Source organism: Oreochromis aureus, linkage group 3 (genome assembly GCF_013358895.1).
Source record: "Oreochromis aureus strain Israel breed Guangdong linkage group 3, ZZ_aureus, whole genome shotgun sequence".
In the NCBI taxonomy this organism is placed as follows: domain Eukaryota; kingdom Metazoa; phylum Chordata; class Actinopteri; order Cichliformes; family Cichlidae; genus Oreochromis; species Oreochromis aureus.
This window is the reverse complement of record NC_052944.1, coordinates 97,269,792-97,341,880: the sequence shown is the minus strand read 5'-3', so window position 1 is coordinate 97,341,880 and position 72,089 is coordinate 97,269,792. Positions and strand designations below refer to the sequence as shown.

The 72,089-nt window shown below is 41.4% G+C and overlaps 2 protein-coding genes across 3 annotated transcripts; one reads left to right on the top strand and one right to left on the bottom strand.

Moving 5' to 3' along the window:
* Nucleotides 1–40,255: 40,255 nt before the first annotated feature.
* On the bottom strand, nucleotides 40,256–68,817 carry LOC120438569. 2 transcript variants are annotated; one of them, XM_039608971.1, is made up of 5 exons: nucleotides 49,549–49,686; nucleotides 49,335–49,466; nucleotides 45,287–45,634; nucleotides 41,309–41,401; nucleotides 40,256–41,219 (listed from the first exon to the last, which is right to left on the bottom strand). In XM_039608971.1, the coding sequence occupies exons 3-5, from the start codon at nucleotides 45,585–45,587 to the stop codon at nucleotides 41,083–41,085; spliced, it is 531 nt and encodes a 176-aa protein (XP_039464905.1). In that variant the 5' UTR covers nucleotides 45,588–45,634; nucleotides 49,335–49,466; nucleotides 49,549–49,686; the 3' UTR covers nucleotides 40,256–41,082. The 2 variants fall into 2 exon arrangements, with proteins under 2 accessions (XP_039464905.1, XP_039464904.1); XM_039608970.1 differs by lacking the exons at nucleotides 49,335–49,466; nucleotides 49,549–49,686 and adding an exon at nucleotides 68,669–68,817.
* LOC120438566 (putative nuclease HARBI1) lies at nucleotides 47,614–49,337 on the top strand. Its single transcript, XM_039608967.1, has 4 exons — nucleotides 47,614–47,710; nucleotides 48,408–48,520; nucleotides 48,606–48,717; nucleotides 48,798–49,337. Exons 1-4 carry the CDS (start codon nucleotides 47,629–47,631, stop codon nucleotides 49,196–49,198), a joined length of 708 nt encoding a protein of 235 aa, XP_039464901.1. The 5' UTR covers nucleotides 47,614–47,628; the 3' UTR covers nucleotides 49,199–49,337.
* Nucleotides 68,818–72,089: the final 3,272 nt, after the last annotated feature.

Sequence of the window (72,089 nt, the reverse complement as noted above, 5' to 3'; positions counted from 1 at the left end):
CTTAGTCTTTTTTCTTCAAAAAACAGCCCTATCATTAGCTCCGTGTCTAAGTTCTTACTCGCAATCCTTAGGCAAATAAGCAGGGAGAAACTCCTCAAAAACCCTCCGCGTTTTTCTCAAAAATACGCAAAACAAAAAACCCCTAGAAATAACCTGTAGGCAACCTCCTATCCCCAAGCCTTATATTCGATAACAGGGGAAAATCCTGAAACCAAATCCTTAGGCATTTTTTCTCAAATTCCGCTCAGAGTCTAAGTTCTCCCTTTGCTCCGATCCGCACCGAACTGCTGCCAGAGAACAGTTTTTCCACTGTTACTCTCGCTGTATCTGATCCTCAATGATTCTGGGTCTTCGTTTGAAAGATTGCGCCCTCCCAGGTGCCCCGCTGCCCTGCCGCCACTCAGACCAATTCACAATAATACCCCTTCGCCAGACCGCTAAAACAATTAGCGGTACTCAGACCAATTCACAATAATACCCCTTAAGCCAGACCGCTAAAACAATTAGCGGTACTCAGCCTGAATCCACTCAGACTGAATCCACTCAGTCTGAATCCACTCAGACCGAATCCACTCAGACCAATTCACAATAATACCCCGGTCTCCAGACCACTAAACAATTAGCGGTACTTTTACCTGTGTGCATATCAATCATACCAGGTAAACCTTACTGCCCCGCTGACAATTACATAACAAAAGGCGGCTCCATTTCGCACCCGCTCACCCAATTGGATACAGGGCGATTTATCTTCTCAGCGATAGGTCTATTCTCTCACCTGCATCAGGATAAATAATCTCACATTTCAAGTTGAATTTAACAGTTTTCCCTCTCAGAAAAAAACAAGTTTTCTCCTTTTTCACAAAACAACATGGCCACCAGACCTACCAACCTCACTGTGGTCTCTCAGACCCCGTAACCAGCTACAGAGCCTCTGCCAAGCCAGTGCAGCTCAAGCGGCTGCATCTCTGTAGGGTCCAGCCTGCATCTGCTATCCCTTTGGAGGAGATTCCCTCTCAACACCGGGGATTTTGGGGCTATGTCTTTCAGCCTCCCGGAGAGCCAAATCTATTTCTACCAGTTAAAAGCAGGTGAAAGTTTTGGCCCGCTGACACCACCAGATTGCTTTTAGCTCGTCTGACTGGGCTGTTTTGACCCTCATCGCGACCCTGAAATCCAGAAGAGCCTGCAGGATACGAGCTCCCAGCAACCCATGAACAAGGGACCAAGAAAGCATGAGCGCCTCGTGTTTTCAAAGGGGCCCATGAGTTTCCACCATTCACCCAACAACACCGGCCTTTAAGCGCCGTGAGAAAAACCGTGACATATGCGCGGTGGGAGACTAAAACACGCCGTTTTGCAGGTGGGTCTGTAAGGCGGTCGTCAGACAGCAGAAAATCCCGGTAAGGATGACTTCGTGCTGGACCTTACGAACACCCACTCGGTGTTTTCAACACATTGCTTGATTCCCACTCAAGACTGGCTGAAGATGGTGGGGAAAAAGAGCGGTAGAATTTTAGAGCTTTTAAGCTAAGTACAAGCACCTCTGAGCTGGTCCTCGTTGGAAATAACCCCGCACTCAAAATAACCCTGCCCCTCCCCTCATCCGGTCCCCCTTACCCGCCTCCTCCTCCCAGTGCTTTAAAAACTGCAACGATCGTCTCCTCCACATCGTCTGTAAACAGCCATGAGTCACCACAGCTCTGGAACTCCCTCTGCTCTAACCCCAGCATCCTTTCGGCCAGCAGCTGCTTCTACTCCAGCCGGGAACCCAGTGATGGATCTTGCTACTCCACCAGCGAGTCCCCATCAGGCCTCATCATCTCCGGCTGCTATGCTTCCAGATTACGCCGCTCCTGCCTCCATCACCTCAAGGCTGGAACTCGCCCAGCCACCCTGCTCTCGGGTGGCAATCACCTGAGCAGACCCGGTAAACAGCCCAGTCTCCGGTGCCTCTCTCTGGGCTTTGGGTGACCCTGTGTGCGGGCTCTTTTCAGAAAACCTGAAGACAATGATCCCACCCGGGGTGAGCAGTGGACAATCTTCATCCCTGGACATCGATGAGGCCGCTACTCTACTCCCCACAGCCGTTTTGAACTTATAAAACTAACTCTCAAGTACCTTGTCATGTCGCTACTCCAGAAACACCGACAAGGCGTGTGTCAAGGATCGCGAGTCTCCCACCCCTCACAGAGGCGCCATTCTTGTCTTTTCCGCTGGAAAGATATTACTTTTCAAGTACTATGATGAACTCTGTAAAAGATTATGGAGCGGACATTTCACCAACACATTATTACAAATTTTACGGTTAGAAGGCTTTTCACCACCACCGAGCAAGTCAGAGGTGTGGCCCAGGCGTATCTCTTTGAACTGAGAGGCGCCCAGCGATATAGAGGCACTCTGCAAGAAATCGATGCCAGTGTCACTGAAGTTACCCGCACTATAATTGATCAAGTGTTAGATGACAATTACTCACTGTGGCTCTCTTAGTATTTGTTTTCTTCTCTTTCCTATTATTTTCTTACTGTTAAGTTTTTGTTTGTTTGTTTTACTCGTTTCAGATGTAATGTTTTTTTTTTTTTTTTTTTTTCATTACATCAAATAAATTGTTTTTGGAAAACGTTGTATCAAATAAAACTTTCTTGGAAAAAGCATTGCAAGAATCAAACTCATTATTTGTTTTACTCGTTCAAATGTAATGTTTTTCATTACATAAAATAAATTGTTTTGGAAAAACCTTTACATGAAATAAAACTTTCTTGGAAAATCATTGCAAGAATCAAACTCGTTATTTTGTTTTTACTAGAATCAAAGTGCAATGTTTTAATGACAACAAATAAAATATTTTCATGAACTTGTTACATGAGATAAGTAACTGCTCGATCGTGAAATAAAACCATAGTTAAACATAACTTCAAAGAACACACATGGCAGAGCAGATTCTATTGAAGCAGCATATTATGAGCCATCTCACCCGGTAGTTTTGCGGTGCAAAAATTGATTAAAAGCGTGCAGGATGAAACTGGTACAAAGATTAGCATAAACAGCTCAAAACTTCCTCGCATGAACAGGATCGTACACCTTACACCGAGCACTTGCGCCTGCGCTTTCCGAGAAACCGTGTGTTTGTCCCCAGACCTCTAAATCAATTTCAAGCAGACCTTTGTGATATGAGGCGCTAGCTGAGCATAACGATGGATATCAATATTTACTTACAGTTATAGATGTTTTCTCTAAAAAAGCCTATGCAAGAGTGTTGAAAAACAAAACAGGAGTTCAGGTCACTAAGGCTTTTGAGGCTGTCTTAAAAGACAGCCAAATTCCTCAAAAGCTACAGACAGATAGTGGTAAGAATTTTTTAATTCCAGTTTTCAATCTTTAATGAAAAAGCATGGTATAAATCATTTTGCTACAGGGAGGCGATCTAAAAGCCTCAGTCTGTGAAAGGTTTAATAGAACTCTTAAAAAGTAAAATGTATAGATATTTCACTGCTCAAAATACCCGTAGATATATCGATGTGTTACAAGATTTATTACAAAGCTATAACACTAGTTATCATCGTTCCATAAAAATATTTGAATCAAGTAAAATCAGACAATGTAGCATTAGTATTTCAAAACCTATATGGCACTTCGTCTCGTTGTGAAAAAAGCCCATGAAATTTAAAAGGGAGATCTTGTCAGGCTCTCTAAAGTTAGAGGTGTCTTTGATAAGCGTTATGAGCAAACATTCTGGCGGTATTCTACGATTGATCAATGCATACCTAGAGACCCTCCTGTTTATAAAATCAAAAGATTACGATGGGGAAGAAATTATAGGTAGTTTTTTATGAGCATGAGTTGCAGAAAATCGCTCTTTGCAAGGATAAGCTTTATCACATAGACAAAATTCTCTCAAAAGCGTAAACAGAGGGACAGCTTTGTTCCTGGTGAAATGGAGGAATTGGCCTGAAAAGTTTAATAGTTGGATTAAAGCCAGTGAGCTTAAAAACCTGACATAACAAACTCCGCACCTCACTCTCATCTTGGTAACCTTAGTAGCGGTTTCAGCATGAGTCTCAGGCGCAGGGTTTTTACGTCACACTACCATCAAGCATAAGTCTGAATGTTTTTAAAAATAACACAAGTAGCTCCTTTCGTGTGGTTGGCTCACCATCTCAACCTCGATGGGGCCTGGGAGGTGGCTCTCACTGAAATTTCATATCCCTATACATGGCTTAATATTCCGAATGATAAGGCTTATTTTGAATTCAGGAAAAAGAGTGGCTGAGCAGCGGCCTGATGGCGTGGTTAAGACAAAAATACGGCGCGGGGTTTCTGAGGATGCAAACACGCTGAGAGCAGAAATCGAAGCATGCCTTAGGCGTGTCGACTCGGATATATATCTAAAATACCACCCATTGTTAAAAGTTTGAATTCACCGCTGGGGGCATATATCAACTCAGGTTTTCCTCCTCTGGCATATATGCTTGGTGTACCTGCAGGTGTCTGGCAGCGGTTTGGCGCCAAATTTGCCCCATATCCTGCAGATATAAAAGCGGGATGTTATCATCTATTCTGTTATTCAGATATAGCAGCCTTGCAGCTGGTAGGTGATAGCTATCACCATTCTGTTATTAGATCAGATAGCAGCCTTGCAGCTGGTAGGTGATAGCTATCACCTACCAGCTGCAAGGCTGCTATATCTGAATAACAGAATAGATGATAACATCCCGCTTTTATATCTGCAGGATATGGGGCAAATTTGCGCTCAAACCGCTGCCAGACACCTGCAGGTACACCAAGCATATATGCCAGAGGAGGAAAACCCTGAGTTGATATATGCCCCAGCGGTGAATTCAAACTTTTAACAATGGGGTGGTATTTTAGATATATATCCGAGTCGACACGCCTAAGGCATGCTTCGATTTCTGCTCTCAGCGTGTTTGCATCCTCGTAAAACCCCGCGCCGTATTTTTGTCTTAACCACGCCATCAGGCCGCTGCTCAGCGCCACTCTTTTCCTGAATTCAAAATAAGCCTTATCATTCGGAATATTAAGCCATGTATAGGGATATGAAATTTCAGTGAGAGCCACCTCCCAGGCCCCATCGAGGTTGAGATGGTGAGCCAAATCCACACGAAAGGAGCTACTTGTGTTATTTTTAAAAACATTCAGACTTGCGTTTGATGGTAGTGTGACGTAAAAACCCTGCGCCCTGAGACTCATGCTGAAACCGTTACCAAGGTTACCAAGATGAGAGTGAGGTGCGGAGTTTGTTATGTCAGGTTTTTAAGCTCACTGGCTTTAATCCAACTATTAAACTTTTCAGGCCAATTCCTCCATTTCACCAGGAAATAAAGCTGTCCCCTCTGTTTACGTTTTGAGAGAATTTTGTCTATGTGATAAAGCTTATCCTTGCAAAGAGCGATTTTCTGCAACTCATGCTCATAAAAACTACCTATAATTTCTTCCCCATCGTAATCTTTGATTTTATAAACAGGAGGGTCTCTAGGTATGCATTGATCAATCAGAAATACCTCGCTTGAATGTTTGCTCATAACGCTTATCAAAGACACCTCTAACTTTAGAGAGCCTGACAAGATCTCCCTTTTAAATTTCATGGGCTTTTTTTCACAACGAGACGAAGTGCCATATAGGTTTTGAAATACTAATGCTACATTGTCTGATTTTACTTGATTCGGGGCCATTTTTATGGAACGATGATAACTAGTGTTATAGCTTTGTAATAAATCTTGTAACACATCGATATATCTACGGGTATTTTGAGCAGTGAAATATCTATACATTTTACTTTTTAAGAGTTCTATTAAACCTTTCACAGACTGAGGCTTTTAGATCGCCCCCTGTAGCAAAATGATTTATACCATGCTTTTTCATTAAAGATTGAAAACTGGAATTAAAAAATTCCTTACCACTATCTGTCTGTAGCTTTTGAGGAATTTGGCTGTCTTTTAAGACAGCCTCAAAAGCCTTAGTGACCTGAACTCCTGTTTTGTTTTTCAACACTCTTGCATAGGCTTTTTAGAGAAAACATCTATAACTGTAAGTAAATATTGATATCCATCGTTATGCTCAGCTAGCTCTCATATCACAAAGGTCTGCTTGAAATTGATTTAGAGGTCTGGGGACAAACACACGGTTTCTCGGAAAGCGCAGGCGCAAGTGCTCGGTGTAAGGTGTACGCATCCTGTTCTGCGAGGAAGTTTTGAGCTGTTTGCTGCTAATCTTTGTACCAGTTTCATCCTGCACGCTTTTAATCAATTTTGCACTCCGCAAAAACTACCGGGTGAGATGGCTCATAATATGCGCGTTTCAATAGAATCTGCTCTGCCATGTGTGTTCTTTGAAGTTATGTTTAACTATGGTTTTATTTCACGATCGAGCAGTTACTTATCTCATGTAACAAGTTCATGAAAAATATTTTATTTGTTGTCATTAAAACATTGCACTTTGATTCTAGTAAAAACAAAAATAACGAGTTTGATTCTTGCAATGATTTTCCAAGAAAGTTTTATTTCATGTAAAGGTTTTTCCAAAAACAATTTATTTTATGTAATGAAAAAACATTACATTTGAACGAGTAAAAACAAATAATGAGTTTGATTCTTGCAATGCTTTTCCAAGAAAGTTTTATTTGATACAACGTTTTTCCAAAAACAATTTATTTGATGTAATGAAAAAACAAAAAACAAAAAAAAAAACATTACATCTGAAACGAGTAAAAACAAACAAACAAAAACTTAACAGTAAGAAAAATAATAGGAAAGAGAAGAAAAACAAATACTAAGAGAGCCACAGTGAGTAATTGTCATCTAACACTTGATCAATTATAGTGCGGGTAACTTCAGTGACACTGGCATCGATTTCTTGCAGAGTGCCCTCTATATCGCGGGCGTCTCTCAGTTCAAAGAGATACGCCTGGGCCACACCTCTGACTTGCTCGGGTGGTGGTGAAAAGCCTTCTAACCGTAAAATTTGTAATAATGTGTTGGTGAAATGTCCGTTCCATAATCTTTTACAGAGTTCATCATAGTACTTGAAAAAGTAATATCTTTCCAGCGGGAAAAGACAAGAATGGCGTCTCTGTGAGGGGTGGGAGACTGCGCATCCTTGACACACGTCTTGTCGGTGTTTCTGGAGTAGCGACATGACAAGGTACTTGAGAGTTAGTTTTATAAGTTCAAAACGGCTGTGGGGAGTAGAGTAGCGGCCTCATCGATGTCCAGGGATGAAGATTGTCCACTGCTCACCCCGGGTGGGGATCATTGTCTTCAGGCTTTCTGAAAAGAGCCCGCACACAGGGTCACCCAAAGCCCAGAGAGAGGCACCGAGACTGGGCTGTTTACCGGGTCTGCTCAGGTGATTGCCACCCGAGAGCAGGGTGGCTGGGCGAGTTCCAGCCTTGAGGTGATGGAGGCAGGAGCGGCGAATCTGGAAGCATAGCAGCCGGAGATGATGAGGCCTGATGGGGACTCGCTGGTGGAGTAGCAAGATCCATCACTGGGTTCCCGGCTGGAGTAGAAGCAGCTGCTGGCCGAAAGGATGCTGGGGTTAGAGCAGAGGGAGTTCCAGAGCTGTGGTGACTCATGGCTGTTTACAGACGATGTGGAGGAGACGATCGTTGCAGTTTTTAAAGCACTGGGGAGGAGGAGGCGGGTAAGGGGGACCGGATGAGGGGAGGGGCAGGGTTATTTTGAGTGCGGGGGGTTATTTCCAACGAGGACCAGCTCAGAGGTGCTTGTACTTAGCTTAAAAAGCTCTAAAATTCTACCGTTCTTTTCCCCCACCATCTTCAGCCAGTCTTGAGTGGGAATCCGAAGCAATGTGTTGAAAACACCGGAGTGGGTGTTCGTAAGGTCCAGCACGAAGTCATCCTTACCGGGATTTTCTGCTGTCTGACGACTCGCCTTACAGACCCACCTGCAAAACGGCGTGCTCTTAGTCTCCCACTGCGCATATGTCACGGTTTTTCTCACGGCGTTTAAAGGCCGGTGTTGTTGGGTGAATGGTGGAAACTCATGGGCCCCTTTGAAAACACGAGGCGCTCTGCGTTTCTTGGTCCCTTGTTCGCGGTTGCTGGGAGCTCGATCCTGCAGGCTCTTCTGGATTTCAGGGGTCGCGATGAGGGTCAAAACAGCCCAGTCAGACGAGCTAAAAGCAATCCGTGGTGTCAGCGGGCCAAAACTTTCACCTGCTTTTAACTGGTAGAAATAGATTTGGCTCTCCGGGAGGCTGAAAGCATAGCCCCAAAATCCCCCGGTGTTGAGAGGGAATCTCTCCTCCAAAGGGATAGCAGATGCAGGCTGGACCCTACAGAGATGCAGCCGTTTGAGCTGCACTGGCTTGGCAGAGGCTCTGTAGCTGGTTACGGGGGTCTGAGAGACCACAGTGAGGTTGGTAGGTCTGGTGGCCATGTTGTTTTGTGAAAAAAGGAGAAAACTTGTTTTTTCTGAGAGGGAAAAACTGTTAAATTCAACTTGAAATGTGAGATTATTTATCCTGATGCAGGTGAGAGAATAGACCTATCGCTGAGAAGATAAATCGGCCCTGTATCCAATTGGGTGAGCGGGGTGCGAAATGGAGCCGCCCCTTTTTGTTATGTAATTGTCAGCGGGGCAGTAAGGTTTACCTGGTATGATTGATATGCACACAGGTAAAAGTACCGCTAATTGTTTAGTGGTCTGGAGACCGGGGGTATTATTGTGAATTGGTCTGAGTGGATTCGGTCTGAGTGGATTCAGACTGAGTGGATTCAGTCTGAGTGGATTCAGGCTGAGTACCGCTAATTGTTTTAGCGGTCTGGCGAAGGGGGTATTATTGTGAATTGGTCTGAGTACCGCTAATTGTTTTAGCGGTCTGGCGAAGGGGTATTATTGTGAATTGGTCTGAGTGGCGGCAGGGCAGCGGGGCACCTGGGAGGGCGCAATCTTTCAAACGAAGACCCAGAATCATTGAGGATCAGATACAGCGAGAGTAACAGTGGAAAAACTGTTCTCTGGCAGCAGTTCGGTGCGGATCGGAGCAAAGGGAGAACTTAGACTCTGAGCGGAATTTGAGAAAAAATGCCTAAGGATTTGGTTTCAGGATTTTCCCCTGTTATCGAATATAAGGCTTGGGGATAGGAGGTTGCCTACAGGTTATTTCTAGGGGTTTTTGTTTTGCGTATTTTTGAGAAAACGCGGAGGGTTTTTGAGGAGTTTCTCCTGCTTATTTGCCTAAGGATTGCAGTAAGAACTTAGACACGGAGCTAATGATAGGGCTGTTTTTTGAAGAAAAAGACTAAGGATTTTTTCAGGATTTGCCCTGTTATCGAATATAAGGTTTTGGGTATACGGGGTTCCCTAGAGGTTATTTCTAGGGTTTTGGAGAAAAACGCGGAGGGTTTTTGAGGAGTTTCTCCTGCTTATTTGCCTAAGGATCGGTGGGGAGCCGCGGAGATCGCGAGTGTTTTTTTTTGCGACTCTGAGTTTGATTTTAAATTTCTTTGTTCGGATTAAACAAATGCATATAAATTGAAATAAAGTTTTCCCACAGGGCATGCACCCTGTATGTCTGGCCATACTGAACGTTACAAAAGCACAAGTTTAACTAAGCATATTTATACTGGTTTAACACATTTTAAATACACAAACACGGAGTCCCCACAGAAGCACGGCCCCGAGTCAGGCGCGCACGCACGAGCGCCTAGACACACAGGCGCTGGGTGCGCGCGACTGCGCACTCATGCGCTGTCATGCGCTGACCCACCACCAGATGGCGTTTCTTTAGGGAAAAAAGGAAAAAGTTTTTAGTGGATTAAAAAAATAAAAGAATGCTATTTGATATAAAAACTTTCTAAAATAATCAATTAGTTCTTATTTTTGGGGGAAGAAAAGCAATGAACTAGCATATTTTGGATGAATATCATATTTTTATGAAAATCATAATTTTTATGAATATCATAATTTAATTATTATCATAATTTAATTATTATCATAATTTAATTACTTCCTGAGCTCATGAATAATTCATTAGAATTTAACACTCAAAAAGCTCATGAATATTTTGACATAAGGGGTTTAATATCCCTCCTTAGGGTCAATGGTATCAAACGCTGCACTTTGGTCTAGCAGGAAAGATTTCAACATTTCAATATGAATGAAGGCTGAAAACTGATAAGATTAATGTCTGATGATCTTTTCTGTGTTTCTTCATGTTTGTAACAGTGAACATATTAAAGGATGATTTAAGGTTGAATGGGACTTTAGGTTCACTGGAACATGTCTGTGAAGGTTCTCAGTCATCCAGGTCATCGTAGTCAAAGGAGTTTGCAAAGAAAAGCGTCTGGACTTCTTTGAGTTGCTTGAAGACGTTTCACCTCTCATCCGAGAAGCTTCTTCAGTTCTAAGGTCAAATGGCCGAGAGTCCCAGATTTAAACCCAGTGGGAGTATCCCCCCAAGGAGGGACAAAGGACCCCCTGGTGATCCTCTAATCACATGCGCCAAGGTGTGAAAGTGGGTGTGGGTCCTAATCCGCCAGGGTTTCAGGTGAGCTCATTGTGAAACCTGGCCCCACCCTATCATGTGATTTCCTGAGGTCAGATGGCCCAGGATGTGAGTGGGCGTTAAGGCGTCTGGGGAGGGAACTCAAAACTGGATTATAGATGGCAGACAGTTGGTGTCGTAAACCACCGCCTCTGTTCAAAGATGGTCGCTCACAGTGGACATAGATGGCCTCTTTCACTCCTCTTTCAAACCATCTGTCCTCTCTGTCCAATATGTGAACATTGGCATCCTCGAAAGAGTGACCTTTATCCTTAAGATGCAGATGGACTGCTGAGTCTTGTCCTGTGGAGGTGGCTCTTCTATGTTGTGCCATGCGCTTGTGAAGTGGCTGTTTGGTCTCTCCGATGTAGAGGTCTGGGCATTCCTCGCTGCACTGTACAGCATACACCACGTTGTTCAGTCTGTGTTTTGGAGTTTTGTCTTTCGGGTGAACCAGTTTGTGTCTGAGTGTGTTGCTGGGTCTGAAGTACACTGGGATGTCGTGCTTGGAGAAAACTCTCCTGAGTTTCTCTGATACACCGGCTACATAGGGGATGACAACGTTGTTGCGTCTGTCTTTCTTATCCTCCCTCGCTGGTGTCTGATCTTCTTTTCTGAAAAAAATCTTCAGCTGGTAGTACAAAGCACAGTGACAACATGTGTATTAGATACCCTCACTCCAAAAACATAAAATATAAAAAAGTTATGGGGGTTGTTACAGAGAAAAAAAAGTCAGCCAATTTTTTCATCAGAAAAGTGGAATTTTAGTAAAAAAAAAAAAAAAAAAAAGCTTTGTCAGGTCGTCTGTTATCCCCACTATTGTCTTAGTCATTGTTATAGTCTTAGTCATAAAGCTTCATAGTGTTTGTTTCTTAGTGTTTTTTTAGTTTACTTAGGGTTCCATGTTTAACTCCTGCCATCATCCAAATAAAGGATCGCTTTTTGTTTAGACCTGCAACTCCTGGTCCACATCTGCTTTTGGGTCCTGTTTCAAGAAACACACCGGCGTACCCCGCCGTGACAATTACAGACAAAGTGGATGTTTAAAGGCTTTGGACGCGCACTTGAAATGCAGTAAGTCTCATTATCAGCTGAAAATATTAAAGCCATAAAATGACTTTTGAGAGCAGTTAAAAACTATTGAACAACAGCAATGTTGAGCCTGTTCCAAAATTTGAATGTACATGTGTTGAAGGTGTGGGTCTTGTTGAATCTTAAACATTTTTTTCTTTAATCTGCAGATGAGCAAAAACAAAACTTGTAATTTTTGTCTACTTGAATATCGACCAAATCGAACAGTTGATTATTGGCAAGGGTGAATTTATGTGTTTTGGGAGTTCTGTGGACAGTTCTTCAAGGACCTTACATACATAAATCTGACAGTACAGGATCTGAGGAGGTTCGGCAGGTTCTGAGGTAACTGTTTACAAGATGTTGTATCCTATCAAAAAGTTCTTTGCAGTTTTACATTGATAAACATTATCCTTAACATATTTGTCCCACATAAAGTACTATGGCCATTACACTGTCATTTATAATTGTTTAAATAACTCGTCTCTTAAGTCATTCCATCACACAGAAAATTAAAAAAACACATGATTCACTTTTATATCACAAAATGTTAGAAATATAAGTCGTTCATAACAACATGAAAGGTTGGGAGTTTAAAATGCAAACCAATGGAAGCAGAAGTAGAAGACTAATGTCACAGAGCACACGGTGTCTATTATTGTGTAGACATTTATAAATGAGAGCTTAATAAAGACGCGGCACTTAGCGTTGTGAAACTAAGGATACTGTGCCTGGCTGAGCATAATCAGAATATCTTTATTGTCATTGTAACAGGTACAATGAAATTAGAAGTGGTCTTTGATGAGTGCATCATACATAAACATATAAAAATATAAACAAAAATGATAACATTTAATAAAATCAATAAATAAAATACTTAAAGTGCTAATAAGAAAAATAGCCATTTAGACTAATCTTACTGTATGAACAAACATTCCCACACATGTAACTCAGTCGGTGCATAGATCATTTCAAGAGTGGCGTGATGGCCATTTTTAGTAGCAGCATTCCGACATGTTATTGCAGTTAGGTAAAGGCTGCGAGTCTATTAGTTCTTACACTGATTGCTCTGTACCATCTTCCCAAGGGCGACAGTTCAAACAGGGAGAGGCCAGAGTGTGAGGTATCTTTTATAATATTCTGAGCTTTTCTAAGACAGCGGGTATTGTGTAGATCTTCCAGCGTGGGGAGAAGGTAGCCAGTGATCTTTTGGGCAGTGTTAATGATCCCTTGGAGTGCTTTCCTTTGAGTCACTGTGCAGCTGGTTAATAAGATGCATATGCAATAGGTTAGTTCACTCTCAATGGTGGCTCTGTAGAAGGACACCAGCAGTCTCTATGTGATGTTATTCCTCCTGAGAATTCTCATTAAGTACAGTCTCTGTTGGGCCTGTTTCAGCAGATCGGAGGTGTTCGCACTCCAGGAAAGGTTCTTCCCCATGTTGGCTTCCAGGAAGCAAAAGTCTGCCACCCTCTCTGTGTTTTTCCTTCTATTATGAGTTCTTTGGTCTTTGAAGTATTATGGAGGAGGTTATACGATTTCTGCTTACAACTTGGAATCTCAGTTTTAAATGAAATTCAAAATTTTAGGTTTTTTTTTGTAAGTATGGCTAATGTATAATTTGATTTCTAAGGTGTACACACACACACACACACACACACACACACACACACACACACACACACACAGAAGAAAAAGTGGGCATAGTTTAATATGGATCATAAAAATGCAATCATTAATCTTTCAACTTTCTCTTTCTGCTCTGACTTTGGAATCTTCACACTGTTTTGTTTGTTTATTGAGCCGTACTTTGGGAATCTGTGGTGGTGGAAAGAAAAGGGTAAGGTGTGAAAGCCTAAACCATTAAACACAAAACTTCAAAAATCTAAAGAGTGTGAGGCTGTTAGCGACAAATTTATCTACAATGTATCAGTAAACAGTGACTTGCACTTCTGGTTAATGTGTAATAAACCAACTGGTGGGAGTAATGGATTTTACATTTTAGGGTAACGCTCAAGTAAATGACCACAGACTCTAAGAATAGCTGGTTTTAAGAGGTTTTACTTGCAGCAAGGACTGAACCATAAAACTTCTCTGCCTCCTTTATAGTCTCTTCAAATTATTCTTTCAAATGTGTTGGAATATTATGAGGTGCTGTAAGGGACATTATTACTGAAATATTCTCACACACTCCACTGAAACACTTTCACACACAGTACTGAAATGTCATCTCTCACATACACTACTAAATGTTCTGACACACACTACTGAAAACCAAGGCATTTCAGCTGAACAGGAAGTTGTTTCCCGACAAGAAATCTCAATAATACACATATTACGGTACGAGTGCCGACTGGCTTAGAGACATGAGTCTTCTGGATGCTGGCATTTTTCTCTATTTTATTTTTACTTCTCAATCCAGTTTTGAAGAGTTTTGAAATATTAGCTATATATACATACCGTGCATTTCAGTAGTGAGAGCGTTTCAGAAGTGTGTGTGTGTGTCTCTGTGTGTGTGTGTGTGTGTGTGTGTGTGTGTGTGTGAGAGAGAGAATGTTTCAGTAGTGTGTGGGAGAGTAGTTCAGTAATAATGTCCCTTATGACATCTCATACATGTGCAGTGGGATTAGCCCTCAACTCAGCTGTGACCTGCTTTCAATTAGTTACAGGGTCAGTTCCCTTTTCATCAGAATTATCTGCTCTCATGCAGACATGAGTTGAGCAATGGTTTAACAAAATTTCACTGCAAACTTTAAAAGGAAGCAAGATTTAAATAAAACATAGTAGTGTTGGATGTAAGTGAAGGAAATACTAGTATTAGGTGTCTATATAACAAATCTCCTTCAACGTTCACAATGACCAAAGTGGATGACTACAGGCATTTATCTCAGTCAGCTGACTGTGTTCAGGGAAAAAGCAGCTAAATACACTGAGATTGCTCCACATTGTTAGTGAGTTAACTCTGGATGTCTGTGGGTTTGTCAAACTTGGAGCGAACAAACGCAGCAAAACAGTAAAAGATACAGACACTGCAAGTCTGGTTTATTTCATGAATACAATGAAACATTTTACAGTCCACAGAGCAAAGTAGCATACATGATAATGGATACTACAACATAACATGGGCTGTGAGAAGTAAAACTCACCGTCTTACAAGTTGTTATATTCTTTAAACATAACAAAACCTGATATTAAAGTTTAGTGTTCTAAGTCATCTATAAAAACATGAGTCAACACTTTCTCTCAGCATCATTACTGAAGTGACACTTTAACGATGCTTCACATCACAATCTTTATGAAGAAAAAACATGTTCCCTCGATGTCTGTGGTGTCACTTGTCATTAAAAAAGGCCTTCAAGCTTCCTCTTCAATTACCATTGATCATTAACAGGGACCACAAAAGATTTGTCACATTACCCCCATAAACAACATGTTTTATAGAAATCATTGTGACACAAGGATTTAGATTCTTGTTTCACAATGTGCATGAACTCAAAATCTTTTCAGTTTCATTTCTATAAAGTATCAAGAATAAGACATTTATTCCAGTGTATGAGCTATACTTTCTGTAAAAAGGCTGACTGGAAATGCATTCATAAATTACACAATTACAATATGTTGTTTGAAAATACATGAAGGTGGACAAAAAGTAATTTTGTCGAGAGTGATGGTATTAAATCCAGCAAAGAGTGAAAATGCAATAGCTGTTGTAACGCTTTGTGTTAATGATCTCTCTCTCTCTCTCGATATCTCTCTCTCACTCTTTCTGTGTGTGTGTTTGTGTGTGTGCATGCTCGCAGAGGGAGATCATTTCCCACGTAATAAACCTTAAAGTCAGTACAAACTCAGGACTTCCTGAGCTGTTGGTGAACATAAAAGTACATGAACATTCACATAAAATTCATTACAAATTTGCTTCAATTAAGATGTGTCTTTAAATCTACAATACTTTTCTTGTTCAAATAGTAAAGAAGAAAATAGGGAACTCAACAACAATAGTTTAATGACACTTTCTCAAATAAAGAGGATTTCATCATCTGCAGTTCATGAAAGTAAGGTGCCATATTAAAAACAAATCAATAGATCCACATATCCATAATATGTGGATTTTTAGAGGTAGGGGTATACTTCATGTACTACAGGCTTGGCCAACTCCAGGCCTCGAGGGCCGGTGTCCTGCAGGTTTTAGATCTCACCCTGGGTCAACACACCTGAATCAAATGATTAGTTCATTACCAGGCATCTAGAGAACTGCAAGACATGTTGAGGAGGTAATTTAAGCATTTAAATCAGCTGTGTTGGATCAAGGACACATCTAAAACCTGGAGTACACCGGCCCTCAAGGCCTGGAGTTGGACACCACTGATGTACTAATTAACATACAGTTAAAAGGCCTGCACTGTCGGGAGACCTGGGTCATCGACCCCAGAGTTTTGAGTTTTCATTATTATTGAACTTTGATTTTGCCATTATTTATTGTATCTAGTCTTTTCTTTGTTAGAGTTCTGCCTGATTTGTCCCAGCTGTGTTTCCCTCCTGTCTCTCATTCACTGATCGCTCCCTCTATGTATTTAAGCCCTGTGATTTCCTCTGTCTGTGTGTTGATCTACCGTCATCCTATGCTGTGTGTTCTGGTGGGCTACGTAAGTTTATTTTGAATTTTCAGTTTTGTTGCTTTTTGAGTCAGCATTAAAGCTGTTTTGGAGTGCACCTTTGCTTCTCAGTGACTGATCCCAGGGGCACAGCAAAACTTGTAAGCCCTAGTTTGGGTCTTCACGACTCCCAGAGAATTTGTAGAAAGGGCTCCAACACGAAACTCAAATCAAACAGTACAGTTGGAATTGTCCACAACCACACTCAGTCTCACAAATAAACAAAACCAAAACTTGCACCAGCCATACTGTTCATAGGGAAAACTGAATACTTGTGCATGCTCTCATTTCACAAGTTAGTTTGCACTTTCCCAGAAAGAAAGCTGGACAACACATTTAAAATCTGTGAAAATGCTGATTTAAGAAAAAAGGTCCATACTATGTTTCACCAAGTCAAAAACAAATCCTACAAAGCTGCTTCTAACACAAACATTTACCTTTCAGATCAGTGCCTAAACAAGCAGCATTAAATAATTTGATCTGTAAAACATCTGTAAAAGTAATTCCTGTTGTATAAATTTGCACTGAAAACCAAAATACACACTGCTGTTGATAAGCAGAATTAAATAATATATCACACATCTATGTTTAAAGATCGAGGTCAGTACGTTATTGTTTTTTTCTCCAAACATTTTGAAATTTAGACCTCTAAAATACTCAGTTTACACGAACGAGCAAACGTGACAGCTGGGTGGGGTAGTTGAGGGTACATATGAACACACAAAATAAATGTTCTTGATGAGCGGGCTTGAGCTGTCTTTTCCCAGACAGGAAAGCAGTAAAAGCCTGCAAAGCAAAACAGGTGAAATAAACAACCACGAAGGATTCTTAAGGAAAAAATTACTGCTGTTAAAAAAAGTTGCACTGTGTTTTATATGTTGCAAATCTAAACGGGAAGAAAAACATTTAGGTCTCTCACTCCAAAGAATTAGAAATAGTAATACTCTTATGAGGGTTTTTACTTTATTTTACCAAGTTTAAAAACAAATCCAACGACTTTACCTTTTCAGATCAGTGTCTAAAAACACGTAGGTCGTTCTATAAGATTTCTCCACAGATTTAGGATAAAACAACATTTAATAACTGGATCCTACATCTATAAAAGTAATTTCCTTCTGTATAAATCTACTCTGAAAACTGAAATACCACTTTATAAAACAGACAAACCTAATTAAAACACACCCCTCTAGGAGGAGGCAGGTGGGGGGTACGTGAACAAGCAGAGGTATCAGTTCTGGACCTTTCCCAGTTTCTCACCCTTCTCTATGCTTATGCTTTCTATTCATTCCTTGCCTGTGTTCTTTACTGTGGTAAGATCACTTCTGTCTTGGTGGTCTTGCTCTAGTCCTTCTCGCAGCTGGGGTTCTGTTCAGCTGTGGCAGGCAATCGGAGTCTCTCTGCAAAACATCCTCAATAAATCACGTTCATTCATTCTAATGATCTGCCTTATTTAAATGATTCTGATGACTCCACCTGTGGCTCAACAGGTAGTGCAGGTTGTCTGCTGACTTCTCCGACTGGCATGTCAAAGTTTCCTTGCAGAAGAAGCATTGAAAAAAACAATGTTGATTAACAAGTTGCACAGTTTTTTTTAATTGATTCAACTTCTTCAAAACAAAAATCTTGGGCAACCAGCAAGCTGAGTGTTGCATTTAGTCGGCACACAGTGACAAACATTAAGTAAACAACCCTCTGCGAGCAAGCACTTAACTGAATAATTCTCTTAAGTTAGTTAAGAGTTAATTAATGGCCTGTCGCAGCAGCACTGCTTTACTTCTCTTCATAGTGTTTAATGTCTCTTAATGTTTCTGTTTGAGCTCCAGTTGGCACGGCTCTCTCTTCTTCTATTCAAAATATGAGCTCACATACTTCCAGTCACACTCATTTTCTCTAGTTAACTTGACATTATATTACAGTTTGGTAATAACTGTACATAAGAATGTATTAAAAAAAACCACTTTGGTTTACACACACAAAAAATCACTTTAACAACAGACAGGTTCTGATAAACTGAGGGCAGTGAACATTTTTGAATCCTAAACATAAGACAGCAAACAATAAAAAAAAACCCCACAGTCAACAGCAAAACTGTGCAGTGATGAAAGCCGGAGGTCCATACAGACTGATGTGTCTCCATTCCTTTACATATTCCATATTTTATTCGGGTCACTGATTTTTAATTACTAATTAATGTTTGAGAACACCACTCAAACTGGCCAATCAGGCTTTTGTGACATCATGTGACTCTCTGTGACTCATGAACAAAGAATGTAGAACCGTTAAACCTTTAACTGAAACCTGAGAAACGGTGAATCCACTGATGAGCGACACAGAGTGGGTGTGTAAAGCATGAGATGAGTCAGTTACTGATGAGGGTTAAGTATGTTTGATATGTATGAAATTTGCCTTTATGGTTTATACTAAAGAAAAAACTGTACTAAGTCAGGGTTTCACCTGTGAAAGAGTCGACTTTAACCCCAAACTTTATTAAACTAACCTAAATCTAGCAGAGTAGTTCTGCTGATTGAACCAAACTAACTGAAACACATTAAAATAATAAGCTGAGTCTGACTTTGATGCCCACAGTCTCTCTATGACAGTCTGATCACCTTCAGTCAAACACTAAGAGTGTTACTGGAAACACTTTAGTTCTCCAAGTCCAACCTTTCTGGGCTGCCTTAAATGTGCCCTCAGTTCTCTGGATGTTCAGAGCTCAGAGTGTAGAGAGGATCAAACATCTCAGACCCTCAAACATCTGATTCCTCCAACAGGACAGCAACTTCAACTGATCCAGGGACTGTCTGCTCCTCCATCATCCTCTAATACAGGAATAATAATACAATGGATCTGAAGGTCAAAGTGATAATAATCAAGTTTCAAACTCTGTTTATAATTCTACTGTCTTTGTTTCTAATGGAACATTTACTTTATTAAACAATGAAATAGTGACATGTTCTACATCCACATCAATCACAATCATAGAAAATGTCAAATAAATGTGCTTGTGTTGTGTCCATGATGATGTTAACAAACAAACTGTGACAGAGCCTCAGACGTGATGAAGAAGCTGAATCAGCAGAAAGAGCAGAGCAGGAAGCAGCATCATCCACACAGGTGTGTCTCAGGTGAGTCCTGCTCCCACACTAAACACATCCACATCATATTAGCATGTGCTAACATGTGCTTCTGCTTTATTTCAGTCTGATATGTTTCCAGTCAATATGTCTGCTGTGTGTCTCTCAGCACTTGCACTAAATCTTGCCGTGTGTCTGTGATACTGCGTGATGCTAACAGACTGTAACGTCAGTGAGTCTGTGAGTATCTCTGTCACCTACAGCTTCCCTGTGGAGCTCATTTCAAATGCTCAGGTTTACACTCAGGAACAGGAAATGCTGCGTCTGCAGTTTGTCTCCTTCAAACTAAAGTGTCTCAGACACGTGCAGCACGTGAGCACAAAGATGTTTTTGGTCACGTGGTGGGCACGAGGAGCTCTCAGTGAGTTTGGAGCTGAAACATCTTTGACTCCCAGAGTTCAACTGTGAAAGTGAAACAAGCAAACGTGGATATTTAGGAGCCTCAGACGGTGTGATGATGATCATGAACCCAGGAAAGAAACAAAGAGAGAAAAGAACAGATTGGAGATCAGAGCTGAACACACACTTTTTTAAAAGCATGCAGGAGCCGTGAGGACGAGCACGGATTCATTCATTCATATCTGCACTGTAATCTGAACTCTCTCTCCTCTCTTTCTAATCTCATGTCTGAAGGTGAGAAGGACACCGTCTCCCTGACAGAAAAGCTTCTCCACCCACACAGCTGAAGAAGAAGAAGATATTTACAGTGTGTACAATGGCATCACTCTTCCACACACAGACAATCACTTGTTGATGCAGCGTGGTCCAGCTGGGAGTAAGGAGGTAGGAAAGCTGAGCCAGTGTTCCCGCTTTAAAGAAGGCACCTTCAGCCAATCACTGACTCCACCCACAACTCAGCATAGTGACAAATACTCAGTACAGGCTAAACAGCACCACCCTCAGGCCAACATGGAGAAAAAACATTCCCACTGAAACAAGACAAATGATGATCTGGGCTCCAAACATTCATATCCAACACATGTAAAGCCTTCAAACGTCATCTGCTAATGTTTCTGTTTATTCTATGATTATTTTAAAATGCGCTCACAGCCACCTGTCGTCCTGCTGAGCTCCACCAAGGGGCCACTTTAAGGACCTGTCAGATAATCTTATTAGTCAATCATTATCTTATCATTTTACAATTCTCTTTAAACTTTCAGCAACAGCCGTTTAACTTCAGTGATCCTCAGAATGTCTTTGATATCCAGGAGTTTTACCCACGTCCAGTGAAAATGACAATCTGGACAAATGAAAAATCCACACTTTTTCTTCTTTGAGTCAGTTCCTGAAGAGGGTCTTATATCTGCCAGACTCCCAGAAACTCAGTGTGTTCAAGAGTGAGCTGACAGTCAGAGTTCCTTCAGTCTCAGCGTGATCCAACCATATTTGTGTGAACAGCATCACAGAGGATTCAGCTGCTTTAAATGGGACAGTGTGAGTAAATAACAGGGACTAGAAAGAGAGAGCAGAGTTCTCCTCAGTAACACCAGGATACCTGACCCCCTCTGAGTCTCGCTTCCCCGCCTCCATCATTTAGTGACGGCCTTCTCTACCATGTAAGTAAGTAAAATTTTATTTATATAGCACATTTCTAGATAAAAGATCACAAAGTGCTTCACAAGGTATAAAACAAAAAAGTTAACAAAATGCAATTCTAAAAAGATGTGTTTTTAGCTGTTTTTTAAAAGTAATCAATGAGTCTGCAGATCTTAAGTTCTGAGGAAGAGAGTTCCACAGTCTGGCGGCCACAGTGGCAAAAGCTCTATCACCCTTGGTTTTCAGCCTAGTATGCTGAATAACAAGTAGGCCCTGATCACAAGACCTCAGGGATCTACTAGGGACATGGGGCTGTAAAAGTTCAATGATCTAGGCAGGTGCTTGTCCTTGTAGAGCTTTCAATGTCAGAACCAGTATCTTAAAATGGACTCTGAATTCAACAGGGAGCCAGTGCAGCTGTATAAGCAACGGTGTCACATGAGAGTACTTAGATGTTTTTCTCAGAAGCCTTGCTGCAGCATTTTGGACAATCTGCAGACGCTCCAGGGAGTTTTTGTTTAGACATGTAAACAGTGAATTACAGTAGTCCAATCGTGATGAAATGAATGCATGAATAACAATCTCCAGTTCAGTATGAGATACTATAGGGCTCAGTTTAGAAATGTTTCTTAAATGATAGAAGCAGGACCGAACCAGAGATTTGACGTGGACATCCAGGGTAAGAGCAGAGTCAAAGGTTACCCCCCTAGGTTCCTGATAGACGATTTCACAAATGTTGAAAGAGGACCAAGAGCATTCATTATGTTAGGTACATGTCTGTCTGGAGCACATACAAGGACTTCAGTCTGCGCTGAGCGCTTTGGTCAGGGCCAAACCTTGTGTAACCATGGCAACTACAACATGACAGCATCCAGAGAGAAACTTGTGAGCCCACGACTACATTAGATGTTTGCTCTGCTGAATCCAGCCAGCCCCTACCTGGCTTTAGTCATATGGGATAAAACTGTAGGGCCAGAGGTGGGAAGTAACAAAGTACAAATACTCTGTTACTGTACTTAAGTAGAATTTACAGGTATCTGTACTTTCTACTCCTTACATGTTCAAACAGGCTGGTTACTTTAGGTTTAACACATTTGAGGGGAGTTATTATTTCATCAGTGCGAGCCTTCAAACATCAAAGTTAAAATTTATTGTGACAAACTCATGATGAATCAAAAGCCAGAGAATAAAAATTGGTCTTTAAACGACTTTTATCCAGTGTATCCAGTGTTGGGGAGGATCTGATATACAAAGGCAATGTATTCCAAAGTTTGGGGGCAGTCACAGCAAATGCCTGGTCTCCTCTGTGTTTTAATCTGGACCTAGGGATAACCAAAAGCATTTGTTCTGCAGACATCAAGGATCTTGGGGGAGAATACCAGAGATCAGCAAGATATGTAGGGGCTAGTCCATGCAACAGCTTAAACACAAGTGTTGAGATCTTAAAGTCAATTCAAAAGCTGACTGGCAGCCAGTGTAGTGATGCAAGTATAGGAGATATATGATTTCGCTTGCGTGTGCCAGTTAGGAGCGGTGCTGCAGCAATTTGAACTAGCTGCAGTCGGTCGATTGATGAAGAGGTGACTCCAGAGTAGAGACTATTACAGAAGTCGAGGCAAGATGTGATGAAGGCATGGATCGATTTCTCAAAATCTCTGAAACAGAGAAACAACTTAACTTTTGTAATAAGGCAAAGATGAAAGAAACTGATTTTGACTACATTATTTACAGTGTTGGGCAAGTTACTTTGAAAAAGTAATAAGTTACAGTTACTAGTTACTTCTTCAAAAAAGTAACTAAGTTAGTAACTGAGTTACAAGATTCTAAAAGTAATTAATTACTTAAAGTAACTATTGTGTTACTTTAAAAAATGTTTAACCCTCTGGGGTCCAAGTGGTGTCCACAATTGGCCATTTTTAACTACTTTTGATTTTCCCTCTACATGTTACCTTTAAAAACTATTTACTTTGCCTTGTTTAATATCATCATTTTCAGCACAACCTCACGTGTCTGAATTTACAGTTGTGTTTTCATTTTGACATACTGTATTAACACAATTGATCTAAAATCAGACAAAAAAATATAAAATCCAAGTAGAAGAAGTTAAATTTTTTACTGTAACAACCACAAACATGTTTATTGAATCACATTTCATAAATTTAATTCAAATATAAATTGTCAATTTTAAAATCCTGTGCACAAGTTTTGCAAGTTATTTGCAGCCATTTACCTTTTACCCATTTTTTTAATAAACATTTCAAACTATTTACAGAACAATCAGCTGTTCTTCAATAAAATGCCACACAAATTATTTGTGCCACTCCAAAAATTTCTGTCCATTATAAAGGAGAACATCACAGCCTGATACCTGCAGGTATGACAGCAGCAGGTGTGTCTCTCCTGTTTCTACCTGGAGACAGCAGCTCCTCATTGTTCTGATACAAGACACAAAACTATCCACAACACTACACACTAACTACACAAGACAACACATTAACTACACACTCCAAACACGCTAAACGTCACAAATCTCACATCTCAAAACTCTCTCTCTCTCTCTTTTTCTGCTGTCTTTCTTTCTCTCTTGCTGTCACTCCTAAAACGTCCCCCTCTTCCTAAACAACCATATCATTTGTGTTGCTGTATCATTTTTTTGATGACGTGTACTCAAAGACCGCTAAGACCGGAAATACGAGGTTTGTAGGCTTGTGAAATGGGACGGTCTAGCCTCCGTCGCGCTGCCCAGGTTGCCTAGCAACCATGACATTAACAGCTGGAAACGTTTCATACAGCATTATTTGACTGACATGAAGGAGAAAATCTTTTGTTCATTTGTTTATTTGTTTCTACATGAGCTTTGATTTGATAAAGTATCTCAGGCTGAGACCACAGGACTGTGAAACCATGATTATTGGGCTTCATTCCTGTACTGAACAGTAACTTCTGAGTAACTTTGGTTTTACTCAGAATTCTCTTGTTAATGTGTTGCAAGTTGAGGCAGTTGCAGCCAGGGGGTACACGTTCAGAGTTCGGGCTCAACTCACCCAAGTTCAACCAAGTTTCAGTCACCAGGAGAAAGTCCAAAAATTCCCAGTGGTGAAAAAAATCATTCAAAATGAAGGTTTTGGTGGCAGTGGCGTGTCTAGAAAATTTTTGTTGGGGGGCACAGCTAGGGGCACAGATTTGGAGAAGGGTGGCAGATGTAATTGGCAGATAATGTTAAAAAAAATTCTACCAACTGTTAACCATAATTCAATAACCTATAAACAGTGTTGGGAAGGTTACTTTTAAAATGTATTCCACTACAGAATACTGAATACATGCCCCAAAATGTATTCTGTAACGTATTCCGTTATGTTACTCAATGAGAGTAACGTATTCTGAATACTTTGGAATACTTAATATATTATCATGCTGTTTACAACTATGTGAATGTACTATTGCTGTGTGATTTATTACTGTTACTGAAGGTCCGCGGCTCCGAACCGTAGTAAAGGGACCTCTGGCTAATACGTCGGGTTCGTGTCGGGCTGGTAGCCGAAAAATAGCTTTACTTTGTTGTCTGGGTCAACTTTGCTTGCCAGAGACAGAGAGAGGCGTTGAAAGGCTTCTCCAACAGAACTTATTTTTTCCGGAGGAAAACACGAACACAGTGTACAGTTGAGTCTTAATAGCTTACTTACAGCTGGGCTCGTCAGGCACTCTTCTTGGCTGCAGTGGTTATTATTATATTTACATGCTTCCAGCTCCCGTTTTTGCTCCGTGACAGCTCGGACTTTTCCTTTCTCTCCCTCCCTCGCTCACAGACACATAACGTGTATGGCAGTCCATTCTCGCTGCAGCAAGGACTACACTGCCCATCAGGCTACGTACTTTAGGGCCATGCCTGTAGCATTCTGCCTTTTAGCTTAGCACAAGAACAACAACAAAAAAGCGCTCTCTCACCCAGGAAACACGCAGAGAGAGAGCGCGGCACCCTGTAACCATGGCAACCGTAACTGCCGCCTGGAACAACAGAACAGCTGTCAAACAAACCCAAACAGTCCTGACCCGCGACAATATGAAACAGGGAAGTACCGCCGTGTAATCCATTTATTTCAGCAAAGTAACTGTATTCTGAATACCACCTTTTTAAACGGTAACTGTAACGGAATACAGTTACTCATATTTTGTATTCTAAACACGTAACGGCGGTACATGTATTCCGTTACTCCCCAACACTGCCTATAAACCTAATAACCGAATGCGCTTTTAACTCTTATTAGAATGAGATTTTAACCACTACGGTGCAAAGTTTTCAGATACTGCGTTGATGAAGTACAAGAGATACAATCAGTGCTTTGTCAGTGTTTATTCAGCATTCAAGGACAGAAATATTTGCATAGTATTTTTACTGACATATAGTGCACATATGTTTTGGGCAAAAACATTTTTGAATATTAAAATATGAACATTTTTAACATCCAACTGTCAAATTAGCCAATGCAAAACTTTATCTGCCTATTAAAAAAGGAAGATAATCTTCTCACAAACTGGTGTTTGATTTTGAAACAGGAAAAAAGTGGGGACACAAATAAAAAGACTAACATTTGAATAAAACCTGAAAGCAAGTAAATACTTTCTATGCTGCCTTATGGTAAACTTTGGTAATATTGATGTATAAAGAACAACACTGGCTGATGATGAAATGCAGTCAGCTGGCATGGTGACACTGCCAGTATTAACCTGCAGGGCTGGACTGGGACAAAAAAATCGGGCATTTTGACCAGAGACCAGCCCACCAGGTATTAAAGCCATAAAGCCTTTGAATGAAAACAAACGCTGTTGTGACAGTGATGTACACTGTCTTGTTGGTATATGTATGATTTCTATACATTTTACGTCAGATAAAAACTTTGTTTGCAAGATTCAGATAATTGTTTAATAAAAGCTAGATATTTTAAATGAGAATAAGTAAGAAAAGTATTTCTTTGTGCCCCCCTTTCCCTGTTAATGCCCTACCTGGCCCCCTGGCAAAACTTTACTAGATCCGCCCCTGCACAGTTACCAGCTGTCAGCTATGTAGAAAAGGATCCTGGTGTTATTTGTCTCTCAGAAACAGTTCATAACTTCCCTTCAACTCATTCATGTCACCTAAAAGGTAAACCTGTTTCTCCATCACCTGTTCAGCTCTGGTGATTCAGTAAGGACATCTCCTGGTTTCATCTTCATGTTTCCCTCTCACCACATATCCAAACCGACATCATGACCAGCAGCTTTACAGCTGTGGCTCCAGCAAACATCAGCTGATACTAGAAAGAAATATTAAATAAATTCTAACAACAGCTGATCAAGCTTAAAGGTGCTGCTGTTGTTTAGCGGGACATCCGCTGGTTTCCTCTTTCTGGCGCAAAGTGGGAGATAAACAAACAAGAGAGAAAAGCCGATCAGCTGATCATTGATCAGTTTCATGATTGAAGTAGGAACGGGAGAGAATGAGAGAAGAGGAGGCAGCTGACAGCGTAAGGACAGAATAACTCCAGCTTTGTCTTTTTTTTTTCATTATAGTTAAAGTCCGGGACAAACTGCGTCTCTTCTCAGCTCAATACCAAACGTGTAATATTTTATCTGAATGCCGGACATTCTGTTTTTTACGGGATGGTTGGCAACTCTACTAACTAACCTTATGAATAAAATAAAGTTTACTATCAGTAACATCATAGCACCCACCCAGCTGGTGAAACCCCGTCATGCTAGCTAGCACCCAGCACGAGTTATTGTAACTGACTGTAAAAAGTCAGCACAATGAAAATAAACTCCACCTAAACTTGGTTTATATCTGACCCAGATAGACTGCAGGTCATAACTTCTTACCTGAAGCTCAGTTCACTTGGACTGGCGGCCGCCTCGGGTCTCTCCTCCTCCTGCCTCCCCTTCCCTCATCTACCTGCTGGCCTCTGTGGAAGCTCCGCCATAGCCACCACCAAACAACTGAGTAATTTTTACACATCGGCCAGCATCTGGCCAATCCACCACCTCTCATTGTTCATGTCGTTACAAAAAAAAAAAAAAAAGTCATCAGCCCACCAGGCAAATGCCCGGTATGCCCGGTGACCAGTCCAGCTATGTTAACCTGTTAATCCTTCACTGAAAAATTGTTTTCTGCGGTGCCGTCTTTCATGCTTGGCTCTCCTACCTTTGCTAACGTGATGCCGATGCTGCATTCACTTACACTTGGGGGGTGGCCTGTGTCCCCCCCAGGCCACCCCGCTGAACACGCCACTGTTTGTTGGTTAGTGATCTAGCGTTTACCAGGGCCAGTGTAGCTACGGCCGAATTCGTTCGCCTTCTGTGGTTTTTCTTCCATAGGGGAAGGCTAGGTGGATAATGGCGGAATAAAAAAAAGTTATGGTTTCTACCACAGGTGCAACATGGAAATCCTCACATCCTGGGGGCTTTTGGTACTGCTCCTCGACAGTGGCACGGATATTTAAAAGCGATTTGAATTCGTAGACCAGAAGAGTAGTGGCAGTATTAAAGAAAACAGATATTAACAGAGCTAAACGATTTGAGCCTAAACAGAAACACATGAAAGGAAATCCTCTTCATTTAATAATCACATAAAAAGAGACAAAAGAGTAAAACTGTGAGTCACAGTCAGGGCTTAAAGTGGGCCATGTTTTTATTTGATATGTTTTTGGGACAACACCTGAACGACTGCAGGTGTCTGTAAGTTGTGTTAGCGCTACTTTAGCATCTAGCTAGCCCTGCTGAAGAGGAGCGAGCATAAAGGGAGGAACGTTTCTGAAGTGTCAGCTAATTTCAAATGCAGCGTTTCTATCAGCTCTACAAACATCAGCAGACACACAAACTGTTTGTGTGCAGTTTGTCTCACAGTGTGTTGCAGCTAAAGGTCCAGCTGCTGTATTTCACAGGGAGAGAAAAGAAAGAAAAGAAAAGCTGCTGTAGGAGAGGAACCCAAGCTTTGGCATCGCTCTGAAAACTATCGCTAATCCTTTTACTCGCTGGCTTTCAAATAAAAGCTGAAATGAAATTTGTGGCGTTTGCAGGATCTAATCAAACACACAGGATCAGGGGATAAGACAGCAGAGCAGCTGATTTTACACCTGAAGATAAAACTGTAATATTAGAAACATATGAAGATATTACACACACAATACAGACTGCAGCTCAGACAGCTGCTGGAGACAGATGTGTGTGTGTGTGTGTGGGGGGGGGCCTTCAGAGTGTGACCCCATAAACGACTTCCTGGAAGTCCAGCAGTTCATCTAAGCAAAAGGCACTTGTGTGTGTGTGTGTGTGTGTGTGAGAGAGTACCTTAACTCCTTTATTTCATACAGACAGCTTCAGCATTTGTTCAGCTTCAGTTTTCTTTCTCACATGTGAGCAATGTTCCCTCTAATTTTTCATGTGTCTGAGCGAACACACAAACTCCCTGAGCGATCCCTTGGACCACTGTGAGCGACATCAGACGTGTGCACTGTGGTCACACCAGCATCGAATCCATCCAAGTTACATGGTTTATTAAAATAATCAAATTACAGCATTTACATTTATGTTAGACTACTTTTAAACTGCTTTAGCCCACTTACAATGAAAATGTAAAAAAATCTAGCCATTGACCTGTGTAGTATGTTAAGACTATTAGAAGTAAAAATAACTTGAACTCCAATTTCAAAAAACAGCTTTCTTTCTTTTTTTTTTCTTTTTTTTTATAAAGCTCTGACTTGTATTATGAGTCTGTGGTCTGGGAGAGAGTCCTGTAACTCTGTCTGTCAAATACAGTATATAATGACCAATGCTGTGCAATTAATTATATAGTTACTTCTTCAAAAAAGTAACTCAGTTTAGCAGACAACAAAGTTTTTTGCAGCTATTTTTTTTTCTTATTTTTTTTTCTTTTTGTTTTTTTTTTCTCTTTCTTTCTGTAATTAGGTTGGAAGTTAGTCATTTGTACTTTATAGATCTGTGAGGATGAGAAAACAGAGTTTGGAGCGAGACCCTTCATTTACTGCCTTTTTTTTCCCACGGACTGACTGATCCATCGATCCCTTCAGGAGATGGATATAGAGCGTCTCACCTTTTAAAAATATGTGTCTCAGTTTTTCTTCCACCAGGTATCAGCAGCGCTGTGATTGACATCAGAGGAGAGAGGGGGGACGTGAAGTAGCTTCCCTTTAAAGTTCAGTCTGTATTGAACCGGATATTCACTGGGAGAAGAAACTGAGTGGATCAAAGGCTTATTAGAAAGTTTGTTTGAGGAAAAGAAGAATCCTCATTTCCTTTTGGTCTTCCTCGAGGTTATTTTCTCAAATATAAGTGTCTTTGTTGTTTCTTATAAGGAGAGTGAGTCAGGTTTGGTTTTATTGCCCACACATTTTGTGAGGCCCGAGGCCACTGGTGGTGGTGGGTGGGTCTTATATTATCTTCTTGCCATCCATCCCCTCCTCTCCTTTCAGGCTCAACTCGGTTCTCTCGTATCCATTTGAAAAACCTCCCATTTTCTTGATTTATACCTTAGCCTGCTCTACAGAAGTGCCTGTTGCAGAACTGATTCACGCACGTTTTTTATATCTATACACACATGTCCATACACTGCATGCAGTGGAAATCAATGCACTCTTTGGTTATATGCGGTTAGACCTTTGGAAGAGATCTTGGTATGTTGCTCATTCATCACTGAATAGTGCGTGGAGCCTGAGGATGACAGCTTTAACAAAAGCTAACTGGAGTCAACAAACCTCAGTCAGATAAATGAAAGCACGTTGAAGGTGTGGTTAAAAGCTTCCTCTGATTTGTAAAAATACTCAGGGCTTTTCAGTCTGACGCATCTTCTTGAAAAAAGAGCTTTGAGGAGATTTGCATAAACCCAAAAAGTACCGTTAGAGATTTAGTCCAGCAGTTACTCTTCATAGAAGTTGACTTTAAAAGTTACTAAAGCCTTAAATGATTCACGGGACCTGGTTAACATGAGGTGACTGTAGACATAAATATCACAACTGCCTGCTGGAGTTTGAACACTTCTATCACGCTGCTGCCTGGGGAGATGTTATGTGGGCTAGTGCAGCTAGAGATGAGCTCTATGGGGAGAACGCAGCACTGTGACGCAGTGTAAGAAGGTCCTTCATACATCGTGAACTCGTCATGTGAAGCACAGCGGTGTTGGCATCATGATTTTGGCTGATTCATGGAGGGTGAAATTCATTTGCAAATTATTAACAAGTTGTTTTGAAACAGTGTCCTGGTTCTCAACATTGACACCGCTGGACTACATCTACCTAATGTGGATGACGATCTTGGGGACTGTTAGGTATTGGCAATAGTTTGGAAATTTGTAGCTCAGGGGGTTGGGAAGCGCACCTGTAACCGGAAGGTCGCCGGTTCGATCCCTGGCCTCTCTGTCCTGGTCGTTGTGTCTTTGGGCAAGACACTTTACCCTACCCTACCGCCTACTGGTGTTGGCCAGAGGGGCCGATGGCGCGATATGGCAGCCTCGCTATATAAATCCAATCCATTATTATTATTATTAATTTTTAGTTTGTTTTACCTTTAATGCTTTTAATTAATATTACAATATTATTAGATTTATATTAAAATTCATATATGACTTTTATTCAGTGATGATACAGAAAATAAATGTTTCTGTGGTTGTTGCTAATCTGTTGCTAACTCTGTTTTACCCTGTTGGAAATGCAGTTAATAGAACACAGATTAGAAAAATGAAAACTGACAGTCAGTGATTTGTCTCTCTGTCACTGAGAATATTTAACTGGTAACATTAATTTAAACTGAAATGATTTTCACATCGCCTTCATCAGGCTGCAGGACAGAGTCAAACCTGAACATACTGAACATTTAAGTAGATCCATTTTAAACTTGCAGAGATTATTTTGCGCGAATTACTTTTTGGCTTTATTTTCAGCACCAACATTTTATTTTTACTTTTTATAGCTCTTTATACCTGTCGACACATTTTTTGTAGCACATTGAAATTATGTATCCAATGCCTCTTGAAGAGCTTGTGGATTTAGGATTTATTCAACCAGCTAATTCAAAGAAAACCTGGCTATGCTGAGCTGGCTATGTAGTCCATTGTTGTAGTGTAGTTGTGTTTGAGTCACACTGTTTGCATGCTCTTTTTTTTTTTTTTTTTTTTTTTTTTTTTTCTGTCCCATTTGGTTGTTTAGCCGTCAGAACTGTTGTCTGAAGACCAACAAGGATACCAAATGGATTTATTTTGCCAAATGGATCATCATGGCATTGCCGCATTTGTCCATTTGATCAACTTTTGTTGTTATTATTTATTTTATTTTCAGTTGTTACAGATGAGACAGACATGATTGGGGGATAGGAAAGGGAGAAAGAAAGAGAGGAAGGGAAAAAAAGCAGAAGGGAAAAGGGACCGTGAGAAAGGGCACTTACAAAGACAAAAAAAATAATAATAATAATAATCTCCTGGATCACCTGTTGAGAGAAAAAGAATAGAAAACAAGCAAAAAAAAAACAAAGCAACATACTAAACACAACACCATCACGTTAATCTAGCTAAGTGTAAACAGCAATAAATACTAAATATTGAATGTTGTTGTGCAGCACAGACAGCGCACAATGTGCTTTGAAGTAGCAGCTAAGAAAGGTGTAGTTTATGTCTACGAACAGTGAACACCCATGTGCACACCTGTGTGGATCAGAGCGCTTGTATACAGAAGGTTTCCCCATGTAACGGTCTGCTAGAGGGTGTGGAGGCCCATAGCCCCGTCCCCCAGGGCATGAAGCAGGCATGGAGGAGATCCAGGCTCCAGACATCCAGAGGCTCCAGAGTGCGAGAGCCCAAGGAGTACCACCGGAGGGGCATCCGTGCCACCCTCCTGGGAAGGGCTGATGAGATCCCCAGACGAGGGGTCACCCAGTAGCCACGAAGCAGAAGCCAGAGGGGGCTGCACCGGCGCACCCGCCGGCTCTGCCGGCAGCCAGCTGTACCAGAGTGAACCAAGCTGCAGGCCCCGAGGCCGGAGGTTCGAGGGCCCCCTTTGCCCCGGAAGAGGCCTGACCGAGCAACAGGCACCAGGCCCCGCCAAGTAGCCACCGGGAGTGAGCTGGTGCATACCTGAGCGCCCAGCCCCGGACACCAAGAACCACCAATTCACCAACCCCTGAGGGCATCAGTTACCGGCAGGGAGTGTGGTGAGGGGAGATAGGCCTCCACACTTTGGAGGGCCTGGGTGTTCCCAGGGAGGTGGAGTCTAAGACCTGACCTGACATATAAACACAGACAAACAGGCACACACAGACACAAACATGCATTCCCACCCTCATGCACACATATATAAACACTCAGCACTCACCCAACGTAGGAATAGACATATATGCACATGTACACACAATCGCACTCCCCAAACATACTCTATACCCCGGGTCCAGGTATCCTCGCCCCCAGAGGGGGAAACGGCACCCAGACCCAAGAGATGTGACCCTTTCCCCCGGGGTGGAGGCAAGCAGACCGCCCCAGGCATCGCAGAAGCAGGGAGGCCAATCTGTCAGCCAACACCTCCTCCCAGCCCCCCGCCCCGATGGCTGGCAGAGAACAGGGGTGTGTGAAGACCCCATACCTCCCTCCTCCCTCTCATGTGTAGTGTTGCTGCGTGTTGTTCTAAAGTGCATTTAAAACAGGGGAGGGCATGGTGCTGCTGCCAGAGAGCAGCAGGTGTTAGCACGGCCCCTCCCGAGAACCCTCAATGTCTACATGGATTTAAAATTGAGAGGTGGGCACCGGCGCCCGAGGTAGGGTTGGCGTTTTTTTAAATAAACATTTCAAACTATTTACAGAACAATCAGCTGTTCTGCATCAAATCTGATGCCACACAAATTATTTGTGCCACTGCAAAAAATAATTTCTGTCCACTATGAGATAAAGGAGAACAACAGCCTGATACCTGCAGGCCTGACAACAGGAGATGTATCACTGCTGTAACACCTGTAACATTCAGCAGTTGCCTCATTGTTCTGACACACACAACAAAACTATTGACTACACTACACACTAACTACACAAGATTTGCGCTAAACGTCGCAAATCTCTCACCTCTCAAAACACCACCGTCACTCCTAACCCCCGTTTCTTATCAACTAGATGCCACGTTGCCATATCATTTTTTGATTGGTCGACATGGTACTTTTTGGACCATTAACATGGCTTCACTCCACATCAGCCACGCCGCTTTGCTAGCTAAAACTCCGGTGTCGGCACATAAAGACGCTGTCATAGCCTGTCAACCACGTTGATTGGCTGCGTATATACGAATGTGAATCGCATTATTGGCTGGACTATGGGATAAGGTGGCATCGTTCTAGTCCCATACGGGAGCAGCCAGTCACTTACTGACTAACACTGCAAAACAGAATTGTTAAAGTATTAATTTTAATTTTAATTTCAATTCAGGTTAGATTTTTTTTGTGCGCAGCGCAGATTTTCTGTGCGCAGAGACCGTCCCAGCAGTGCGCAATTGCGCACGTGCGCAGCTTAGAGGGAACATTGCATGTGAGTCTGCTTTCTTTGCTTTTATTTGAGTGTAACAGAAAAGCACAACTAGAAATTATACAAACATGTTTATAGGCTGACTTTAGTGTGTTTCTACGCATGCTTGTCCTCTGGTCATGTGGTTTGTATGAACGCTCCTCTTCCTCAGAGGATCCACCTGTGCTTCCTCTCCTCTCTCCTCCACCTGTTACAGTGAGGGAACATCCTCCATGATGGAGGAGCTGCTGGAAAGTGCTGAGAGTTTCCTCCAGAGTGAGACCTCTGTCACAGTTCAGAGGATCTACGGCAGCAGAGACCTTCATGGACACTAAAAGTCTCAAACACACAACAACAACATCACACTGACTCCACTCTGACATCACTGATCAATAATCAAAGAACACACAGATCAAACTGATTGATCAGCCATCAGAGGAGTCGGATCAATGGAGCTGCTTCTGTTCCTGATGTCCCCTGTTTGATCCTGGACCTGAACTCTCCCTGCAGAGGAGACACAAGACAGTCAGACACACACACACACACACACACACACACACACACACACACACACACACACACAGAGAGAGAGAAACAAACCTTTGACTTTAAGATGCATTGTTTTCCCTCTCATCCACGTGTTCTTCCTGTCAACACCACATCTGTATTCTCTACTGTCTCTCTCTGTAAAATCAAAATCTGTAAAAGTCTCCCTTCAAAACCACAGAAAACCTGCCCAACGATGCGAAAGTGGGGGGTGAGTTCATAACACAAGCTTCACATGTATGAGAACGCCACTGACTAGTCTGAAGCACAGCACCAGAATTACAGAAACCGAACAAAGATGAATGAAGACCTGTTGAAAACTAGAGACCTCAGTCTGACTCTGAAATACCTTGCCTTTTATTCACGAATTTGCTGACCTTCTTGGTTCAGTTATTTTTAAATATGACTGTGTGTTTATTATGGGTGATTTTAACATTCATATCTCCTGTAACGATGATCCGTTAGCTAAAGACTTCCTTGCATTAATGGACTCTTTTAATCTTGCCCAGTGGATTAACCAACCAACCCACGCTAGGGGCCGCACCCTCGATCTGTTTTTTTCATATGGCTTGGACATTAGCATGAAGGATATACAGGGAGTGCAGAATTATTAGGCAAGTTGTATTTTTGAGGAATAATTTTATTATTGAACAACAACCATGTTCTCAATGAACCCAAAAACTCATTAATATCAAAGCTGAATGTTTTGGAAGTAGTTTTTAGTTTGTTTTAGTTTTAGCTATTTTAGGGGATATCTGTGTGTGCAGGTGACTATTACTGTGCATAATTATTAGGCAACTTAACAAAAACAAATATATACCCATTTCAATTATTTATTTTTACCAGTGAAACCAATATAACATCTCCACATTCACAAATATACATTTGTGACATTCAAAACAAAACAAAACAAATCAGCGACCAATATAGCCACCTTTCTTTGCAAGGACACTCAAAAGCCTGCCATCCATGGATTCTGTCAGTGTTTTGATCTGTTCACCATCAACATTGCGTGCAGCAGCAACCACAGCCTCCCAGACACTGTTCAGAGAGGTGTACGGTTTTCCCTCCTTGTAAATCTCACATTTGATGATGGACCACAGGTTCTCAATGGGGTTCAGATCAGGTGAACAAGGAGGCCATGTCATTAGTTTTTCTTCTTTTATACCCTTTCTTGCCAGCCACGCTGTGGAGTACTTGGACGCTGCGTGTGATGGAGCATTGTCCTCCATGAAAATCATGTTTTTCTTGAAGGATGCAGACTTCTTCCTGTACCACTGCTTGAAGAAGGTGTCTTCCAGAAACTGGCAGTAGGGACTGGGAGTTGAGCTTGACTCCATCCTCAACCCGAAAAGGCCCCACAAGCTCATCTTTGATGATACCAGCCCAAACCAGTACTCCACCTCCACCTTGCTGGCGCCTGAGTCGGACTGGAGCTCTCTGCCCTTTACCAATCCAGCCACGGGCCCATCCATCTGGCCCATCAAGACTCACTCTCATTTCATCAGTCCATAAAACCTTAGAAAAATCAGTCTTGAGATATTTCTTGGCCCAGTCTTGACGTTTCAGCTTGTGTGTCTTGTTCAGTGGTGGTCGTCTTTCAGCCTTTCTTACCTTGGCCATGTCTCTGAGTATTGCACACCTTGTGCTTTTGGGCACTCCAGTGATGTTGCAGCTCTGAAATATGGCCAAACTGGTGGCAAGTGGCATCTTGGCAGCTGCACGCTTGACTTTTCTCAGTTCATGGGCAGTTATTTTGCGCCTTGGTTTTTCCACACGCTTCTTGCGACCCTGTTGACTATTTTGAATGAAACGCTTGATTGTTCGATGATCACGCTTCAGAAGCTTTGCAATTTTAAGACTGCTGCATCCTCTGCAAGATATCTCACTATTTTTGACTTTTCTGAGCCTGTCAAGTCCTTCTTTTGACCCATTTTGCCAAAGGAAAGGAAGTTGCCTAATAATTATGCACACCTGATATAGGGTGTTGATGTCATTAGACCACACCCCTTCTCATTACAGAGATGCACATCACCTAATATGCTTAATTGGTAGTGGGCTTTCGAGCCTATACAGCTTGGAGTAAGACAACATGCATGAAGAGGATGATGTGGACAAAATACTCATTTGCCTAATAATTCTGCACTCCCTGTAAGTAATGTTGGGATTTCTGATCACTTTCCTGTTATCTTTGATGTTAACTTATGTACTTCTGAACTTCACCCTGATGCTCTCCTACGCCCTACATGTACAATTAATTCTGGAACTCTGGAGAATTTTTCAATGTCTTTTTCGAAACTTGCCTCTTCCATTCCTGACTGTTCCCTGGCTTCCACGATTGATGACTTTGCTAGCACCTTTTTTTCCACATGCTCCTCCATCCTCAATACTGTTGCCCCTGTTAAATTGAAGCACCCTAGATCCTTTTCCCGATGCTGGCTAAATGATTCTACACATGCTTTGCGACATGTGTGCCGCCGGGATGAGAGAAGTCGGAAGAAAGATCGACTCCAGGTTTCTTATGATATCTTGCGTGCCAGCCGGTTGCAATTTCAACTTGCTGCTAAAATGGCCAAAGTTGACTTCCTATCTAAAATTATTCATACTCATGGTCACAACCCCCGATCCCTCTTTAATGTTTTCAATTCATTGGTTAACCCCTGTCCTGAAATGCCACTGGCGTGCTCTCCTTCTCTCTGTGAAAATTTTTGTAACTCATTTTATTCGTAAAGTTTTACATCTTAAGTCCTCGCTCCCTTCAGTGTCGAGTTTTATTTCCACCCCTGGTTGTTCATCATCATTTCAACAGTTTCAGAGTGATTGGACCCAGCATCTTATCTCTAATGAATATATCTCTACTTGCAGGCTATGTTCCTTTAGCCTTCAAACACGCTGTTTTCCAGCCCGTTCTTAAAAAAAGGAACCTCGATCATAATGATCTTGGGAACTATAGGCCGATTTCTAAGCTTCCATTCCTGTCCAAAATACTGGAGAGGATCGTCCTTTCACAACTCCAGCCGTATTTGGATACGAATGCCATCTATGATAAATTTCAGTCTGCTTACAAACCCTGTTATAGCACTGAAACGGCCTTGCTCAGAGTCCTCAACGATCTCCTTCTGATTGCTCACTCCGGACGCTCTTCAGTCTTGGTCCTACTAGATCTATCCTCGGCCTTTCATATGGTAGATCATAACATCCTAGCGAGGCTTGAACACACAGTTGGCATTGGAGGTGACACCCTAGATTGGTTTAAGTCATACCTCTCTAATAGGTCCTTCTCGATCAATTTTGGCCCTTATTTCTCCTCTGCTGCACCTGTCTCCTGCGGCGTGCCCCAAGGATCTGTCCTTGGCCCCCTGCTCTTCTCACTGTGTATGCTCCCCTTAGGCACAATCTTTGAGAAGTATAACATCGCACATCATTGTTATGCCGACGACATACAGATGTATTTCGAGCTAACTGATGATCCCTCTATGTCTTTGTATGGCTTTCGTGAGTGCATGCGTGAGGTCAAAAATTGGCTCGCAAGTAACTCTCTTATTCTAAACGGCAGGAAAACGGAAATTATCGTGTTTGACAGTAGAGTCCCCGTGGCCAACTCCGTGGCGCGCCTCGGTTCCTTTAACAGTTTCCTCACCGACACTGTTAGTGACCTGGGTGTATTTTTGGATAGCTCTTTAAGTTTGATAAACAAGTGTCTTCTGTTGTTAAATCTTGTTTCCATCAATTGCGCCTTATTAGCAAGGCCAGACATTATGTTCCACATAGGGACCTTGGAAAGCTTATCCATGCCTTTGTGACATCTAGGTTGGATTATTGCAACTCACTTTACTTCGGTCTTAACTCTCCTCTCCTCCATAGACTCCAAATTGTTCAGAATGCAGCTGCTCGTCTCCTTACTGGTAGTGGGTGTCTCTATTACCCCTGTCCTTGCTGATCTGCATTGGCTTCCCGTTAAGTACCGCATTCAATTCAAAATCTTGCTGCTTACCTTCCGAATTATTAACAATATAGCGCCAAGCTACCTCATTGAGCTACTTAGATCATACACCCCTACTAGAGCATTAAGATCATCTTCCCAGTCACTCTTGTATGGGCAGAAATCTGTGCCATCAGAAACTGAATTTGAATAAGTTAAATTTGAATTTGAATTACTCGGATTGAATCTGAATTGTAACTTGAATGAAAGCTTTTGAAAACTGAATTTGAATTAGTCTAATTTGAAATTGAATTTATGGTTTGAAAATGAATTGATTTGCTTTGAAACTGCATTTTATCCTTTAAAAATTCAGCTCTCGAATAATTTCAGATTCACTTCTCACCATTCAGTTTCAGTTCTACAATTCAATTTCAGTTCCAAAATTCAGTTTTTTGGGACTTACATCCGGTTCCGGTTCAAGCGCAGATTAATAGAACTACAGACTGATAGCGTTACTGACGGAATCTATAGCGTCTTGAGCTGAATTAAGACTTCAGAAGTCATTCGTCATGTCGAATGACCAGCGGATAAACTCTCAGGTTGGTAATAAATGTATTACATGTATAAGAACAAGCGTCATGTTAACAATTGATAGCCGTACAGTAACCTTTATGCTTATTGTAGCTACTAGCTAAAAACGCTAATTTAGCGTAGTTTGCCCTGAATTCAGCTTTGACAAACAAATATGATCGACTGTTTCTAGTAGAATTCCAAAGTTGTCATCTTGTACCCTGTCAGAGCCCTGTATGCTTGCAGAGACCCCTACAGTAAGGAAACATGCAAAACGCTGTCCAAACCTTTGTATTTTACCTTTATTTATGTCTTACACAGCATGCCAACTCTTTAGCTAACTTAATAACTTTAGCTAAAGTGAATAGTTAGTCTAATTCATTAGTGCAGCGTTACTGGATCACCTGGATCACCTGGATCAGCCCCATGCCTGTGGGGCCGTGTCTGCTTGCTACGCGACTGACCTCCGGACCAGCTTCGCAGTCGCCGCTGGATGCGCGGGCGGCCACCAGAATGGACGCTCCCCCGTCGCTTGGCCAGGGGCTGGGGGCGCCGATGTTTTGGGCCCCAGTTGGCGGGAGGGAGTAGGTTCGGCTGGATGACTCCCCGGGCTCAATCGGGCAATGGCGGAGTGTGGTGGGGCGTGGTCTGCAGTGCTGTGCAGGGAGGGCGGACGCACCTGCGCGGCATCAGTAATCACGCCGCCGGGTTAAAACATGGGGATTAGTGTGTGTGGGGGTTTTTGTTGTGGTGGTGTGATGCAAATGTTAAATAAAGATGGCTCAAAACATCTGTGGTCCCGTCGTGCTTTAATTCCACCACAGTGTACCACGTCAAGTGTCGGGAGACTGACGCGAGCTACACTTTGAAATGTCACACGAACAACAAGGAGGATGGTGATCTTTCAGAGTCGGCCATGATAGAACTATCGTGTCTGTCAGCTTTGAGAGGCCACCCTAATATCGCCAAGATGCTTGACTGTTTCCTTCAAGAGGGGGAAATATCGACGCTGATGCCCTGTCTTCCCTTGATGTTATTTAATGTGATCTATCAGGGTCGGTGCAGTTCAGCCTTATTGCCCATCTCGTTCATCGGCCATTTCTCTCTAGAGATAGCTAACGCACTGGCTTACATGCATGGGCTTCACATGATACACAGAGATCTGATGCCTAACAACGTGCTACTTATGCTGGACACGCTCACCGTGAAAGTGGCGGATATGGAACTTTCTAGGTATGGTGTTGGCAAAGGTATGAGTTCCATGGTTGTAACCAAACCCAATAGAGCCCCAGAATTGTTTTGTAAAAAGTGTTTCATCGATTACACCTGTGCCATAGACATGTGGAGCCTGGGTGTGATGATAGTAGATTCAATGGAGTCGACGCTAAGCTTTTTCGATCCAGACATTGTTACGGATGAACTCATCAAACGGGTTCTAGATCCAGATGAAGTTGATGATCATGACTGCAACCGTAATCATATAACTGTAATGCCCAATGTGATGTGGTGTAAACACGTCAGCCATATTGTGTTCAAACTGCTGAAGCTGCAGCCCGAGGATAGACTCACTGCCAGCATGTTATTGAATGACAACCAGTGGATACGGATTTCCCATGTGACTCCAGATACCATCGATCGTGTGAAACATTACGCTGGCATCAAATCCACTAAGTGAAATGCTGTGTGATCCTTTTTCACATTCTAATCATTTGTACCTTTTACTGTTCATCGTGCCCCCATATGTATTATGGGTTTGGGTTGTTAACAAATAAAACAGATTCATCACTCTATCTCATGTGGTTGACTTTTATTGACACAGCTTATATGTTATACAGGTAGGGACACGCACAGGGGTACATAGTAATACGTACAGACAATGCAAGACACACAACAAAAAACGGTAAGGTGTGCCTTGTGTCCTGATTCTTTTATATTGAGGATGAAAACAAACAAAAACTGGTCCAGATGAGTTCAGTCAAACAATGATTTTATTGAACACACGCGTGGGGAGATGTACACTGTAGCATCATCAGCGTAGATCTCCGCTAAAAAGCACACTTCAAAATGGTTTTGATATGTCAGGGTTTAGCCCCTTCTTGCGTCAGCAAAGCAGATAATATGCATCAGTTACAGTTAATGACAGTCAGACAAGTTTCCATTATCTGCAACATTTTTACCATACATGGCTGTTTGTTTCAACCGTCTCACCCTCCAGATGTTTCTCGTTGACTTGTTCTTTTCATGCTTATCTTTAACACCTCCTGCATCAACTGTTGCTATGCAAGCACAAATGCAGTTACAAGCTAAATGTATCTCTCACCTCTGACCTAGAACTTATTTGTGTCTGTAAGCGTGCTTGCATTGGCCTTCTTGCGCTCCAAGTCACCTTACACAATATATCGTCTGGACATTCACGCCAGATGAAGCTTAGGACCTTAAAAGGACTGAGCGCCAACTCTTTATGAGCGCATTTGAAATGTGTGTATAAAAATAACTACAACTATGCATTTAATAACAGTTTTAATAAAGTGGCACTAATAAAAGCCATGTAAGCAATGATATATTTTCTTTTATTTCCACACTTGACATAAACACATACAAGCCAAGTGCCGATCATATATACATAAACTCTAGAATGATCACAATCAACGTCGCAATAAACCCTCCAACGGCGACAGTAGCTTTTGAACAGCCACTGATCTCTTTCCACGACCTCTCGAACTCTTCGATCTGTTTTTTCAGCCTGTCAACTGCAATTGATAAAAAAAAAACAGTGTTAGGACATATGTAACACGCTTTGAATAAAAAAAAAAAAATGCTAACATTGTTGTGCCCTTACTGTCTGGTGATATGTCCTTCAAGCGAACACTGGTGTTGATGGATTCCAATATCTCTAAAGTAGGCACGAAAAAGCCGTAGTTGTGTTGAGGTGCTATAGAGTAGAGCACATGAGATATCATTATCATTTTTTTACAATAGCGACAAACATCCGTGGACTCTTGAGCTATGTTCACGAACTACTGTACGTGCACTCGGTGGTAGAAGTTTCGCTTCTGTTCAATTGAACAGACCTCGTCGTTTGCGAGCATGTCTGATCATCTGCCCCTCTTCGTTTGTATATACACATTCTACATTTATCAGCTCCATGACCTTCAGGCATCGTGGCAGCTTGGACTTTTGAACAACAACCCGCCGGGGTTTCTATTTGACTCATCGTGTGATTCCATATCTCCATTACACGCCACGTACGGGTTACTATGGTATAATATACACGCCAGTGTTCAGGTTTGGCAAAAACTGTGAAAAGCTCCCCCCCTAACATGTATTGCCCTTCGTCACTGCAGCTGAGGAAGCGGATAGTAACTTGGTACCCCGATGTCACGGGTGTTACACTGTACAAATGGTTGGTGGGTGAGATACGCAGTGTCTTTGTAAAACACAGATGTCGGACTGTCTAAAACGCCTGGTAATGTGATAGCATCTACTAGAGATGGACCGATCCGATATTAGGTATCGGTATCGGTCCGATACTGACGTAAATTGCTGGATCGGATATCGGTGAGAAATAAAAAATGTAATCCGATCCATTAAATATCAAAAAAGCACCTCACAAAACTTGCGACACGGCGTAACTCGGCTCATAACCGTAGCACGTCGGAGCAGTGTGCTCAAGTGATAGAGCGGCTGTGTGTATTTGTAGCCTCGCTAGCAAACCAGCATTTCATCTCCGAGGAAGTGATCCCAGAGAGAAGTAAAGCAAGTGTGTAAGTTCATCTCTGAATGTTTGTAAAGCGTACCTACGTTAAGCTTAACCACCGATATATGGAGCGTCTGCCTCTCTCTCTCTCTCTCCCTCTCCTGCCGCTACTTCATGAAACTGCTTAACGATCAGCTGATCGGCTTTTCTGTCGGGAGTCCGTCTCTCTTCTTTGTTTTTGGCCCACTTTGCACCAGAAAGAGGAAACCAGCAGCTGAACAACAGCAGCACGTTTAAGCTTGATAAGCTGTTGTTAGAATTTATTTAATATTACTTTCTACACCAGGATCCTTTTCTACGTCGCTGACGGCTGGTAACTGTGCAGGGGCGGATCTAGCAAAGTTTAGCCAGGGGGGCCGAAAGGGCATTAACAGGGAAAAGGGGGCACAAAGACATACTTTTCTTTCTTATTCTTATTTTAAATGTCTAGCTTTTAATAAATAATTATCTGAATCTTACACCCAAAGTTGTAATCTGATGTAAAATGTATAGAAGTCAATTACTGTATATAGTAACTGTTAAGTCTAATATACCCTAGTAAGCTATAGTACTTTTTCCTTTGGGAAGGTACCATCTGTGAATTCTGCAATTCTGTAGAAGAAAGATGTTGAATCTATTTAATTATTCTTGAAAAATAATTTATTTCTGTGCATTTTTTTTCACCCTGCATCAAATTAAAGTTGATTACGTCAATTAAGCATCATGAGGTGGAGGGTGGGGGGTGGTTCCCTTTTTTTTTTTGCTGGGAGGTTGCTTAATATTTCTGCTAAGTACTCTTTAAAATACCAGAATAGGAAGGATGGTGCAGGTTTAACTTTATTAGATTGATCAGTATTGCTGAACTATGAAATATTTTGGGTGCAGTGTATTTTTTACACACAGGTATAACAGAATAGCTTTAGTGTTGTTGTTTATTTAAACTTGAGTATGAACTTATACAAAATGCAGCAAGATATTAAAAAAACAGTTTTATTGATTAAAAAACACACTATATCGGATTAATATCGGTATCGGCAGATATCCAAATTTATGATATCGGTATCGGACATAAAAAAGTGGTATCGTGCCATCTCTAGCATCTACCATTCGCCTGATCACAGCGCTCTCTGTAACTGCTGTTTTGTTTAATTGCACTTTGACTAGAGGACCGGCACAAGAAACACAGCGCAAAGGTTAGAGCTCGCACAGCTGCGTTCAAGGAGTACATTGTCAATACAACATCCGGCTTCTACGAGCAACTGTCAGATCACGTCTTTATATAATCTCACGAATTCCCCCCCGACTGAGCACACAACTTTCCCGACTGAAAGTTCCCGACCAAAACACCCACCGGACCCCTGACCAAATGTAATGTTCTAATTAAACATACACAGCCCCTCAACATTGTGTGTTAGGCCTAGCTTTGTGTTCGCAGAGAAACTTAGTTAAAAAGCACAAAGGTACACACGTGTAATTTTATTAAATTGCACAAAAGATACAGATCATTCCATGTTATTCTTCATGCGCTTCTTGTATTTTTTTTTTTACAAAAACACGTGTCTTAGTGTATTGCTACACTACACATAATGTTCCATGCCATTAAGAAGTGTGCTGTGTAATTCAGATGCGAGGTCTGAGACGCGAGGTCCAGACCAAGAATCCTGTCTATGTGTGTGTCAGCCTCTATACGCCAAAAAGTATGGATGTAGATAACACTAGGAGGGTCTTGGAACGATGTGTTCACGGGAACCATGTGACATATTAGTGCCAAGTATTCTGGCGAAAAAAATCCTATAAATCGGTAGAAAAGAATATGCAGCAGCCTGTCGCATTTGCTGAGGACCACTCTGGTGCGTTTCACATATGCTACTGGGTGTCTATCTGACCTAATTAACACGGCAATAGATGTCGCTTTCCCCACGATACATATGATATTGTCGGTGGGCAGCGGCGACGGAATCGTGGATTACTACATAGCACACAAGATATTTTGTGTGCTATGTAGATCTAGATCTAGCAACAGGAACCAACCAGGAGTCTACCGGGTCAAAGGCAAGCAATGGCACCAAGAGTCGCGGACAGAATCGACGAATGAAACAAAGCTCATGGGGAAATTAAGAAAACCGGATTCTCAGCTTGACAAGGCAACATTCACGGTTACCTCATCTCCTGCCTTGGTCAGTAAATTCGGTGGCAGAGGTAAAGAATGCCAGTACAGTGTTAAGTCTTTCAGATAGGGAGGCAGGAAGCCTTGGTTGTTGCTTCCAAGCCGAGCTAAAACAAGGGTGTATAAACCTATTTCCAATAATGTCTGGCGATCATTAGACAGACAAACAATAAAACAGAACAGATAAAAAGAGAGATGGCGTGCCAAACACACAGGCACTATCTTAAGAAAATCAAGATGGCAAGTATCAAAACTCCAGGTTTTGATAGTATCAAAACTCCAGGTAGTGATACTGAAGGGTTTGAGTTTTCACTCAGAAAACACCGGGCCAAAGACAAAATAAATCAGTCTGGACTTGAGAAAAAATCTGTTCATGTGGTAATTTTTGTTTTGGTTAATAACTTTTTGTGTGCAAAGTAAACTCATATAATGATGAAAAACAAAACTAGAGGGTTTGAAACAGCTTTGTTAAAAATGCCTTCCTGTCTTTAACGACACCTGGTAAATACGATTTTATAAAATGAACTTTCATAGGCGGGCTAATAATTTGTCCTCTTCTGTAGTGTGTATAACTTCTAACATCTGATCTGGTGTAGGATAACATATTTGAGGTATTCATGTCAGCAGTCAACTGTCGTAGACAATCTTTGATAAATGTAATGTGTTAAACCTTAAATTTAAAAAACCTACCCTTAAGGATACTACAGTTACTAGCTACACTCTGATTTACACATCACACTGATATGTACACATATTCGAGTGGTTCCTAACATGAGCGTAATATTTACATCAGGACTACATCAAGACTAACTGGATGAAAAATGTCAATGATCAATTTTTGCTTCAGTTTCTAGGATTAAAGCTCAATATCTGTGAAGGATCTTTGACCTGTACACAAGGTGTTTGTTGCTGACCTTTGACCTGCAGCTGGATATCGCTCAGTCTCCGTTCTTCTCTCCCATCACTGATGGAGCAGGTGTAGATGCCACTGTCAGCTATTGTTGGTTTGCTCAAAGTGAGGCTGAAATCAAAAATGGCCAGCGCATCAGGTCTCATCGATGTGCGCCCGCTGTAACGCTGGTTTTGTCCTCTGTTATCGTCTGTTTTGTCTTGTCTCACATGGACAGATTTGGGATTGAGATCACTGCGAGTCCACATCACTCTGGGATTCTCAAGTCTAAACCACATGTTCTGACAGGGCAGCAGGACAGACATCACCCCCTCATTCACCTCCACCACCACACCCAGGGCATGCTGGGAAACTGAGGACACATAAATAAAAACACAAACAAATGCCCATTGATGACATCATTCACAGCTGTAACCCTCAGGAGGCAAAATTCATTCAGGTTAATACTGTGTAATGTTACATTATTAGTGTATATTGATTACATAGATTCATAGTAACTGATGACAATTCTAACACTTTAACATCAACAGCTAATAAAAACCTCTCCTCATCTCCAGAGTGGGGCAGTAAATAATTAAGTACAATTTTCAGGTATCTGGATTTCAGTACTTCTTTCTGACTCCTTTTTACTTTTACTCCCTACAATTTTAAACAAATATCTGAACTTTCTGCACCTTACATTTTCAAAACAGACTTTTGAGGAGTATTTCATCACTGAGACCCTTTAACCAATTTGAGCCTGAACAGAAACTCATCAAAGTAAATCCTGTTCATTTATTAATCACCATGAGGTATCACATAAAAAGACGTGTCAAAGTCAGGGGTTATAAGTGGTTAAAGGTTTTTTTTTTGTTTTTGTTTTTGCCACAACACCTGAACAACTGCACGTGTTGTAAGTTGCAGTACGTCAGCATCTAGCTAGCTCTACTGAAGGGGAGCGGACATAAATAAATAATTAAAACTACCATAAAAAGCAAAAGAAGAAACAGAGGTTGTAAGTAAGAGGTAAGTTTCTTGTTTTATACTCTGTTATTATTATTATGTACTAGTTATATAAGTTTACTGTGTAAGCTCAGTCTGACAATGGCAGCTACATGATGCACATTGAAACTTAGCCTGTTATTTGAGTTGTTACTCTACAAAAGTAAAAGGCAATGTATTTTTTTCTGTTATTACTTAAATCTGTCACTCTGGTATTTACTTTGTTTAGCCATAGGTTTGTATGAGACCATGCATGCAGCACAGGGCAACCCCGTAGTACATGTTTGTATCATCACAGGCACAACAGCATTCTTCTCGCTTTGTGGGAGTAGAGGTGTGTTTTCCCGAAACTGTGTTGGGTAAGATAACAAAGCACTGAATTCTAAATAGATGAATTACAAGTTATATTTGTACACTTTGGCTTCAGGTCAGGTCATCTTTAAAGACCTAAAATTTGATAGTTTTAATCATATTTTGGCAGAGTAGAGTTGTTTTTTTGTTTTGTTTTTAAAAAAAAAGGTTAGCTAGCCATTTCTTTTAGCACAAATAAGTTTTCAGTTTTTTTCACTTATAATTAAAATTTGTCACTTGTCAGGGTACAATAAATTGTTATCAGGAGAGAGTCCAGCCATTTCCCTCTTTTTCTATGTGGATTAGTTTGAAGTGTGTAATCAGCTTGGCACCTCAAGAAAAAAAAAAAGAAAAATTACAGCAGTGTATTGGATATTAGCTAATGTACCGCCATTGCTCAGGTGACACTGTGTATTACATTAACATTTTGTACTATTTAATTGTGTCTTTCTTCTTCTTTTTTCACAGATGAATAATGAATTCTAAAGGATCAGCACTGTTAACTAGGAAACAACCTTCTTAAAAACTGGACCAGACTGCACACACTGCACAGTGGACACACTGCAAGTGTAAAATTTTAGACATTTCGCCTAGTAAACTGTTTTCTTTTTTATTCTACAGAGTTCGGTGGAAACAAAGAGAGAGGTCGCAATCCGTTGTGCGAAGGCCCTATTGTATCTGCTCCGTTTCTTCTTCTTATTATTATTATTATTTCGGCAAATGAATTGCCTTTTTGAGGGCTTTAAAATGATCAAAAACTCATGAGATTTTGCAAACATGTCAGGTCTGGTGAAAAATTTCGTGTTTTAATGGGTTTACATATGACCATTGGGAAATTGCTCTAGAGCGCCACCTATGTGTTGTTAAATGCAGCTCTACGACCACATAGTTTGAGCTACATGTATGAAATCTGGCACACGTGTATCATGCCGAGACAAACAAAAAAGTCAGTTGGACCATTAGAAGAAAGAATTTCATTGAATAGCGCAAAATGGCTCCACAGCGTCCCCTACAATGTTTCAAAACAACAGCCCCTGCTCTGTGTTTTATGTAACCTGGGCCCTGTTTCAGAAAGCCGGTTTAGTGCAAACTCTGAGTAAGTATACCCTGAGTTAACGAAAACTCTGGGTTTTCGGTTTCACAAAGCGAGTTTAGATTAATTCTGAGTGAGTTACTATGACGACACACTCCGTGAAGCTAACCTGCCCCCTAGCAGGTTTACTTCAACTAACCCTGACCTTCTCCGCCTCTTTGTCGGAAACCTGACTGTAGGAAGTGTCAGACATGGCGTGCCCCTTCCTTGAAGAGCCAGTAGATGTTGAAGCCCAAATTCTCCGCAGAGCTCTCCGCCGGGAGAGAGTGATTAGAGCGCGTTTGGACATTTTATCATTTCCTGATGATTTTCTGTGTGAACGTTACCGTTTTTCAGCACAATCTATAATTTATTTGAATAACATCCTCAGGGCTTATATTGCTCATGTGACACATCGCGGACATTCTCTCAGTTCTGTACATATTATTTGTATTGCACTTCGTTTTTTTGCAAACGGGAGCTTTCTGTATAATATTGGTGACGCTGAGCACGTTTCCAAGGCTACCGTCTGTCGGGCAGTCAGGAATGTTACAGTTGCACTGAAACGTCTCCTGTACTCGCTTTGTGGTGTTCCCGGTCATAGACCCACAAGATTTATCAAAGAGGGATTCCACAAAATTGCAGGTATCAGGATGAACAAAACTTAATTCATGATGTGGTGATACTTGAACTACTACTTAAATTTTACATTTATTTTCAGGGTTCCCAGGCGTGATTGGCTGTATAGATGGCACTCACATTCCAATCATTGCCCCTTCAGTAAATGAAGGAGACTATGTGAACAGGAAGTCTTTCCACAGCATTAATGTACAGGTACATAGTTCCCTGTAGCATTTCAAACTAACACATTATTTCATTATGGTAATGGTTGCTAGTTTGTGTTCTCTGCACTGTGAAGATCATATGTGATGCTGCCAACATTATCACAAATGTGGAAGCCAAGTGGCCAGGCTCTGTTCATGACTCACGAATTTTTCGTGAATGTACACTGAGCACAAAATTTGGACATGGTGAGTTGAAAATACTTTAAAATATATAAAGACCAATTGCTACAGGGACATTTGAACTGACGTGTATCCTTCTGTCTTAGGAGAGTTCACTGGCTACTTGCTTGGTGATAGGGGGTATCCATGTTTACCCTATTTGCTTACCCCTTACCCTGACCCTGAACCGGGCCCACAGCAGCGATATAATCTGGCTCATTGCAGGACAAAAGCCAGAGTTGAAATGACTATCGGAATGCTTAAGGCCCGGTTCCAGTGCCTTCAAAGACTCAGGGTCACCCCAGAAAGGGCATGTGACATTATTGTGGCATGTGTGATTCTTCACAACATTGCCACAATTAGAGGAGAACACTGTCCTTCTGAACCAAACATCAGCAGTGATCCAAACCATGAACATCCTGACCCTCCCACAGACATACAAGATGGAAGAGCAGTCAGAGACACCATATGTCACAATCATTTCCTGGCCATCACCTCAACATGTTGAAAGAAGAATAAACAGATTTTTTGTTCAACTGGCTTTATTGGTCGCCTGTATTTCCTGTACACAAAGTATTAATAAGTATATTATTATGTTGTTCAAACACTGAAATAATTCGTCCATCTCTGACCACTTCACCCACCCTTAACTGATGTTCCAGCAGTAAAATCTCAATCTTGGTCTTTTGGATCTGCTGCTTGAAGTGTTCCATTTCCAAGTCGCATTTTTTTATTTTCTTGATCAAATAGGTCTTGTACAGCTGCTTTACAGGGAGCTATTGAAACACAGAAAATAGCATTGACATGCATAGTACATGCCTACTTAGGTTGGTTGTAAATCAGTGCTGAACATCTTACTGAGGAAAGGTTTGTTGGAGAAGTGGCTGGACCCTCTTCCTCTGCATTTCCATCATCACTCTGTTAGAGACATAGAAAGTCCATGGTTTTATTATAGTACCACATTTTATTCAATTGTTATATTTTCCATTGTAAGATGTAAACCTCATAAAGTGTCTCTGTTGCTTCCTCCTCTGTAACAGCTGTCAATGTTTCTTCATTATTTTCCTGTAGTAAAGAAATTAACAACATTGCTGTTCTACTGTAAACTCATATGATCTGTGGAGTATTAAGAGTACTCACAACTGCATGTTGGTCTGGCTCAACAGGAGGCTGCACCAGATGCAGTACACCATCACCATCAACTGATAGAATATGAGGTTTACAGGTCACTTATAACTTACAAGGGACCAAATGCCAATTAACAAACATATACCAATCACCTTACACTTCATTGTCATTATGCTCTCAAAGACAACCAAGACTGAGGGAAGGCAAAATCAGTAGGAAAATAACTTCACTACAAAATAATTCATTATGGTAAAGAGTTTATCAAATGAATGAGTAGCACTGCAAAGGTGACTGTGAAGAAAGGATGTATGCACATCATGTATTATTTTGAATTTACCTCTTATGTAGGCACTTGTGTCTTGCGGGGTTATTGACTCAGAGGATGTCCCCGAGAGATGCCTTCAGCCACAGGGCGCCCACTGTTTTGGCTGAGGGCCAACTGCTCAGCCTCTGTGAGTGGTGGTGGTGGAGGACCCCACCTGTTTTTCGGGCCTCCGCTTTTTTCTGTTGGCTATAACGGGTCACATTTGAGCATACAGAGTAAGCAAATATGTACTTGTAATGTGCTCAGATAATTTCAATAAGTGCTTATAGAAAGAAAATTAATGTAGCCTCTAACTGCAATTGATTTACATAGGACAAACAGACCAAGCACTATGGCTCATAATACAATTACACCTTACCTGTTTGGACTATATTTTATATTTCATTTTTACTTGCTGCCGGGAACGTTTGGGGCCTGTTGGGTTGCACCTGCGCTCACATCACATCACAAAATAAAATGTATAGAATAAAAGATAAAATGAAATATAATAAAATAACGTGTTAAATGGGTGGAAATCCCTAGATCAATGTTTAAATTAACACTCACGCATTGACTCTGTCGGCTATGTTTTGCCATGCATGCTCCCTTTCTTTTGCAGCTGAGGCTGTGTTACTTTTTTTCCGCAAAATTTGCATGTTATCGGCATATGCTGCCATCAGAATTTCGGCCTCAAGCGCTGTAAAATACATTGACCGCGCCTTCTTTCCCTCCGTCTCCATGGTGACTCGCTTAATCTGTGCTCCACTAATCAGGGCTTTATGTATCCTCGCGCGCTTGCTTAACTTGGGGTTAAAGCAACTCCGTTGATTGAACTAATTGTTATCAGCCTTTCTGAAACCGAATATTCCGAGTTGGACAGTTCGGGGTTACTCAACCGTGAGTATCATTTTTAACTCTGAGTTTTCTAAACCCGCTTTCTGAAACAGGGCCCTGGAGTCTGAAACCTGGTACGCTCATAGAAGATATCAAGATGTACAAAAAAGTCTCTTGGAGCAATATCCCAAATCCAACAGGAAGTCAGCTATTTTAAAATGAATGTTTAATTTTGGCAACATTTTTCCCTCTTTTCAGGCACTGTACTTTGACGAGCCCCTTTCAAGCGATTTCATCAGATTGCCGCGATCTCCTCTGTGTGGAATCTAAAGACCTTTGTGGTGTTAAATTGTGAAGAAACGGGGTGGTCATGGCTGCATGTGGAGTTTCAATCACTCGCCAAAAAGCAGTAATCTGCTGTCACTCATAAACACAATGTTCAATCTCGCCCAAAGGTCGCAGTTATGATGAGACTCGAGCTCAGAAATCTTTGTTATGCCATTTGTCAGTAATGGTTAGAGCGCCACCTAGTGGGACGACTATAATCATGATTGAATGAGATGAAATTTTAGCTGGTGGTTAAATGCATGAATTCCATCAATGTGACATCAGATCGGACGTGCTGGTTGTAGGTGTTGGGCGTGGCTCGACGCGCCGGGGGTGCAAGGTCCCTCATAACGCTGCTTGCAGCTTTAATTTAATATACATTTACAAATCTTTATAGTGGTTCTCAAAGTTGATCATCAGGCCCCACTGCTCTGCTTGTTTCCCAGCTATCAAGACACTACACAATGTTGATTGCCAGGTGTGTTCAGTCAATCAGAATTTGAAGACACCATTGTGGAGTAAAAAAAATGAATTGGTATGTTTTGGCTTCCGATTCACTGAACAGACCTTGTCCAGGTAATAAACATTCTCCATTTTCTTTCTTACGGAGGTCGTTTGTGGAGGGATTGTACTGAAGTATAGTTAAAAGGCTGCTGTTTGATTTATGTTGTATGACACGGAATTGCATTACTTGGAAAAGTTTTTGCAATAAACTATTTAATCAGTTGGAATAAATGAAATAGCTATGTGTGATTTTAGAAAAGTTACTTTAGAAACTTGACACTACACTGTTCCAAAAAATAGTAATGTCAAAGTATCTTACTGTAATTTTTTACAGTTTTGTACTGTCTTTCTAGGATATCATTCAATTTACATAAGTAGACTGTGATCTTACATGTCAAAGGTAAAATAACATAACATCACTGTAAATATAGTAAAACACAATTTACTTGTTTTTTAAATATATTTTTTTGTACATATGCATATCTAGATTGTAAAAATACATCCAGAAACAGCTAGTTCTCTCCCATCATGCCTTGGGACATGTGCTGCTGTTTAGATGTTCTTGTTTTATTGTTTATGGTTACGTTACTTTTAACTGTTATCTTGAATGTTGTGTTTACGCCGTGGTGCAGAGTCACTGACAGTTGTTGTTTTGTAGAGGGAGCGTTGTACCATGAGTGACTTCTGTTCTGCTGTTGTTGAACCTTGAGGCACATTGAATTACCAGAAAGTGTTTAAATAAAGAGCTCCCCCTACCAGCTTGGGGTTGAATAACAAGCTCACTCTCCCTCTTTGAGCTTCGTAATTAAGATTCATTTTGCATGCAACAATGTAAATCAGTGCACGGCCGTGCTGTGCTAATTATATTATTAAAAAAGTTAATGTAGAGGTAGGAATTGCAATTAATATAAATCTCAAAGTATTCACAACATTCCTGAACAGACATAGGCCTCTGCACCTGGGGTGAAGGTGTGGCCGTGAATACAATGTGACATGCCATTGGATGTTGGGACACATAATAACATGACGCTAAGCATCGACCAATGAATGTGAACTAACAACAACAAGGTCGCGGGTATGGCTGCGACCGTAGGAAAAAATCGTGCATTTTACAGTTTTGTTCTGCTCTTCTAGAATATCATTAAACTTACGTAAATAGAGTTTGACTTCACATTTCAAATGTAAATTAACGTTAAATCACTGTAATGTAATGAAACATAATTTTCATGATTATTAAATGTATCTGTCTGTACATATGCATATTTAGATTGTTAAAATACATTCACAAATGTATCATGGTTTCACAAATATCTGTCCGTTACTTGAAAGATTGAACTGTTGTATTCAAATGTAATGCTATGGTAAAGTATATAACATGATCCCTATAAGCTTGTGTTACATCACATAAGTATTATTATCATTGCTAGTTCGGGCGATCGTGGCTAAAGAGTTGGCAGTTCGCCTTGTGATCAGAAGGTTGGCGGTTCGAGCCCTGGCTCGGACACACTCGGTCGTTGTGTCCGTGGTCAAGACACTTCACCTACCGCCTACTGGCGATGGCCAGAGGGGCCGATGGTGTGATATGGCAGCCTCGCTTCTGTCAGTCTGTCCCAGGGCATGCAATCCATTGTTATTTAAACCAACTATTAACTGTATATTTCTGGACATTTACGTATTATGATTCATATTGCCACATTCATTGACCTCGTTTATAGGTAAATTCATTGTTTCATCACGTTAAAATGTTCCTAATTTAATGTCTAAAAGCACTTGGAAAAGGCAGAATCCCATGTAACATTAGCGCAACAAACTCTATTTTCATTACTGAAAATGGCTGTATTTTTATGGGACAGTTATTTTCTGTTATTTTACGGTCGTATTTTGGAGCCCCAGCTGCCGGAATATCACCGTTTTTTCAAGACGCTTTTTCTAACAGTGTATTTGCAGGATAGGATAGAGTAAAATAATGTAAAAAAATGAATTAGAGTAATGTAATTTTTAACTAATTACTAATGTAATTTTTCAACTTGATATTTTAAGAAAATCTAAATTAATGTTAGGTTGCTTAAACTTAATTATGCTTTTGGAGGTCAAAGTAAATCATGCTGGTTTGTTAAAGCAGTTGTGTTAGCCAAACCTAAAATTTACTTGCTGAATTTACTTAATAATATGCAACGTTTGTAACTTAAAGAGTTGAGCCAACAAAACATTTTTTAGAGTGAGAAATAGAGATCTATTTTTATTAGTGCTGTCTAAATTAACGCGTCAACACGGATTAATCCATCATCATGATTAATCTGATTAAAATTTGTAACCCAATTAACCCATCTGGAGTGCAGAATGAATCAAAATCCCTGAAATGTTTCTCTCAATGCATTTCGGCAGTTTGTCCAAGTAGATTCTGGGGTAGGATCTTACGTGATGTCCACGAATGCACCACTAAAATCCACACCTTCCCAGTTGACAATTAGTGGGCTTATAAGAAAGCTGCGATTCACTACCAGATGGCGGCATTTGGCAGTCTTGTCCATCCAAGGTGGCTGAGAGCATTAGGCAGCTAAGCACTGCAGATCTCTCCAGGGAAGCTACTCAGTATAAGTATTGCCCTTTAGAGAGTGGTAAGTGGGATTTTTGCAGTTATCATAAAGTGGCATGTAGTAGGGTGGACCTTGACGACTGTTTCCCTCTTTTGTTGCAGGATTTTGCTATACTGCTGCTGTCTTGTCTTATGCTGTTTTATTTGTTATGTGATGCTTTTATAGAAATTTGTTTAACGTTTTATGCTTTGTTTTATTGCTTTAATGGAGGTGTGGCCGCTTGTTGAGGGGCTAGGCACGTGAGGTGGAATCCCCTCCCTGATGCATGCAAGTGTACACACCGGGCATAGGTAGATTGCACCTTTTAGAGTTTAGTGTAAATTACACGAGTGAGTAATTGGTGGCACCCTTGAGTACTCCTCCCTGTCGGTTGCCTCCTCAAGTGGCCGGTCTCCACTATTTTGTTTATTATTATTTTTTTTTTATCAAGCTATGATTGTTTCAGCGTAGCATCGTGGTAGGGAGTCTGGTCATTTTAATTAATAAAATGTGTTAATTAACTATTTTGCCATCTCAACCCTGCTACATTAGGTCCCTTTCTGATTCTATAATTCTATGTTTTTAGTACTTTTTCTTAATAAACTTTGATTTGTAATATTCCTCTGTCTCACCTCTGCTGTTAATAATGAGTCTGCGGGCTTTGGTAGCCAGTGTAACACTTGGCTAGAGAAATCTTTCCTGGGGTGTAACTCCCTCCCCCAGGTGGCGTTGTCAACATCTTAGTTACTGTCCCCGGTTATCCCTCATTCGCTCCACCACATTCGCACATGCACAAATGGGCAGTTGATCTGGTAGTGATGGGTAGCTGAACCAATCAACTCAATATGGAAGATGATAAATGCACATTGGCCCTCACGATGGGAAATTTGAGTATTAAAAAAATAATAAGCCGGAAAAATCGACTGACATAAAGTATTATGCACATTGTGCAAGAAGGAATTTTCTTTTCATTGATCAGTCCCCACCTCGACAGACTTGTGAAGATGGGCCGGCCAAGAAAATTCAGATTCAGAATAGAATGAGGAGTTTCTGCCTGACAGAATCATGGACTTGTACAGAACAGAGCTGATTCTCTAATTCTAATTCTCTTTGAAGCATACATTCTTTGTTTTTATTCTGCATTTACTTAAATATAAAGTTGAAAAAAAATGTAATTACAGCCAGGCTATTGATCAAGTAATTGGGATTAAATACAATTAATTACAGAAAATTGTGTGATTAATTAGTTATTTTAATCAATTTTTTCTTCTGATTCAAGCTCAGTAAAATTAGAATAAAAGACTAAAGTTTGTATTGCCATCCACTGGTATTTTTATTTTATCATTATGTTAATAAAGCACAAGGTTCAGTTAGCTTTGCACAAACATCCTCCAGAGAGCTATATTTACTTTCTTGCTCTGAGTACATTTCAGAGCCTGAACTTTTTTTACTTTTATTGGAGTAAAGAAGTTAAACCAGTACTTTTTTTAACAGTACCATTTGTAGTTCTACTTAAGTACTGATTGTCTGTACTTTTGCCAACTGTCTGTCCAAGTGTGCACAGGTGAGTCAGACTCTGTGAGCTCAGCAGGACTCAGCCTGAAGCCTCTGCACTATGACATCACTCTGACCCTCACACTCATCTTTTTCAAGCTTTAACTGCTTCTTATTACACTTAATGGTCTGGTCTGTGTTTGGTATGTTGTTAGGTTTTTGTATTGTGATTGCCATTTATGCTTAGAAATATTTAACCATATATGCTTAGAAGTGAATAATCGATTGTGTAGTGATAGGATGTGTGATCTTCAGTAGGCTGTAAAAGGCTTTGTGTGCATTCCAGAGCATTCTGGTGTTCACCCCCCACATTGGGGAGCATGGGAGAGGTGATACCTTGTCTTATTGTTTTATGGTATAGGAGGACACCTATTCTGTATCTGGTTAAGCATAAGTGCCTTTTGTTTAGATGGACGGCTCTGGGGAGTCTTCCTGGGGTCACATTTTGACACCCCTCCCCCCTCCCACACACACACACACACACACAGTATTCTTTGTTCACATGTATACCTATGTAAGATGTCATATGTTAATGAACCTATGCATATTCATGTACCCACAATAAAAGGAGTGTTATGGGGAACCTGGCTGAGAGTCTCTGACGGAGGTAAAGTGGTGGAACGACACTTGGGTCCAGGCAGGTCTCCCTCATGCATGAGTAACACAACAAACTTTGCCTACTTGGTGTTCAATGCTTTTGTGTAGTTAAATTGTCTCGTTCCAGCGGTGGGCCTGTGCTAGACAGACCCAACATATGTGACTCAGACCATAGATTAGATGTGAAAAAAGCAGAAATGTGTTTAACATACAAATATAAAAGTGTGTTATATTATCATGTGTCTTGTAACGCCTGTTAAAACCTGCCTGGTGACACATGACACACAGTAATCTGTGCTTTAATTCAACCTGAAAGCGGCTGCTGATTTAACAGAAGATGTAATGCAGCTATAAGTATTAATTAATATTAATAGTTAATATTTGAATATTGTTTCCTGAGCAAACACTCTTCTCCTCATGCTGTTGATGTGCTGTCAGCTTTAAAATGTAATAATAAATATTTCTATTTATTCAGTAACAATACCTGGATTATATCCACTCTTTATTCAGAACCATCTCCTCTCTGATAACAGGTGCAATAATAAATTATTAATTTACAAAAAAGTATTTTGTTAATTGAATGATAATGTTTAATTTATAAGAGACTTGACATTGTGTTTTTTTTCTTTATGTGTGTTGTGACTTACATAACGGATCCCAAAGCCATTTTGAAAATGTCCAATTTGCTCCTTAGTTATGGAGAAAAAATACGAGGAGCTGCTCACATTTTTTTACTGATGGGTTATACCCATCAGAATACGACAAGTCCCAGAGGCAAAACCCTTAGGAGATATAACAAATTCAGGCTGAAGGGTCAGTAGTTTATTGTAAATACTAACTAGATGTACTTATTTGTTAAATACATGTTATAATTAATTTAAATTTCTTAAATGTAGATGGAGAGCTCTTGTTTGGAAACAAAGTGATAAAAAACAAAAGAAGAAGCCATGGGACTAATGCGTTATTTTTGTGCCACTATTCTGAGCACACGTAAAAAAAAACATGAGCGCATATAAAAAATTTTGCAGATGCAAGTGTTGCATTTTGAGGAGAAATTTATTTTGAGCGAAGAAAAGCTAAATTTGAGTGAACAAAATTCATTGCTGCATGCAAAAAATGTATTTCAGTGTTTGCTATTATCCACAATAGCAGCCCCTCTCACTCAGTTTGTGCATTTGTGCTTGCTCGCAATGTGTGCTCAACATTTCTGCCTGTGCGCATTCAACTCTTCAACACCTTTATATTTGTGCCACAAAACCAACCAAAAAAAAAAAAAAAAATCTGATTGGCGGTTTCGGTCTCCAATCAGCTCGAAATTACGAAATGCAATATCCCAGAATTCATTTTGTCCAAAACTCAAACAAGGCAGTGGCAGAGGAACGCAGAGTGGCGGAGTTTGAAATATTACTCTTTCTGGGTCACAAAATAAACTTTTAAGATATTTTCATGCGAGAATGGTGCTGTGTAAATTTCAAATATCTGCTTGATTAACAAGACATCACATATTTGCGAAAGTGCTCTAGCGTTTTTGAAGATGCCTGTTACCCACCAGTTGACTGCATAGCTGGACATATGTAACATTTCAATAGCTTTTGAAACACTGTCAATATTTTGGGTTTTTTTATTGTCTACATGTAGGGCCCTCAGAAAATTAGTCAACAGTCAACAGAATGACTGGGATGTCTATCTGGATGCTACACTGTTTTCTTTGAGGTCTAAGGTCCACACCACAACCAAATACACACCATTCTGTTTAATGTATGGGAGAGAAGCAACATATCATTTGTCATTTGTTGCCAGTTTGGCGTTCCAACTTGATTCACTGTTGCATGACTTTGTTTGCATGTTTGCTGTTAATTTAATTAAATTGTTTGCTGTTATTGTGTTGTCTTCACTTGACCTGTTGGTTAGTTTAGCTGTCTGGTTTACAGAGAGTGGGCATGTCTGATCATTTCCTTCCATTGTGGCTCAAGAGTTTGGAGTTCGCCTTATAATTGGAAGGTTGCCGGTTTGAGCCCCGGCTTGGACAGTCTCGGTCGTTGTGTCCTTGGGCAAGACACTTCACCTGTTGCCTACTGGTGGTGATCAGAGTGGTGGTGGTGCCAGTGTCTGGCAGCCTCGCCTCTGTCAGTGCGCCCCAGGGTGCTCTGGCAGCCTCGCCTCTGTCAGTGCGCCCCAGGGTGGCTGTGGCTACAATGTAGCTGCCATCACCACTGGGTGAATGAATGTGTGAATGACTGGATGTGTAAAGCGCTTTGGTGTCCTTAGGAACTAGTAAAAGCGCTATATAAATACAGGCCATTTACCATTCACCACCTTCACTTTCAAACAAATATGTAAGCCTTTATCTCAAAGTGTTTCGCAGTGCCAGCTTCTTAAAAAGTAAAAGTCTAAGCCTAAGAACAGAGATCTAAATACCTAAAGCTCCTGGGGCCATTTTTAAACCATTGCTTTTTTTGTTTTAAATTTCAAACCATTTTAACTGATTTGAATGTAATATAACCAAATTTGCCAGAGGATATATTTTTTTTTTTATTTAATAAATAAATAAACTGTGCACCACTGCACAGAAGACCCCACCCCCTCCTGGTGACCAGGTGATGACTCTGTCCCCGGACAGCGTGAGGAGATCCCTCAGCAGGATCAATGCACGTAAAGCCCCGGGTCCTGACAACATTCCTGGTCGTGTACTGAGAGACTGTGCAGTGGAACTCACTGATGTCTTCACAGACATCTTCAGTATATCACTTATCCAGGCTGTCGTCCCCACATGTTTTAAAGCCACCACAATCATTCCGGTTCCAAAAAGTCATCTCCTCCTGCTTTAATGACTATCGTCCTGTTGCACTTACTCCCATCCTGATGAAGTGCTTCAACGACTAGTCATGCAACACATCAAGACTGTCCTGCCCCCTCCCTGGATCCTTCCAGTTTGCGTGTCGGCCCAACCGCTCAACCGATGATGCCATCTCCACTGCACTCCACTCAGCACTCACACACCTGGACAAAAAGACTCATATGTTCGAATGCTGTTCATAGATTTCAGTTCAGCATTCAACACTATAATCCCCAACAGCTCACTCAAAAACTGGTCCAGTTGGGGCTTAACACCTCTCTGTGCAACTGGCTGTTGGATTTCCTCACCGGAAGACCTCAAGCAGTGCGGGTCGGCAGTAATACATCCAGCACCATCATTTTAAACACGGGGCCCCCAGCAGGGATGTGTGCTGAGCCCCTCCTCTTCACTCTGCTGACCCATGACTGCACTCCATCATACAGCTCCAACCTCTTCATCAAGTTTGCGGACGACACACGGTGGTGGGTCTCATTAGCAACAGGGATGAGACCGACTACAGAAGTGAGGTGAGACGCCTGGCCACGTGGTGTGTTGACAACAATCTCTCTGAATGTGGAGAAGACGAAGGAGATTGTTGTGGACTTCAGGAGAATGCACACCCAACATGCTCCTCTGACCATTGACGGAGCGCCTGTGGAGAGAGTGAGCAGCACTAAGTTCTTGGGTGTGCACATCACAGAGGATCTCTCCTGGACGTACAACACCACAGCACTGGCCAAGAAATCACAGCAGCGCTCTTCTTTCTCCATAAACTAAGAAGAGCAGGAGCACCAGCCCCATCATGTACACTTTCTACAGAGGCACCATCGAGAGCATCCTGTCGAGCTGCATCACTGTGTGGTTTGGAGCCTGCAATGCGTCCTGTCATAGAACCCTCCAACGCATAGTGAGAGCTGCAGAGAGGATCATTGGTGTCTCTCCCCCTCCCTCCAGGACATTTACAGCACCGTCTCACTAAAAAAAAGCCCTTTGCATAGCGGCTGATCCCACGCACCCAATGCAAAGCTTCTTCAAGCTGCTGCCGTCAGGGAGGAGACTGCGGAGTCTCCAGGCCAGGACCAGCAGACTGAAGGACAGCTTCATCCATCAGGCTGTCAGGAAGCTTAACTCCCTCCTGATTCTGCCCCCTCTCCCCTCTCTCCTTCACGGTCTCACTGAACTCTGTCACACGCACACACACACACACACACTCTCTGACTCACTCACTGGCCTGCACCAGTTATTAGTCACCTTGTGGAGCATTGGACTGCCATTACCTCATAAGACTTTGTTGTTACACTATCTCCTACCGTACATTACCAAATCTCCATTTGCACTATTTGCCTATTTGCACTACCTTGCCTGGTCTACACTCAATGTCATTTACCGTTACCTGAATATTGTATATTGTATAGCTTTTTTTGTTATATGTAAAATTGTACTGTATTTATTCAAATTTTACTTTTTTAATTATTTTACTTGCATTTTTAATCACGCTCTTAAATTTAAATGTTCATTTGCTACTTCATCTAGGGTTTGAGAGTAACGAAATTTCTATTCTCTGTATGTCCTGTACATGTGGCAGAATTGACAAATAAAGTTGACTTTGACTTTTGACTTTGACTTTGAAATTACGGTCTCAGTTCATTAAATTAGCCTAAAATGGCTTAGCTATACAAAAAAATTATACGATTGATCCTAGGGATAAAAACTGCCCCAATGAAAACCATGATAAACATTTTTCAGTGCAAATTTATTATAACAAAAACTAACTCATTCCTTTAATGTTAGGATTTCATCTTAGACTGCTGGCCTTAAATTTGTATTTTTTTTTTTGTTTGTCCAGCAGATGTCGCTATTTTTTCACATTTAAAGCACACATCAAATGTTCCCCTGCAAATAAAAAACTGATGGATCAAAATCAATGTTGGTGTCAATCTTTGACCAATATAAAGGGCTAATCATAATAACAATAAAATATTAGTTGAAATGTATTTTATAAAAAATATTTAAGTTTTTTTTGTTTTTTTCTGCTAAAATACCAGTGCACTCATGTAAAGAAACTGGGATTTAAAGGGTTAAACCCCAAATATATAATGAATACTTAGGCAGAAGTAGTTTTAAGAGTGACTCATTAAAAGTGGAAAAATATTAATATACAACATATTTAGGGCATGGCTGTTTTTTGACCTTAGGACCACGAGTGTAACTATATTTGTAAACACCCTGAGACACATGGTACCTAAGTAAATCAAAGTTATTCTAAACTTCTGTTAGATTTGTATTGTGATTGTCATTTATGCTTAGAAATATCTACTTATATATTCTTAGAGTTTTATAATTATGTGTAGATTGGTAGAGGTTTGATCCTTAATAGTTTGTAACAACTCTGTGTAGCATGAAGAGGGGAGTGCGTTCACTCCTCTTCAGAGTGTTCTGGCATAGATCACACACCTCCTAGGAGAGGTCGTACCTTCTCTTGCTGATATATGGTATAGCAAACACACGTATATCTGTTTGAGTCTAAGAGCCTTTTGTTTAGATGGACCGCTAGACTCCTGGCACCAGCTTTGGGGAGTCACATTCCACACACACACACACACACACACACACACACACACGGTATTCTTTGTTCACATGTATACCTATATAAGAGGTCATATGTTAATGAACCTATGCATATTCATGTGACCACAATAAAAGAGCAGTGTTACGGGAGAGCGGACGAGAGCAACTGGGGTCAAGCGAAGGAACGGCGCCTGTCCAGTTCTCTCCCGTGCACGTGAAACATAAAGAATGTTGCCTACTCGTGTCTTGCTTGCTGTGTAATCGCATTGCCTTCAACGTTCCAGCGAATAGGTTCAAGCTACAAACCTATCAACTTCCAATCCCACAGATAAAGTTCCCAGTTGAAGACATGACCTGTGAACTTTGGTTCACACTGGATTCTTGTGGTATTTGTTCATTTAGTTACTAATTAGCATAATTTGTTGTGAAGCAGTTTCTTGATGAATGCGTTATTGCTAAATTGGTTTTCATTGGCAAAAAACATTTTACTTTCTAATTTATTTATTTATTTTTTTTTTTTTTTTTTTTTTTTGTCTGTCCCATTTGGTTCTTTAGCCGTCAGAATTGTTGTCTGAAGACCAACAAGGACACCAAATGGATTTATTCTGCCAAATGGATCATCATGGCATTGCCGTATTGGTCCATTTGATCAACCTTTGTCGTTATTATTTATTTTATTTTATTTTCAGTTGTTACAGATACAGACATGACTGGGGGATAGTAAAGGGAGAAAGAAAGAGAAGGAGGAAAAGAAAAACAGAAGGGAAAAGGGACAGTGAGAAAGGGCACTTACAAAGACAAAGAGAAAGAGAAGAAAAAAAAAAAAATTCTCCTGGATCACCTGTTGAGAGAAAAAGAAGAGAAGACAAGCAAGAAAAAAAACCAAACAAAAACAAAGCAACATACTAAACACAACACCATCACGTTAATCTAACTAAGTGTGAACAGCAGTAAATACTAAATATTGAAAGTTGTTGTGCAACACGCAGGACAGACAGCGCACAATGTACTTTGAATTAGCAGCTATGAAAGGTGTAGTTTATGTCTACGAACAGTGAACACCCGTGTGCACACCTGTGTGGATCAACGCGCTTGTATACAAAAGGTTTCCCCAGGTAATGGTCTGCTAGAGGGTGTGGAGGGCCATAGCCCCGTCCCCCAGGGCATGAAGTAGGCATGGAGGAGATCCAGGCTCCAGACATCCAGAGGCCCCAGAGTGCGAGAGCCCAAGGAGTACCACCGGAGGGGCATCCGTGCCACCTTCCTGGGAAGGGCTGAGGAGATCCCCAGACGAGGGGGTCACCCAGTAGCCACGGAGCAGAAGCCAGAGGGGGCTGCACTGGCGTGCCCGCCGGCTCTGCCGGCAGCCAGCTGTGCCAGAGTGAACCGAGTTGCAGGCCCCGAGGCCGGAGGCCCGAGGGCCCCCTTTGCCCCGGAAGAGGCCTGACCGAGCGACAGGCACCAGGCCCCGCCAAGTAGCCACCGGGAGTGAGCTGGTGTATACCTGAGCGCCCAGCCCCGGACACCAAGAACCACCAATGCACTAACCCCTGAGGGCATCAGTTACCAGCAGGGAGTGTGGTGAGGGGAGATAGGTCTCCACACTTTGGAGGGCCTGGGTGTTCCCAGGGAGGTGGAGTCTAAGACCCGACCTGACATATAGACACAGACAAACAGGCACACACAGACACAAACATGCTTTCCCACCCTCATGCACACATATACAAACACTCAGCACTCACCCAACGTAGGGACAGACATACATAGACATGTAGACACAATCATACTCCCCAAACATACTCTATGCCCCGGGTCCAGGTACACTCGCCCCCAGAGGGCGAAACGGCACCCAGACCCAAGAGATGTGACCCTTTCCCCCGGGGTGGAGGCAAGCAGACCGCCCCAGGCTCCGCAGCAGCAGGGAGGCCAATCTGACAGCCAACACCTCCTCCCAGCCCCCGCCCGATGGCTAGTAGAGAACGGGGTGTGTGAAGACCCCATACCTCCCTCCTCCCGCTCATGTGTAGTGTTGCTGCGTGTTGTTCTAAAGTGCATTTAAAACAAGGGAGGGCATGGTGCTGCTGCCAGAGAGCAGCAGGTGTTAGCACGGCCCCTCCCGAGAACCCTCAATGTCTACATGGATTTTAAAATTGAGAGGTGGGCACCGGCGCCAGAGGTAGGGTTGAATACACAGACCGTCCTCTGGACGCCGTTAACGTGGTCACCCTCAAGGCCCTAAATATATATATATGTGTGTGTGTGTTATGAGAGTGTGAATAATGTGGATGTCTAAGTTGTGAAATAAAATTGAGGCACAGGTGGCCAGAAGGGGACGGGGGGGGGGGGGAATGCCTCCCTGCACCCTGGTGACACACCCGCACCCCAAGGCCCTACCTGTGTGGGTGGGTGTGGCGGAGCGGGAAGAGGGAGGCAGCCGGGGATGGGGAGGAAAAGAAGGGAGGGGCAAGATGCCCCTCCTTAGGGCCAGCTCCCCCGCTGACCCCTATTTATTTTTTTTTAGATTGTCAAAATTTCTAGACCCCAGGGGGGAATTAATGTTTTTATGACAGGGAAATTCTTCACAACTGAAGTTATGTATGATACTGAGGTATTATTGTTTGAAAAAAAAATTCTCATTTCATTATGAATTGCTTTTTCAACTAGGAATTTCTTGAGGATGCGAGGGCATGAAGACACCCTGGAGTGGCAGTTGCAGACTCTGCGACACAATAAGCAACAGGATTCCAGCAGTTGTGGAGTTTTACTGTTAAAAGTACTTATTCAAATCATTCAATTTATTGTTGACTATGATTAAGAGTTTACATTATAAATATGATAAATCTCACAGTTTGCAGAAAACTACCTTGCTTTTAGAGACGTCAGTGGGGTGTTAACCACTACGTAAGCAGTTATGCTGGAGTGAATGGAGATAGCACCGTACTTGAACATCAAGGTAAGTCCAGTAATGTCCTTATCATGTTAGAGTGTGTACTTCCAATTTAAATAGTGCTTTTTAAACAGCATTATTTTAGTTTTTAAAACAAAGCTGCACTTTGTGAAACATATATTTAATTTGTTACAAATTAAATGAAAATCAGTTTTTTTTATTAATTAAAGACATAATGTTTGAACAACAGCAAATAAAAATGAATGTGTTTTAGGGAACACCGAGGACTACTGCATTGTTTGCTCTATGTTGCATGCTAATTGTCACGTCTGGGGTAGCAGTCGTGTGGTGGAGTGAATGAGGACCCATGTTGTAGACAGCGGCGGAGGTGCGACTGAGTTTATTTAAAGTGCACAAAAACAAAGGCGAGGGCAGAACTTAACATAAACCTAAACTGGGGGAAAACTAATAATGACAAAAAACACGAAACTATAACTCACAACGTCACATGCAGGGACAAAGATAAGGAGGTACGCAGGGAATAGAGAGCTGGCTAAGTCACGCTCAAGTAAATACCGGACTAGATCATTACTGATGGGGGGGGGAGCAGGAAGTAACACTTACAGGAAAACGGTGCAAAACAAGCATTAACAAGTGTCTAACAGCACTGTAGAAGTATAAAGAAAGATATAGATCAGCGTAGAATGGAAATCAGAACTTAGTAGCGAAACTTAAGGCGCATAGAGAGTTCATGTAAAGGCCACCCACACATAGAGGAAGTGAGGGCACGTGCAGAGAAAATAGAAATACAGGTTTGGGCAGATAACCATACAAAGATGTTTTTTTATTGAAACTGTGCATGAAGAACACAGAGTATTAAGAAAACAGGATAGGGAGATCAGTGGCGGTCCTGACGCCCTAGGCGAACACTCTGTCTGGCGCTCAATCCCCAGCCTCTAGCGACTGTGGAAGTCCCTACACTCCTCCTTTTCTTTCTCTTTTTTTTTAACTTTAAAAACGGGTTGTGTGTGAGACTTTAAATCAACAAAATATAAAATATACATTTAAATTGTTATTGATCCCGTTACCCCTAGTCCTAAAGTGTATATTATTTTTTTTTTACTCTTAAATATTTATTGTTCGTTTACTTGCACTGCTGTAACTGGAGCCTCGTCGTCTCGTCTCTATATATACTGGACTGTATGTAGCTGAGATGACAATAAAGTTTACTTTGACTTCAGCAGCAGGCGCACTGAGGGCTCTCGCCAAGGGTGTCAATTTGGCATGGACGGAGGGGACATGTCCCCATCAATAGTTTGATCGCTTCTTGTAAAGTAAAAAAAAAAAAAAACCCGACAGAAAGAAAAAAAAAGATCTGTCAGCGTCTCATTCACCCAGCGGTGCAGAAAGAGTTAAATTACGTTCTCTACTGGACCTCATGTGACAATTATGGCCAATGTGGATTGGCTGAGCCTTTCAGGGAGCTCTGTTTAGTTTCAGCAGAGGTAAACCTGCGCTGAGACGAGGACAGTAGCAAAGAGGAAGAACGTGCATATAAGAAAGTATTTTTCAAAGAAACCTGTAAGTCACTTAAAGCCAAGCTCACTCATAAAATGTGTCCGTCATAATAACGTTACAAGCTCTGCTAGGCTTTGGCCCACATCAGTCTAAAATTGTGTGTAACCATGAATAACGTGTTTTGGACACTAACTGCACAACAGGCAGCACTATTAGTTCTCCCAGTCTCAGAGGAACATTTCTAATTTTGATTGAAACTGTCAGAGAAAACGGCAGCCTCGAGCAAGCCAGGATATTAGTTTAAAGAGGCTGTTAGAATTATATGTCTAATGTTAAAATGTTGGTGACACAATAATTTCATCCTAATGGCTCTGAAATATTCATAGGGTTAATTTTTGAGACAAAATATCATGAGGTAGTCATGATTTTGCAAATATTCCACCTTGTAGTGCAGTTTGCACTACAATTGTTAGGCTGCTGATGTAAATTGAATGATTAGTATAGATTTGGCAAAGAATCTGAATTGACATGTCTCACTTTTTATATGGCACGAATCAATGTGTTTTTTTATCAAGAGGCAATATGTCCTAGTGCAGTCAGAGGGGAAAAGCCAGGGCCAAAGGTGAGACACATCAAGCACAGAATAATAATTTTGTGGTCATCTTAGATGAGTTTTATCGACAAAAACCACCAGTTCATTTAGTGTTCCCTTAGTGCTAATGTATAAGAGAAGTTGGTGTACTATAACTGAAGTAATCGTGTTAAGATAAGATAAGATTACCTTTCATTTTGTCACAGCAGAAAGTGGACAGTGCAAAGTTATATAGCAAAAATTAGAATACAATAAGAATAATATACTGTGCACAACTGTACAGAATAGAATAAAATAGTAGAATAAAATAGAATAAAATGTACATTAGGATAAAAATAGAATACAAATGTTATATACAACTGAGTAAAAATACAACTTACAACGTCTTATTGCACATGTGTGTGTTTGATCAGCTGCAAAAGTCTTTGTTGTGGAGTCTGACAGCAGTGGGGAGGAAAGACCTGCGAAATCGCTCCATCCCACATTTAAGTCCTTAAAGTCATATTCTTTTATTGTCTTGACTGTATTTGAAGCTAGTTTTATTTTTGTATGATACTTGATTTATGTGGAATATGGCTGAAGTAAACTAAAGTCTAAAATACTTAGTCAGTCATTTGTTTAATAGTAATTTAACATTATATAATTCACATATAAAACTATGAATTATAATTTTAAATGCTTTAATAGCATGTAGAATAGCATATGTAGGCAAGTATATTTCTCCTTTTTTATCAAGAAGCAAAGACGAAAAGGAAAAAAAAAAAGAAACAGGGCGGGGTTCGGTGGTTGAAACACACGTCCCCACCAATGCCAAAACCAAATCTACGCCCTTGGCTCTCGCGCTCACTTTTTGCGTATAGAATTTTGAAAAAACATTGGTGCAAATTATAAGTCTGTATCATGATGTCTGGTGTTTTTGTGTGTGTTAGTTTGTTTTTATTTTGTTTTATTTTCCAAGTTAATTATTAGATGCTGCTCCAGCCACCAGTGAATACCCCGCCGCCCCGCCCTCTCCTCCCTGTGCAGCAAACAGCAGGCGCACCTCGCAAACGGAGGGCGCCCTTACTCCCAGCAAATGGGCGATAGAAAACCGATCGGTGCCTACGACATTCCCAATATGCGCTGGCATGATGTCGGGGCAGCATGAGTACGAGCAATTTTTTTTTTTTCTGCCGATGCCCGTGATGCCCGTATCTAAAACCGCTACTGAGGGAGATGCTGAATGACGAACTCTGAAAAAGTATAAGTGTAACGGATCCAGGGACCGCCCGTCCGATCTGCAGGAGGCTTTTATGCTATACACATCTCTCATGTACATGGTGAATAAAATTGTCTAATTGAATAAGCGTTCGTCTCCGAGTGATTTCTTGTTTCAGGTCAGAATCAAAAGATCGGGGGGGGGGGAGTCTAATCTTCCATCAATTGATAGACGTGACTATAAATTTACGCTACGGCAGGATGTTTTGAAAAAGTAGGACGTTTTTTTCAGAACACTGGAAACACGAGGGTACTTTAGCATGGCTAACTAGCTCTGCCATACCAGAATCTGTGACTACAAAGTCCACAGTCTGTTAGTCTGGACTGTTTTTAACCTTCCCTCATACTTTTACTATTGAAGCCTCATGATTAAATCTGTATTTCCAACACTTTGTGAATTTTCATCACGTCAGAGGCGCGAGGCGCACCTGAGTGTAACACTTCTCACAGAGGACTGTCTGCGGAGCTGCTGCAGGTTAAACAGAGAATTTCTTACCGTTCACGAGGAGCAGGAACACCACCAGCGTCTTCATCCTCCTTTGAAAAGAACTCAAACCGACACAAAGTCCCGTTAAATCCTCTGCTGACCCAACGAACCCACAGTTGGCCACACCTGCAGCTCCCAAACACGCCCACGCACAAAGTTTACTTTATGTTTACCGGAAGTGAAACCGAACAGAGGAGGGGGACCCTACATCTACGTGCACAAAGGTTGGTGTAACAACAGCACTATTGTTGTCTAGAGAGCTAAGTACTGTAATAATCGCGGCAGTCTATGTAGCACTGGATGCCAGGGGCGATTCTAGGATCAGAGCTTTGGGGGTGCTGAGCACCCAGAGAGCTGCCCATCCAGACAAGATAAACTTTACTCACCACGATGAGACTTCTTCCCTGTCTCTGTCAGTCCCTGCATCCTTGTCCCCTGCATCCTGCATCCATGTCTCCAGTTGTCCAGAGTTCCCTCTGTTCCTCATCGTCTGTTGTCTTCATCTCCATTATCAGTCATCATAGTTTTACCATCTCTGTGTAAGTCTGCAAATTTCTTTATTAAAACATAAGATTCTTAAATTCATCAAGTCTCTCTGTGCCTGGGTCCTTGTCACAAAACATGACATCACTGTTTTGTACATTTTAACACAATTTAATCCCCACATTTGTGAAAGAAAAGCAAAACACTTTTTTGAAAAATCTGTAACAAAACCATCAAATCTGATAAAGGTTATTTAAATGCTGCTAAAGTCGACTACTGCCAAAGAAGAATGGATTGGAATAAAAAAAATACAAAAAAATTAATATCCTAACCTTAATTACTGCGGGAGAATAATGAATGATGCTCACAGTGAGTAAAAAGTAAACTGAGTGCATTAGTGGTGTGCGATACTGCATATTTTGGTATCGATCCGATACCAAGTAAATACGGGCCAGTATCGCTGATACCAACACCGATACAATACTTTTCAGTAAATAGGGTGGATGCCTAATTTAATTACTAAATTGCAATTAATTTTCATGACCTTAAGTGTTTGTTGTGATGTTTCCTTTAATTAGTTAAAACCCAGGACATAATTAGGATAAATCATTTATTTATAATTAAATCAAAAATGTTTTATTATTGTGGCGGCTCATGGTCTGTGATGCCGCTACAGGTGAGATGGACTCACCTTCACTGCATCTACAATGATGTCTCGCCGGCTTAAAACCTGTGCGCTGCTTGTGCTGTTGTTGTTTTTGGTGTTGATGTGTACAGCTGGCAGCAGGAGGGCTGCAGCCGTTGAATGCAGGCTTCTGTTACAGCAACCGTGTGATCACTGTAAGGGTGGACAGCGCGCGGCTCGGGGTAAGCCGGAGGCTGGCGCGCCAGCAGAACCTGCCAAGCTGGAGACGGACGTCGAGGTGCGCGGGGGTCCTGCCACGCCTGAGGGCGGCATGATGTCCGCTTCGGCACGCAGGCTGCATGGTCCTGCGTGACGGCCGTCTGCCCAGCTGCCTGTGAGCCCCAGCTCACTTCCACGCCTGCCGCGCCACCGCTGCTTGCCATATGGGTGGCCATCAGGCGCGGGCAACCGCAAGAGTGGACACTTCCCCGTCGCTGGGCTGGGGAAAAGGGCGCCGATGGTCCGGGCCGATTCCCTCGCCTGCTCGCGGGGTGGGGTGGAGCGGGCGAGGGGGGTATGTGGCAGGGCGTGTTCTGCGATGCCGCTGCAGGTTTGGTGGTAGTGATTTCACCACCAAACCTGTACAGCTGCCAGCGGGAGAGCTGCAGCCGTTGAATGTACTGTTACAGCAACCGTGTGATTATTGTAAGAATAAATGATGCTGTGAAGCATGAAAATGCCATCGGGTCTGCCGTTTTCTTTTTTTTAAATCTTAAGTGCAGGCAAACCAGTAAAAAAATACTCTTGATAAACTATAATACAAAAGTTACAATTAAAATTCTCAACAACAAAAATAATTAATTATAATTAATTAATTGTTTAATTAATTATAATTAATATGTTAACAACTCGCAAAGTGTCTAAGTCACGTGACGTGTCAGCGCAACACCGAAACAAGAATGGGGGAAGTGGGGCAAAGTGTGCCTGCTCTCGGCTGACAGAGGAGCGGCGAGTCCGGCGAGTCCGGCGAGTCCAGTGATCTGGTTGTTTCGTTTTTGCCAAAAGCACAGCATAGCAAACAAGCAGAATTCAAAGTAAAGAATCGATCTCACCAGGCTAGTATCGATCCGATACCGATGCCGACTTGGGATCGATACTATCGATATTTGGATCGATTCGCCCACCACTAGAGTGCATGTTTGGACAGAGATTCACTTTTAAAGTGTATATATAATACAATACAGATAAAAATACACTCCAGATAGATAGAAGAGTCCTTGAAATGTACAAAATATTATTAAAAGATTAGAAAAATGGAGACACCTTGGCCTATGGTACAATGTATGAAAAGATCTTTACTGCAGATACTACTATGGCTCTGCAGATTTTTTCTTTTCTTTTAACCTATGTCGCCTCACCTTGAGGTTGGTAAATCTGTCTATCACATTTTGGTGATCAAGTCTCTCAAGCATCTCTTTCTCAACTGACATCACAGCCAGGTGCTGGTGTCTGCTTTGACCCATGGTCCTTCTCAGCCAGGTATGGAGCTGATGAAAGATACTAAAAGACCTTTCACAGCTACAGCTGCTAACTGGGTTTGTTAGGGCAACCTGAATAACAGTTTTCAGTGTGGGGAAGATCTGATTATCCAGAAGATTGTACAATGTTAACATATTTGGAATGGCACCAGCCTCACTCTTGAGCTTCAAAAAGTTTTTGGCAACCGTGACTTCCTCTGACTGAAGCTCAATATGGTAATGCAGCGCCAGGGCTGACAACCCAGTTTGTTTTGCAGATTCTGTGTCGCAGCTTTAATATAGGGAGAAAACAACTTCCAGATAGTATGAGTAAAATTAGTTTTTTTTTTTCCTTTGCCAGTTTAACTCTTTTTTTGTTTTGCCTCTTTGTATTCCCTTCCTGACCTTGTACTTTCTCCTCATGTTCTCCTCTTTCCTCTCTCCCTCTTTGGACTGACAATCATACAGATTGTATTTGATTAGATTAAAAAAATATTATTAAAATAACTAATAAAAAAAGTCCTCTCTCAGTGTACTTTGAACCAAAAGGCAAATAACCAAATCACATGTACATCTAATAAAAGATATAAATATTGAAACACTGATCCATTATTCTTTATTGATGGATCATTTGATCTTACACTTTTACCTGAATGTGGCTAATTTTTTTTGAAAAATACTTCCTCATATCCATTATGAACCTGACTGTTTCTCTCTACATACACACACACACACACACACACACACACACACACACACACAGGCGTGCGGGGGGGGCTAGAGGGCTTGAGCACCCACCCCTTTC

Bases quoted from the DNA above. Each gene is read 5' to 3' on its own strand.
- LOC120438566 (XM_039608967.1), top strand. From the start codon at position 47,629: ATGTTTCAAAACAACAGCCCCTGCTCTGTGTTTTATGTAACCTGGGCC. The intron at 47,711-48,407 runs GTAAGTATACCC...ATTTATTTTCAG, and splicing joins CGGTTTAGTGCAAACTCTGA to GGTTCCCAGGCGTGATTGGC. The intron at 48,718-48,797 runs GTGAGTTGAAAA...CTTCTGTCTTAG, and splicing joins GAGCACAAAATTTGGACATG to GAGAGTTCACTGGCTACTTG.
- LOC120438569 (XM_039608970.1), bottom strand. From the start codon at position 68,705: ATGAAGACGCTGGTGGTGTTCCTGCTCCTCGTGAACG. The intron at 45,635-68,668 runs GTAAGAAATTCT...ATGTGTCCTCAG, and splicing joins GTTCCTGCTCCTCGTGAACG to TTTCCCAGCATGCCCTGGGT. The intron at 41,220-41,308 runs GTAAGGGCACAA...TATCAATTGCAG, and splicing joins GAAGGACATATCACCAGACA to TTGACAGGCTGAAAAAACAG.